Source organism: Grammomys surdaster, unplaced genomic scaffold (genome assembly GCF_004785775.1).
Source record: "Grammomys surdaster isolate TR1022 unplaced genomic scaffold, NIH_TR_1.0 62, whole genome shotgun sequence".
NCBI classification, from domain to species: domain Eukaryota; kingdom Metazoa; phylum Chordata; class Mammalia; order Rodentia; family Muridae; genus Grammomys; species Grammomys surdaster.
The window spans coordinates 6,239,980-6,312,068 of NW_021604564.1; positions in this window are offsets into that span (position 1 = coordinate 6,239,980).

The window sequence follows — 72,089 nt, forward strand, 5'->3', positions numbered from 1 at the left end:
ATAAAATCTTAATTTGGGCATGAAAAATTATATCATTTTATATTAAACAAAAATCTCCATTTTACAGCCTACCTAAGAAATTCTGCAACAAAATGGAATACTATTTTTCTAAAGAAGAACATTTCAGTCAATGCTATGGTCAGAATCTCATTTGTGGTGAGTATAATAATATTTTTATTAGGTTTTAAGGTCTATGGGATATTTTAAGACCACATTAGAGTGCTAAGGATTAGAACTTGGATTATACAGTGCATTTTCATAAAATCTGTTCCTTTTTTTCTTCCAAAATATCACTTTAAAATATAGGCCAAGTTGCACCTGGGATGACTGGGAAGGGCTTCAGCTTCTAGGTTTTACTGTGAGAATCTCACAGTAATCCTTCTTTCTGCTACTGTCCTTCTCTCTGCCACATATCCCCACTACAATTTTCCACAGACCCTTAGAAATATTTGCTTAGGTTTTATGATTCCATAAAATCTTTTTACATTGTATCCAATATGTGTTAAAATAGAAATATTCCTGCAAGGAGTGCAGATGAAGGAAGAAAGTGTGTGGTCACTCCTCATCTTCCTTGAAAAACATCACTCAGACCAAGGGAGAGGCATGGTGACCAAAGATAAATCCTAGAGATGTGGAGATGCCCGGCCTGTCTACGGAGCTAAAAGAAAAACGGACTCAAGTTCTTCTTCCCTAGCATTCTGGAAATATCACAGGATGTGGACATTGACTGTTTTTTTAATTGTGTCTGACCTCCAGTGCCTATGTTCTTCAAATCTGTTCAGTTCCTGGTTTGTCTATTAGGTGATGTTCATACACTACCTGTGAAACTTGTGCATGTCCCCTTTTTCTTACTTTCCATATACAAAAGACATTATTGGCTGGTTTCATAACACAAAGATGTGTGCAGCTCAAAAAATATTAGGCAGCTCAATTTGCACAATCTATCTCTGTTATATGTACCAACATGGAAGTTGGCTTTCATTCAACGCTGTGGCTAACCTCCTCAAGGTCTCCTTTATGCCAGGACCTCATCAATTTGAAGGACAGTTTTACTCAGTCTGCTTCTTCCTGCTTCAATTTTTTTTCCATCCTGTTTTCCATCCATTTTTTTTCCAGCCTTTCCTTTCCTCAAACAGGAAACTAAAAATATTCTTTTCTCAGAACTAAGGTGCCAATTTGTAAAATAGTATCTCTACTTAAAATTTTATTTCTGTCTTTGCATAAGTGAAATACCAGAGAACAATTTTAAGCTGAAGGTAGCAAGGAAACAAAATATTTTCTTAGAACTGGTACATTGCAAGAACTCAGGACAGCAAAATGGCAAACCTCAGCTTTGATTTGTTCCAGGTACATAGACCCTCTCTATTTTCAGTGTCCACTAACTTAGATTCTTAATATATAGCCTTCTGGAAAGCAGACAATAGTGTCATTTCCAGTTTTATTTTGTTACCATCTCCAGATTTCCAAATGCTGCCTTTCAGAATAACTTTGATCACCCATTTCTACAAGTTAATAATATTTCTTTGCACAGGCTCTTGCATGAATGACTAGAGATCATAACCTCTCCCCAATTATGTATTAATAAATCTCTTCTCTAGCCGCTGAGATTAGAATAAGGAGGAATTAATAAGCTGCAGAGAGATACAAAATGAGTCATTAAGATTCGGGACATATTGCAGACACTGTACCCAAAAGTTCTACTCTCGACAGACCTACGTGTCTGCTGTGAATTAATTTAGCAGCCAGCAGAAAAGAAGCTGAGTCATGCTTTACTCTCTGTATGGAGCCTTCTGCTCAGACAGGCTTTGGGGAATGCTTCCTTGTAGTGCTCTCTTACTTTGGTTTATATAATTACCTAAACTATTAGAGGAGGTTTATAAACATTTCTAGAACCTCATTTTTCAAATGAAGATTGAATGTGGATCTCCTTGATGAAAGTTCAAAGGCTTCCATCTCAAAGAACAGAGTAGTGTTGCACTCTGCTGGCTTCAGGCTTCTCAACTTTTCGTTTAGTGTGAACTCATTATGGGGTACTTTTTTATCTCAGATTCTTTGAGGTAAAGAGCCTTCTTTTACAAGAAAATTTAGAAAGAAAAATATTCTCTTTGCAACTTCAATTAGATGATGGATAGAAAAGAATTATAAACACTTTAGAGCATATAGTGTTGTTTCCTGAGAAAGCTAACGCTTACATGGGTGGTGGCAAAGGGGTCTTGTAAGTTAGACAAGCATCTTATTTACTAGGTTAGATCACTAGACAAAATAAGCAATGTGTTTAGTATAACCTGCTCTAAATTATTCATTCTTTACTTGAAATTCAAGTTTAAGCATACAGTTTATATTTCATTTACTAAGCCTGAATATTTACCATTGAAGAAAATGTATTTGGTTGAGAGTTTGTAGTCAACAATGAAGACCAAACACTTGATGTTGTCACAGATAGCTGCCCACATCAACAGCAAAATCCTAATCACCTATGGCAAGATATCTGTGCATTTTTGCCTGAAAGTATCTAAAAGTACCCAAGTACTGGCGATGGCCTCTTGACCAACATAGTCTTCCCTCCCATTTGCCTGCTAACCCAAGGAAACACCAGCTTAGTTGTCTAGGATCAGTGTTCAGAGATGACAGACTAATCTACTTGCCCTCTCTTGATAGATATAATTTAGATTTAAAATTACCATTGAATTAAGTATAACCCATTTTATTCAAATTAGAACTTTGCTGTAAAATGTGATTGATCTTACACAACTACCAAAATGTTTTATGCTGATAGTAAGTTTAATCTTTCACATGACCCTTGCCTTGTTTTGTTTAACCTTCATGGGGTCAGCAGTCCCATGGTTTGTGTACTAGAAACTGATGACATTCATGAAAAGACCTACTCAGACAGAATGAAATCTTTATTTTTAGAGATCTTAAGAAAATATAACAATAGATAAAATAGGATGTTTTGGGGAATTTAAGACTAATTTATTTTTTCTGACTAGATTTCTTCAGGAAGCATGGGAAGATAACCTTTAAACAGACTGACAACCCCAGAAAAATAATGGCCATATTTCTACCCCTTTAACAGAAAATCAGCATTAGAGTCACTGTGACACCGGTTTCAATCTCAGGAAACAAGTAAAGTCATGAATTCTTCAGAAGCTTTGCCAACACAAAACACTACAGGCAAAGTGATATTAGTTGCAGCCTCCTGAACCACAGACTTCAAAGAGAAGACTGTGTTGTGGGGTGAGCCTTTGTGGGAGAGATATTTGCTTTCCTGTATACCTCTGAAAATACAGTTGCACTTAATGAGTGAATTCAGCCAACAGGCAAAAATCCTTCCCTTAACAGCTCTGAGGATGCCTCAGGGCTTCATTCATCTACTCAGCCATCTACCTAGTGAGGATTAGACTTTCAAAATGGAAGATCTTCAATCAAAACAAGCTCCTTAATACTGGATACTCTTGTATGATGATTTGAAACCCATGCCAATAGTGTAATAGATTAAAAAGGAATGTTCTACTATACTGATGGATGGCTGGTTTGCTATTTTCCTTTTTTTCTGTATTCTCCATTTATTATTTAGCATGAAGTGTTTCTAAGTCATTATTTGATGATAGTACAGATTCACAAAATACATCTTAAGAAATGAGAAATAAGAAGTGCTTCAAAAATACTAATTCACAAGAAGTAATAGTTCTAAGAAAATTAACTTTTTTAATTGCATAGATTCTTAAGGTGACTGCTATATATAATTCACAGTCACTCTTCAAGGCTGAGGCAACTAGAGTACTCATAAAGAGCATTTCTTAATATTGCTAATATTTAGTTTTCTAATACAAACAAACAAAACAACAACAACAACAACAACAACAACAAACCTCCAGACTATCAAGTTTTTAAACACTTTAAGTTTTAAGGACACAATAACTGTCCTTAAACAGAAAAGAACTGTCTTTTCTTCATTATTTCTTTCTTCCTTTCTTTTCTTTTATAGTTTAAATAGTACATCTATTAATTCTAATACCAAAGATGTAAAGGAATTCTTCATGTATTTAATAACATTTTATATTTTTTTCTTGCGAGTCAGTCCTCAGCTCAGTTGGTACTGACTTGTGTGTTGTATGAGTTAGGCATTCACAGGGATTTTAATGAACACTCAATTTCCATTGTTTTGTTTTCCAATGCCCCTCACATATTAGATACAGGGTTGGCAGAGACTTGAGTCTGCATGTACAAGGCTCTGGATTTAATCCTCAGCACTAAAAGAAAATCGAATGAGTATTTAATTGGGATTGTAATGGATATACCCATAAATTCCTGTGGAATTTATGTACTTATTCAAACCTTACCATCCATGAAATGGGACACATTCCACTATTTTATCTGCATCTTAAAACATCGTATAAAATGAGATTTAGAATTCTCTTTACATTGTCCTTGAACTTCTTGGATTAAGTGTTTTTCAAAGGCATATCACTTAAGAAAGAATATTCCATCACTTTTCTGTTTGAGTTCTCATTTTCTGAGACTTGTACTGTAGATAGAACAATTTATTTTTACATAGTATTCATATATGCATGAACTTTGTTTCCTGCTGATCCTATCTACCCACTCACTCACCTGCCTAACCTGTGTTTACGAATGATTATCTGCAAGCCAGTATACAGAAACCAGAATGCAGAATGTTTATGTGTTCATGGCAGAATCAGTCTACGAGGCTTAGATTGAAATGCAAATAGATTGGGGGCAGAAGGAGCCCTAGAAGGCTGAGTGACACCTGTCAAGAAATGCCTTGGTCAGGCTGAGTAGTGTAGACTGCATCCACAATAGGCAGTCAAATAAAATTCTTCCCAGGAGACGCGGGAAACAGCCTAATACATGGACAAGAATTGTACAGTTCTGAGTCTGGGAATAGCCTGGGTTATTGTTGGGGACTGCTGAAAACAGGGTGTGCTAATTCCCTAGTATTTACTGACTCATGCATACAGGAAAAAGCTCCTAGAAGAATTCTCAGCAGAACTATCATCTCAGCCACATTGGTAGTGAGTTCCTTACCCAGGTAGGGTTTGGAGTCCAGGAGAAGCCTGGCTGCTAGTGCTGAGGGCATTCTATTCTCTAAACCCAGAATTCTTAAACTCAGAATGATTACTTCCATATTCTTGGCTAAAATTTTCCAAAACATCACCAGGACCAGAATTTCCTTTGTGAATACTTTTGTGATTATAACATTACAAATGATTTTTCCCTTAAACTATTGACTACATTATATTTTCCATTTTGTGTAAGTTTTGGATATTGATTTACTATTAGTGTGCTTTTATTTTTAGCATGTATAAAAACAACATTGATATTGTTTATTTTTCTGGTACTCATTACTTGGGACTTACTTTTATGGGTTGAGCCATTCTAGGTAGCCTTTTAATGCACAGTAAATGGCTGTTCTTCAAGGAGCTGGCATTTAGTCTTCCTGAGTCTCTGGTTTGTGTTCCTTTTCTGTCACGAATGTCCCTTTTTATTATTCCTATCCTTTACCTTCTGCATTTATCTAAGCATTCTAGCCTTTGTAGATACATGGTAACAACTTTAGCCTTTATTCTTTTTAATATGTATAATCACTACTGCAGATTTTCTATTAAATATGACTTCATTTGCAGTCCATAGTTTGATGTATCTTTCTGTCATTCAGTTTAAAATATAGTTTAATGTGTATTTTCATTTCTTAAATATCAAGTATTATATATGGAATTCTTGATCTCCAACTGTAGCAATTTTCTCAGAAATATTTCAGTTACTCAATTGAGACTTTCTTGAGTCACAGAAAATATTTGTACTTGCATATGATCGGTGTGCCAATTAGAATTAATTTTCTTTGCTTTTGAATGCCTTTTTGAGGCAGGCTCTCCTTATATGTTACACTGAGCATTTGTGTCTGTGCTAATATGTGTACTCCTGTATATGGAAGTCAGTTTTGTGCATCCACCATGTGGGTCTAGGTACTAAAGTACCTAGATCCATCAACAAGGATCTTTATCAACTGGACCACCTTATCATCTCCCTGCTTGTGTAATTGCTTGGAGCTTAGGTTGACTTTGAGCTCAGGCATATCCTACTTGTGACTGACCACTGAGGGCTAGGACTCAGGGTTGCACTACCCAGGATCTTATTCTACATTATGATGTCACATTTTTTCCTTTGCTTTTGTTTTTATTCATTGTGAAGTTTCAGTCTGTGAACTATGGGGGCAAAGAATTCAGTGACTGGAGGTGATGACAGCAGACTTACTCACAGTTTGCTTCCTATTCCTTTCATGGTCCCTTAGCTCCCACCATTCACTTGACTAGGAGTAGTTGGTTCTAATCCCTTGTGGCTTTCTGACAGCCAGGATTATGAGACCAAAACAGGAACAATACACCTTGCAAATTAAGCTTTCTCTTTGCAGTTAAGACAGTTAAGAATAAGTTTCTGTTTGTCTTGTGCAGGTAAAGGTATGTGTAGGTAGTTAAAGAATAAGTTCCCTTCTGTCCTGTCCTGGTTAAGTTTTTGTTTGCAGTTAAAGAATAACATGCTGTTTGTTTTGTGTTATGTCCTTACAAGTTAATATTTGTATTTGTAATTAAGTTCCTGTTTCTTAGATCTGATGTAAACTGCAACACATGTTTTTCAATCTACACTAAACTTTCGAGTCCATTCACATGATGTGAGTCCTTACCTGTGTTTCTTTCTTTGTACTATTTAAGACATAGAACAGCCAGCTTTCTCACTCCTATGAACAGTTTATTTTTGTGTAAAAGAGTCTTTAAGAGGCCAGCAGGGATTGATCTCTCAAATCCCAGTTTAGGATGAGACAGCCTGCTGACCAGTCCCAAGTTCATCCCCAAATTTATCTTGCTCTAACTGGAAAATCATGTTTTTTTCTTTTCTCTGTAAAATTCTCAGATTTAACAGGACCTGTCTGCTCACTGTCTTATGAGAGGCACCAGATAGGCAGCACTTCCAGGTGAGGGACCTAACCCTGAATTTAGTTTTCCTGTATTTTGCAGCCTTCAAGAATAGCTGCTTCCTACAGTTGTTATTTGGAGACCTTTCATGCCCTTCTTTTTTTTCTTACTTTTTTTTCCCTACATATATGACCCTGCTTAGTCAGAAATTCTTTTGGCATTTTCTATGATTTTCTTTCAGGATTCCCTCTTGGTTGCTAGACTGTGCTCTGTAAATTCTTTGAAGTTCATCAATAAAAGCTTTGTGGCTCATATGCAAGTTGATATATATATTCATACTGAGTTCTTGAATTTCATCTGCTAAGCTTAGTTAATTATATTGTTAATATCTTTTCTGCCATTACTAACATTTGGTTCTTGGTTCTACCAATTACAGACAAGCTTCTTAGCTATTTTCTCTATGTTCATCTATGGGCTGTTTAACTAAGGCCTTGTTATTAGGCACAATTTATGGACATCCCCCAATAAGCTGTGAGATCTAAAGGCTTCCTTCCTAAATCTAACTGGCCTCAATTACTAGGCTAGTTGCAGTGGCTCTATGGAGAAAGGAATAACAAATAACATGTTCTACTTTTCAGAGGTGAGGGCTCCCTGCTCCTGGGAGATTTGAGGAGTGAACATACCTTTGACAGTAACTGTCAAATCTTTCACATCATGTCCTTCAGGACCACAGACATATTGTTCACCTTCATCTGAACTCAGTGTAGGTATCTGATCTTTAACCATGAGTTGTCATGTGTCTTCCTTGTTTCTCCTAACCAGACTGTATGCCCTTGCTTTCCCTTTCCCGACAGAATGCCAAAGAGCTTTCTGTTCTTAATTTCCTTTCTTTTTGCTGCACCAAACCCAATCCCAGCCAGAGGCACCCTCACCATTTTCTTTCCTGTATTCACTTTTTACCTTCTAGGACTGTCATAAAATTTTAAACACACTCTCATGATTGTTAGCAAATATTGTACTTTTGCATACTTCTCAGCTCCTCTAACACTGTTGCTCTGACATCCTGATATTTTGTTGTTTCTGCCATCCTCCACTACTACCCAATGAGAGAGCACCTCTCATGTCAATATCCATACCACCATAATTTATCTCTGTGGTTTTGCCGTTTGGTCATAGGCTACTTGTGGCCTCACTCTTTGACTTTAACATCTTGTTTTGGTGCTCTGCATTTCATAACATGGTATCTGTCCAGAAATTAAGTTTTGGTTTTGCAACAAAAGTTCAGCCCTCAAATCCTGGCAGCTTCTTCACTTCAGTAATGAGAATGGCTGACAAGGAATTTAATGACACATGGGACCGGCATGGTGCAAACTCTTACACACTAATTCAGCTTCAGTTTTCTGGATGTTATAAGCCCTATATATCCAGGTTAATGTAAATACAGGTTACTTACTCTTACTTTCAGTTCTCACCCTAACTACCCCCAGGGGGTAATAGTCTTTACAATATAATTGAACTTCACTAAAAGACTATAGAAGCTCATATACTACATGCTTATAACAAATGGTTTGCCAGATTTAATTTCCTTTACTTTGTTAGGAAAACACATTAAGAAATATACCAGATGATATATCACCTTCTAGAAACTCTGATGGAGACGATTGATTGTATACAGGAAAGAAGAGAAAACTCCTGTAAGGAAAGCCTCTATTTAAATCAAGAAATGAATATAACTGAAACTAAAAAATAATTGTGAGTCAAATAAGTTATTTCTTATTCTTCAGCATTTATAGACACATAGTTCTCATTGAACTCACACAAGTGTCCTTGTGAGTAGTGCCATCATTGACAGAGCATTAAATAAGAGCACTGTGTTTTCTATGGTGAACGCTGTAGTCAATAATGAAGAGTATACGAAAGCACAGTTTTGAAGTTAGAAGATCTGAGTTCAATTTACAGTTCCATTTTTTAGGAGCTTTGTGAAGTTTGACTTTTATTTGTTTGTTTGTTTTTTTAGCTCTCATACTCCTAATGTTTCCCTCTGTGTTAAAGGAAATGACAAGAACAGGAGGACAGTGTTGCTGTATATTATGGTGTATATTATGATATACTCCATATGTTTAATGTTTCATACATATCACTAAGGATGAGTGTAAAAAATACAAAATTACACATTATCATAGTAAGACTGAAGAGATGGTAGTCAGAAGTCTCTAGTATATCAGTTATGAAAGAGGAGAGCTGTCTTTTTCTACCTGGATCACTGCTGCAATCTTTTCTGATTTCTCATCATGCATTCTTTAATGGAACTTGACTAAATATAAAGTCTGTGGATACAAATTGAGATGCATTTGTTACCCATTAGAGACCAGTTGTCCTGTTCTAGAAACCAATATACCTCTGTTAAAAACATTCCAGTCAAGGTTCGTTTGAAAGAGGGCGTGGCAGACAATGGGGCCAAAATTCATGTAAGATTCACATGTAGAGGGAGAGAGGGTCAGGGAGAAGGTGAATACATCAGCTAAATTTTGGAAGCATGGTCGAGCCCACCTCGTGTAAGAGGGACCTCAGAGACAATGTCAGAAGGAAGATGAACACTTTACCTGACAGTTGCATAGTATTCTCCCAGGGAAGAGCAAGATGCTTCATGTACACTTGTTCTACTCTCAGTGATTAGAGAAAGAGTATATCTGAGGGTGTAGGAGGCAGCCAATTCAAGGGAAAGGAACTAAGGTAGAACAGGAACAAGGAAGAAGACGCTGCTGATTCTGAGACAGCACTCTCACAAGTCACACAAGACACAGAGATGGTGCAATCTCATGTTTTTGCCATGTTCCTAACAGTTTTTTTTTTCATTTTAATTAGCTCCATAACACTAGGAAATGTTTAATCTCTGTAAACCTTTGCTTTTCTACTTTATAGAATTGAACTAAAATACCTACTCCAACAGGGCAACTGTGACAATTAATTAGATACTATATGTAAAGGACTTAGCAAAGGTAAATAATTTCAGATATGGCACTATAGGAGGAATAACAGCTTGTGACTCAAATGACTAGAGGCAAGAAGGCAGGAGAGGTTCAGGAATATCAGGAACAGGAAAGGTCTTAGGCTCAGAGAGAAGAGCCATAGAGGAGGGAGACTGTGCAGGATGAAGTCCTCATTGTTAAAGGAGACTGGCTGCTTCATTTGGCAGGTTCAGTGAAAAATAAAAATGTGAGTCCCTTGTTCAAGAAGTAAGAAAAAATGCTCCTTAAAGATGCTGAGATACAAAGCTTTATTTTTAGAAGTGTTTTCTGCTTATGTAATAGCACAGCGTCACAACACCATAAATGTACAAATATAAAATAATACTTTGGTTTCATAGCTATATATAATGTTAATATTGAATTTTAAAATATAGTACCTCCATTTATTATCAAATGTTCGCCTTGCTTCCATGAAAACTTTTTTGGTATGGAAACAAATAAATACTTTTAAATTTTATTTTTCAAAGGAAATACTCATATAGCTTTTGAGTATTATTACCAAATGCAAGATTATAAATAATTTTTGATGGTTTTTACTTTCTAAAAATTCTTTTCTGTTGCTACAACCACTGCTTAAGATCTGTTTAAAGTATTCTGTGGGTTCCGATAACTCTGGGTTACAAGCAGTTCAAGTGTTTTAAAATATTAATGTTAGTAATTATAAATTTTCAGTTTTGAAAGGGTGGCTGATTTTTTCATATTAATAAGTAACTCTTGATAAAAATCACTTTCATGTAAATTGGAATTTTGTTTTTTGACAAATTTTTTATTGATTCTTTATGAATTTCACATCATGCACCTAATTCCGTTCACTTCCCTGACCTTCCATATCTGCCCTCCACCCTTGTAACCTGCCAACATTAAAGAAAATTAAAAAAAAATAAATACAAATTAAAAATTAAGGCAGAATAAAACATATTGCCAGGGAAGAAGTGGTGTGTTGCAATGTGTCCTTCAGTATACTATTTTGCCCAAACAGCTTTATTTGTAAATCTTCATTGCAATCAATCGTTAATCTGGTTTGACAACCCTGGCTTGCTGTTGCTCTGAATGAAGGTGATCCTCAAGCTTTGGTTCTGCAGGTCCTGACTCTCCATATACTCTGGCAGCTCATATATCGGTTAAATGTTGGGGTCGGTGAACTCAAAGCCTGGGATCTGGGCCTGGATGGTAGCTGATTTTGTATGCACACCAGCTTTCCCGCACCCACATGACCAAGGCCAGCTCTCTTTCACCCACACCACCAGGGTCAGATCTCCAGCTCTTCTGACTGTGTGACAGAGACAAAGGGGTGGGGCCAATTCTCCCATGCCCATGTCATTTCTCAAGACACTGTGCAATAGCAAGGAAGAGCTGGGGCCAGCTCAGCTCAGCCCAGCCCTCAAACATCAATATGTCTTCAGGTGGCAGACCAGATCACTGACTTCTGATTGGGCATTGTTGGTAACATGGGCCACAAACATCAACAGAGCTCCCTACTGTAGTTGAGTCCTAGACCCAGACATGACTCGAGGTAGCAGCACTGGCTGGTCATCACCATGGCCTTAGCTGGCAGTGCAGACCTCTCATATCAGGCCTTTCCTCACCTCCATTGTGTCTCCAGTTCTACCTCTCTTCATACCACACAAACCACTTTGCTCTTCTTTCTTTCCTATCTATCTACCACATACTTGCTTTGTATAGGGTCCCAGCCACCCTGTGCCTTGAGGCAACAGGCAGGCTGGAATTTCATTTTGAATGTAAATTTACACAATGGCATTGTGATATTTCCTTTGATGCTTTATTTTTTCTCATTTATTTTACACCCCCACCTCTCCTGCAGGTCTCATCCTTAAAAGTTCCTCCTTCCCTCCTCCTTAGAGAAGGGCAGCCATTCCCATGACCCTCATTGGTGCTACCCTGCCCTGGACATCCAGTCCCAACAGGATTGAGTACATACTCTCCCACTAAGGCCCAACCAGGCAGTCGTGTTAGAAGGGGATCCAATGGTAGGCAACAGAGTAAGAGACAGACCATACTCCAATTGTTAGGGGACCCATGTGAGGACGTCTGCTCCAAATATGTAGGGTTCCTAGATCAAACGACTGCATGTTCTTTGATTGGTGGTTCGGTCTCTGTGAACACCTATGGGCCCAGGTTAGTTGACTCAGTAAGTCATCTTCTGCTGCTCTTGACCCCTCTGGCTTGTTCAGTTCTATCCTATACTCTTCCACAAGATTTCCCAAGCTTCACCTGATGTTTGGCTATGGGTCTCTACATCTGTTTCCATCAGCTGATAGATGAAGCTTCTCAGATGACAGTTAGGTTCCTGTCTGCAAGCACAACAATATCACTCATAGTGTCAGGGTTGGCTGTCTCACATGGGGTAGGTCTCAAGTTGGGGCAGTCATTGTTTGGATGTTCTCTAGGTTTTTGCTACATCTTTATCCCTGTACATCTTGTAAGCAAGATAAAGTTTGGGTTGAAGGTTTTGCAGGTAGGTTGATGTCCCACTTCCTCCACCAGAAGTCGGTCCTGGCTACAGGAGGTGGCCACATTAGCTTTGATATCCCCCACTGTTAAGAATCTCAGCTAGGGTTACCCCCATAGACTCCCTAGAGCATCACCCATTCCAGGTATCCTGCTAGTTCCAGAGATGCCCTCCCCCATCGATTTCCATTCTCAATCTCTGCCCTGCCCTGCCCCCTCACCTCTGCATACTCTATCCCCTACAATGTTCCTTTTCTTACCCCTTTCCCACCAATTTCCTTCTCTTCCTACACCCCTAATGACTATTTTGTTTGCCCTTCTGGGTAAGATTCATGCATTCTCCTTTGGGCCCTCCTTATTACTTAGTTTCTTTTTGGTCTTGGATTATCATATGATTATCCTGTACTTTATGGCTAATATCTACTTATAAATGAGTATGTATGCACCATGCATGTTCTTTTGGGTCTGAGTGACCTCATTCAGCATGATATTATTTTTTTATTAGTTATTTTATTTATTTACATTTCAAATGTTATCCCCCTTCCCAGTTTCACCTCTGCAAACCTTCTATCACATTCCTCTGCTCCCCCCCTGCTTCTATGAGAGTGCTTACCCACCCACTCAACCACTCCTGCCTCACTGACCTAGTATTCCCTTATGCTGGGGCACCAAGCCTTCACAGGACTAAGGACCTCTCATTAATGCCTGATAAGACTATCCTCTGCTACACATACAGCTGGAGCCATGGGTTCCTTCAGGTGTATTCTTTGGTTGATGGTTTAGTCCCTCGGAGCTCTGGAGGGTCTGGTTGATTGAAATGGTTTTTCTTCCTTTGGGGTTGAAAACCCCTTCAGCTCCTTCAGTCCTTCCCCTAACTCCTCCATTGGGCTCCCCATGCTCAGTCTGATTGTTGGCTGCAAGCATCTGCATCTATATCAGTAAGACCCTGGCAGAGCCTCTCAGGAGGCAGCTATATTAGACTCCTGTCAGCAAGCACTTCTTGGCATCAGCAATAGTGACTGGGTTTGGTGGCTGCATATGAGATGAATCCCCAGGTATGGGGCAGTCTCTGTATGGCCTTTCCTTTAGTCTCTGTTCCACTCTTTGTTCATGTATTTTCTTTAGACAGCAGCAATTCTAGGTTAAAATATTTCAGAATGGTGGGTGGCCCCATCCCTCATCCATCCATGGGTAGGATGGTATTTTTAAGTTCCATTTACTTGCCTGCAAATTTCATGATGTCTTTGTTTTTAATAGTTGAATAATACTCCATTGTATATATGAACCACATTTTCTTTATCAGTTCTTCAGTTGAGGGACATCTAGATTGTTTCTTAAAGCTGCTATGAACATAGTTGAGCAAGTGTCCCTGTGGTGCAGGAGAGAACATCTTCGCATGTATGCTCAGGAGTGGTATAGCTGGCTCTTGAAGTAGAACTATTCCCTGTTTTCTGAGAAGCTGTTAAACTGATTGCCAAAGTGGTTGTATAAGTAAGTTTGTACACCCACCAGCAATGGAGGAGTGTTCCCCATTCTCCACATCCTCACCAGCATGTACTGTTACTTAAGTTTTTGATCTTAGCCATTCGGAACTGTGTAAGATGGGATCTGAGTCATTTTGATTTTCATTTCTCTGATGACTAAAAACGTTGAACATTCTTTAAGTGCTTCTGGGCCATTAGAGATTTCTCTTTAGCTCTGTACCCCAATTTTCAACTGGGTTACTTGGTTTGTGGATGTCTAATTTCTTTATATGTTTTGCATATTAGTCCTTTGTTAGATGAAGGGTTGGTGAAGATAGTTCATCATTCTGTCATATTGACAATATCCTTAGCCTCACAAAAACTTTCCAGTTTCATGATGTCTCATTTTTAATTGTTGATTTTAGTGCCTGAATTATTGGTGTTCTGTTGAAGAATTTGTCTCCTGTGTGCAAGGTAGTTCCCAGATACCTTCTAGTAGAAGACTATTAGACTTAGTGTGTCTTGTTTTATGCTGAGGTCTTTGATCCGATTTGACTTGAAGTTTATGGGGGTCATAGATATTGGCCTATTTGCATTCTTCTATATGCAGACATCTAGTTAGACAAGCACCATTTCTTGAAGATACTTTCTTTTTAGGCCAAATGTTAAGAGAAATCAAGATGCTTAAAGGAAGGTAGAATATACCCAAAGTAAGATTCTTAAGGAAGACCTGATCAGTGATTTTCTAGTTCAAATTATTTCTGTCTCTTACTTTGTATCTTTAAGGTTCATTGAAGATCAAGATCTACATCTAACAAAATGAATTTTTAGCAACTCAAAAGCTACTGTGCCTACACCAAAAAAGATTATTATTTTCTTTGAAAATATACTTAGAAAAGTTTGGAAATAGACCTTTGTAAGAAAGAAATATTTTCTTAGCATTGTTCTCAGAGAATTATATAGTTTCATGAATTTCCTTGGTTCCTTTCTCCCTTTACAGAACTCAAACTTGTTAATATTTATTCAATCATATTTTAAAATCTTTAAGATTTTAAGTAGGTTCCCTAATGTATTACATATATATATATGTAAATTACATACAATGGTGATCCTAGCTTATTTCCCAAAAGCATACAAAACACAATTACTTTTATTTAGGTTACTAAGTAAAATCATTTCACAGAAGTGGGAAAAAATTTAATATCCACTTAAATTATTAACAGTTTTACCAAGTCAGCAAATTTTTATGAAAATACTTAACTCCAAAATGCCCTCACCTTTATTAAACTCAAACTTTAATTTAAGATGGCAATTTCTGATAGGTTGTAAAAAACCATAGTTCAAAGGGAACTATGCAGTAATTTCACTACTGTTTATGTAAATGATCCATGAATGTTTACTCAGAAAAAAAATGTTCCCTTTGAAATGTCACTACAAAAAGAACCATTGTAATGCTATCATTGGCATTTAAAATATGCCACTCTCCAAAATATCTCATCAGAAAAAAGTTCTGAGTCAGGCTTTCCAAGAACACTGAAGCACTGAATCACTCCATAGTCAAACTTCTCTTTGAATCTAATAAAAAAAAAAAAGAGATTTGCACTATGGTGTCAGTTATTGAGGTGCTAACAGCAATTCCTACTGACTAGAAGATAGAAAGAAGACAATGAAAAAAGTATGTGATTTTTACACATTCATTTGCTTGCTCTTCTTTACTGAAAGAGCCTCAATTTTACTGTAATATACCAGAACCAAAAAACATCTTTACTGCACTCTAGTTTCAGATGGGGGTGAGACATTGATGAGGATGGAGATGAGGATTAGGTATTGATGGTGAAATTCTTGGAAAATATGGGCTCTTTTCTTTAAATTGAGGTTCTCAGAAAAAGATCCACATTTATGTTAAGGATTCTAAAAGGCTGGTTTAACTGTTAAAAAACTCTACGATTGTGGAGAGTTGGAATGTTGCAACGTAAACAAATTTTCATAAGCTATCCTCTGCCCCCTTAACAGCCATTTATTGACTATTTCTGTTTTTCACTACGGATAGATTAAAGATTTTACAAGATATTAGCTTAGCAGATCTCTAGCTGCTCTCAACCCAAGAGGTAATGATATCATCAGATGCCTACAATCCACTGCAGTTTTATTGGATTTGCCCTAACCAGTCTATCAAATGTTCTTACCAATATATCTGAAAAGTGCCTACATTTTATTTCTTTCTTCTGTTGTATAGTGATGAATTTCAAGTAACCACCTTCACACTGAATTAAGAACAACTTGAAATCACAGTTCTGGTCCATATTCACTTAAGATTGATTGAGAAAAGTTTACTCTATGAAAAATAAAACAATCCATAAATGCCTAGAAATATTTTTTCAATTCAAGATTTACCAAGCTGTAAATTTTTATATTTATTCTAATAAATTTAAAATTCAAAAATTCTAAATGAATCTGACTAGTCTACTTACTATGATACATTTGAGAACATTAAATAATATAAAGTTGGATTTTATCCTTAAAACAAGCTAGATTGTACAGCAGGTGTATAATTAGTGCTTCTATTAAGAATGGCCTCATGTTCCATACTTAAGTAAGCAAAACTGCTTGTGATCAGCATTAACATGTTGGTCACATGAAGATATTTACTAATACATCTATTTAAAGAAAAGTTTTCTTAAATGAGGTATGTGTGTGTGTGTGTGTGTGTGTGTGTATGGTGTGTATGTTTGTGTGTGTGTGTAGGTGTGGGTGTGGGTATGTTTGTGTATGTGTGTAAGTATAATAGCATATTGAACTCCTTCAAAGTAAACTTGTCTGTTATCATAATGATCCTGACTTCTTATTGAAAACTTAACCCCAGAAGTAACACAAATGCTCACTGTAGCCTTCTGTCTATGATCACTGTTTATTGTCTCCCCAAAGGTTGGCTTCACATTCATGATTCTCTTGCTTCAGCCTTCTCATTGGTGGGGTAGGAGTAGATAGACCACACTTTGCCATGTTTGCTTATAGCATTGTTGCTTGGCTTTTGTGCTGTTTCCTGTCTGGGAAATTATGGTTAGTATTATTATGAATATCTGTGAATATGTGATTTGCATAAAAAGGTAAACATTTCCTGAAAGTGTAGACAACAGAAATGAAATTACAAGTGATGAGTTAACACAGCTACAGTCATCTTTAGGAAACCAGCTAGTTTTCCAAAATAGTCTAGCCATTTTACATCTTCATTACAATAAGTGAGAAAACCAACATCTATCTTAACACTTTGTTATTGAAAAAAATTTTGTTGTTTAGACCCATACCACAGATAAGCACCAATCCCTAACACTACTAATGATACTCTGTTATGCTTGTAGACAAGGGCATGTTGTACTCTAAGACCTTCATGCAGCAGCTGACTCAGACAGAAACAGACACCAACAGCCAAACAGGGGATGGAGCTTGGAAACTCTTATGGAAGAATAGGAGGAAGGATTGCAGCCAGGGGAGAGACAGGAACTACCGAGGAGGATAAAAAAAAAAATTTAGCTAACCTGGTCCCTTGAAACTCTCAGAGTCTGAATCACCAACCAAAGAACATACATGGACTGGACCTTGGCCTCCCCACTCATGTGTAGCAGATGTGCAGATTGACAATCATGTGAGTCCTGAACAACAGAAGCACCCGCCTATCCCAAAAGCTGTTTTCTATACCTGGGATGTATTGTACTAGCTGGGCTGCCTTGTCTGGCCTCAGTAGGAAAGGAAGCACCTAGCCTCACAGAAATCTGAAGAGTCTGGGTTGGAGGGATACCCAGAAGGGCCCCCACCCACTCAGAGGAGAAGGTGGAGGGGAATGAGGGAAGAATTCTAAGAGCAGGTGATCGGGAGGGCTGCACTAAGCAAGATGTAAAGTAAGTAAAAACAAATTAAATTAAAAATTATTCTTGGTATTGTTATTTTAGGTTATAAATGCTTTTGCTTTTCCCCTTTCTGTTTTCTTACTGTAAAATAAGAATTCATTAGGCCAGGATTTCATTGACTCTGCCATTTTCCTGGAGTTTCATGGCAGTGCGTTTTTCACAGTCTGAAGGACAGTTTGTATATCTTTATTTATGACTGAATGTTCAAGATTTCTATCCATTTTTCAAGCTATATGGACTTCTAGTAGCTTCTAGCTACCTTTTTAACAGGTGTCTCTGGCTACCCTTTGCAAATATGACTTCTCATTGCCTGATCTTCTCTGTTTATTTTACACAGGATTCTTCAAAACATAAGAAGTTTTTAAAATTAATTATTTTATTTATTTACATTTCAAATGTTGTCCCCCTTTCCAATTTCCCCACCACGAGGCCCCCACCCCATATGCCCTCCCCTTTGCCTCTAAGAAGGTACTCCCCCAGGCACCCATCCATTCTCACTTCACCCCTCTAGCATTCCCCTTCTCTGAGCAATCAAGCCTCCACAGGAACAAACACATCTCCTCCCACTGAGGCCAGACAAGGCAGTCCTCTGCAACATATGTAGCAGGGGCCACAGACCAACCCACGTATGCTCTTTGGTTGGTGCCTTAGTCTCTGGGTGCTCTGAGGGGTCTGCTAAGTTGATACTCTTAGTCTTCCTATGGGATTGCAATTCCCTTCAGTTCCTTCAGTCCTTCCCCTAACTCTTCCATAGGGTTCCCCACACTCAGACTAATGGTTGGCTGTAAGTATCTGCATCTGTCTCAGTCAGATGTTGGCAGAGCCTCTCAGAGGACAGTCATGCTAGGCGCTTGTCTGCATGTACATCTTGACATCAGCAATAGTATCTGGAGTTTGGTGTCTACATATGGGATGGATCCCAAGTTGGGGAGGTCTCAATATGGCCTTACCTTCAGTCCCTGGTCCACTTTTGTCCCTTCATTTTCTTTAGACAGGAAAAATTCTGGGTCAAATATTTTGGTCCCAGAATGGGTGGGTGATCCCGTCCCTCAACTGGGGGCCATATCTATCTACTGGGGGTGAGATCTTCAGGTTCCATCTCCCCACATTTGGGCATTTTAACTAAGATCATCCCCATTGAGTCCTGGGAGCCTCTCACATCCCTAGTGCATGGGACATTCTAGAGGTTCCTCTTATCCCCCAAGGAACACTGCTGCATACTTCTATTCACTCTCCTGGGCCTCTGAGTTTCTCTTCTGTAACCCCCTTCATATCTATTCCTGTCCCCCTTTTTCCCCTCCCTGTCTTTCACCCAGGTCCCTCCCTCTGTCTGCCTCCTGTGATTATTTTATTCCCACTTCTAAGGGGGATCAAGGCATCCTCATGTTGCTCTTCATTCTAGTTAAGTTTCATATGGTCTGTGAGTTGTATCATGGGTATTCTGAGCCTTTTGACCAATATCCATTTATCAGTGTATCATGGTATTATGCATACCATGTATGTCCTTTTGGGTCTGGGTTACCTCACTCCAGATAATATTTTCTAGTTTCACCCAGTTGCATGCAAAATTCATGATGTCCTTGTTTTTAATAGCTGAGTAGTATTTCATTGTGTAAATTAACCATATTTTCTTTAACTATTCTTTTTAATTTTGATTTTCTGCCTTTAAAAAACTGTTTTGTGGTACCATGATCTACTTCTCCCAGGATCTTTTGATATGATAGTCTTCATTCTTCTATAGTATTGTCATGATTCTAGACTAACAAATGCAAATTTTATTTCACACTTCATAGTTTAGATTGACAATACTATGATAATCAATTTTTGATTCACTGTGAGTTATAAATAAGATTGTAAAATATCACTGTTTTACATTCCACAAATATTCTGTGTTATATACAGGCATCACATATTTTAGACAAAGTTAAATAAGAATATGTACACACACAACTCATATGTATATATACACATATACTTGTATGTATATGTACAAATGTATCACATATATTAGATATAGTATAGGTATAATCTATTGCACTTATTAGTAACATGAGCCACATTTAGTCAGCCACAGACTGCAAAGATGATAATGGTCTCACACATCTGTGAGCAATCTAGAAATTCCTATTTCTTAATGACACTATAACACTGTAGCTCATGAACACAAGTATTCTCACTTGTTTGGGGTGATGCTGCACTAACAATATAAAGTGTAACATGTATAATGTCATACAATACATAACAGTACATAACTACTGATAAATGATTATCAGTAGTTTATATATTATAGTTTTCTATTATTTTAGAGTATAACCTTCTATATTTATGAAGATAAGATTTAATTGAAAAACTGTTATATTGACAGCAGCTTCTAATATTTCATTCTTTTCATTGCTCCATTGATCAGAAGAGCCCCATCAACTAATTTAAGTTGTGTAACTACACTATATGATGTTTGCACATGGATAAAGTTCCTTGTATGACACATTTGTCAGAGCATAGCTCTTGCAGTAAGTAAAATATGACCATATAGCTATAATTTTTATATGTGTTGTACTATGCATATACTGTGCTAATTATCATTAATGTGCTTAGCAAAAATGTAAACAATTTCATCAGTAGTGATGGAATGGTTGTATATTTTTAAATTTTTCTAATTCTATTAGCAACTTATAATAACTTCCATTATTTCTATATCCTTGAGATCTCTTGGGGGATAATTCTTTTCCATACCAACATTGGTAGTTTTGTGCTTTCAGTTGAGTGATTTTTTCCCCCTTTGGGTTTATGGAGAGATACAGTGTCTTAAAATTAAGCCTCTACTTATCCTAAACAATTGGACAGCCCTTCTAACTCCTGAAATTAATTTATTAACTTTCATTTATTTTGAGAATTTTTCTTTCACTTTATTTTTGTTCTAGAGTGTGGATTGTTTTCTCTCAGTTTTTATTTCAATTATTATTGACTCATTATTTTAAACTATGTTGTTAACTGCACATAGAGTAATTATTTTGATTTCATGCTCAGGGGCATTCTAAAGGTGTGTGTCCTCAACATCTCTAGAAATAACTTTTTAAAGGTACAAGTTGTTGTTGTTGTTTTTTGTTTTTTGTTTTTGTTTTTTTTTTGGTGAGTTCTGGCTAGTTATGTCCTTTTCCATTATTTTTTAACCTTCTAAATTCTTGTATTTAATTTTATTTTGTTTGGGCAAAATTCAAGATTAGAGAAATCTATTCTGACGGTATAATTGAAATAATTAAATTATATTTAGGTATCTATAGTTGTATGATATCTTACTCTTCTAATTACAAAGAAATTTGGAGTTGACAGGGTAATAATTATTTTTAAGTGGATGTAGAAAACACTTCTCAATGTTGGAGACATAGTGGGATAAACTTCATGTTGTACAGTCAAGAATCTCTTAGCACAGATGAATTGAGTATGCCTGGCATTGTGATAAAGATTGCTCCCTTATTCAGACTTAGTTGAAAATTTGCCTCCACCAATTCCTAGTCATTTAACATTTGGAAGTTAAACTTCTTGTCTTCTGGTCTTCAATTTTCTCATACATTAAGTGAAGAAAATCAGTGCTAGCTAAGACACAAGAATGACTTGAGAATTAGGCATACTTTATGGAAAGCAACAAACACAGATTCTCCCATGCATCAGAGGTTAAAAGCAGCAGTGTTTAGAATTGCATGTAAGCTAGTTACATGGTCAACCTGACAGTTTGATGAACTTGTCAAGGTTGAGTGCTTCATTATTTTAGAGAAGAAATATTGGCCTAGAATCATTGTCGAATGAAGGTTAGCTCCTGTAGTTATGATTACTATATAATGCTGTGAAAGTGGTGTCCTTCATAGATGGGGGATGGGCTGGAGGAAAGACCCAGTGGTTAAGCGCCTGCCTGTCCTGCTCCTGCAGAGGAACTCACAAGTTTAGTTCACAGTCCTCACATCAAGCAGCTCACAACTACCTGTAATTCCAGTTCCAAGGGACTCACACACAAGCACATTTCACACAATTAAACATGAAAGTAAATAAATTAAAAAACAGAGAGGAGAAGCTAATCAGCTCATATGGTCTCTCTGGAATTGTAGCATTGCTTAGCACCGTGTCTAACATTCACTTTATTTTCCTTATGTCCCTTTTATAGATCCAGATATCCAAGAAATTCTCTCACTATTTACTATGATATGAGATGAATAAATTAATCTCTCTATAAATTAAATTTGATTTTGCTCATCATTAAAAGTCACAAATTCTGGGATGAACAGATGACTCAATAGGCAAAACTGCCTATTGCCAATCCCCATGACCAGAGTTCAACCTCCAGAAACGATATAGCAACAAACAAACAAACAAACAAACAAACAAACAAAAAGAGCCAATATGCAGGAGCTGTCTTTTGTCTTCCATACACATGCTGTTGTAAGTGTTCCTCACACCAGTGAATAAATACGTATAATAAGAAAAAATTAAAGGTCATACACACTTAACTTCTTTGTATAAAAACTTCATGGTTATGTAAAAGAAAATCTTAAATGCTAACAATGGATTCACAGGTGAGTTCTGTCCTGAATTCTTTTTGGACATTTTAGATTTACTGAAACACAGTTCATATCCAGCATGATAAGGACATTCCTACTTTGAGAACTCATCAAATAATTCTTGTAACTATTGTAGAGTTCTTTTCATTTGATAAGCTGTTTTATTTTTCTTCAATAATGTGCAGCAAATAATGTTATATCCTAGAGTACACCAATGTTTTGAAATTCTGATGCTACTTTCTACTTCAGAGTGGGAGCAGTAAGATAGGCTCTTAGAACTGCTTCTAACATTTTATGACTTGTTTCGAATTCTTCATTTCACTCTCAGAGAAAAATTGGAATATACGAAATGAACCTCTGTAAAACATTTCCCTCTACTCAATGATGCTAATAGTATCATGTACAAGAAATGAACTTTGACAAGATGTTTGCATTGATTATCCTAGGAGTATAAACTGTAGTGAAAGTAAGAGAAGGGAGAAAAGGCAGATTGCCTGATAATTCCACTGTATGTAGAACAAGGCTAACAGAAAAATCCACCAGTGTTAAGCATAGTTAATATATTTTTACTTGTTTCTATGCTGGTCAGCAAACAATTGGCTATGGTAAAGCTGTTCTGAATATTTGTGTATATCTGGTAGTTCTAGTTTAATTTTCTAAGTTTTGAGAATTTATACTTGGATACTATATTCACAATGTTTCCATACCTCTGTCTCCCTACTCCAAGTTCTCCCATGTTCTCTCCCACTTTTCAAGTATATCTAGATAGATAGATAGATATAGACGACATCGATATTGACATAGATAGCTTGACAGAGATAGAGGTAGAGATAGATAGATATCTTGATGAGTTATCTATAAGTGTAGATTTTCTGAAACTTACTTGAATAAGGGTTCTTAAATGTTTCAACATTCCTTCTAGCCCACCTACCAGAGGAAGAGGAACAGAAAGGTTAATAGGAAACAGGGATATGGACTGGTTTAGAAGAAGTTCTTTGGAGTGATTCCAATCTTTGTTGTCAAGATATCAGTAGTGCAGTCCAAATCACCAAACATGAATCCATAGCATTGGCTTGATCCAGAAGACACTGCTAGGTCCTGCTGAATAGGCCAAGTTTGCAGAAGAAACAAGAAGCAACTGGAATACCATAAGAAGTTCTTTGGAGCATTTTTTTTTCCTACAAAGTCACAAAAAGCAAAGATCAGTGAAGTCCAGCAAAGTGTTACAAGGTATACTGATGCAAGAGCATTGAACATCATCAGTGAAGATCAACAAAGCAGTATAGGATGAACCAATGCAAGAACATTGTCATAGAAGAACAGCAAAGTGTTGCAAGGCAAGCCAATGCAATAGTGTCCTCTCACTGTCTAGGAGATTATATTTATATTCTTTCTGTTTAAAAATTGTCTTTTCCTCTATCATTAACAATGTACCCACAGTAGAAATAATTATAAGAACCATAACAATAGAATTTTATATCACATTTTAAATAAATGGCTTATATACAATATTATCAAATGAAACAACGTTAAATTTCTATCAATAAACCTTAGTCCACTTTATTTTGTTTCCTCCCTGATCATAACCAATAACAACCTACCATTCTAGACAATATTATCAAATAAAACAACATTAAATTTCTATCAATAAACCTTAATCCACTTAATTTTGTTTCCTCCCTGATCATAACCAATAACAACCATTATACATCAAGTGAACAAAACCATTCTAGATGATAACAACCATTATACATCAAGTGAACAAAACCATTCACCCCAATTTAAGGAACTCAGATGAGACTTATAATTGCTTCCTGCTGAAAAAAAGCTAGCTGTGGCATTTGTTGTTCAACCTTGTGTTGTCTATGTATTTGTTACCCAATCTCTTTGTTCTCTATCCAATCTTAAGTGTTATTCAGTCTCTATGTTGTTTGTCCATTCTTATGTGTTGCCCAGTCTCTATTGTTTGTTCAGTCTATATGTTGTCCAGTCTTTGTGCAATTGATCAGTTCGGCTAGCCCTTTTGAAGTTGATTTACATGCTTATTTTGGAGAAGTGTGTAACTGAGATAGTCTCTGAGAGTGAACCACCTGGGCTATTTGCTTTGACACTCATGTCTCACTCATGTCTCAGCTGAAAAGAGGTTTTCCCTGGTCAGAACTAATCTTCATAAATCTTGTTTGTGTGCATATATATAATTCTTTGTAGGTACATAAGCATAACCATGTCCTAGTTTTAAAACTATTGTATGTTTTCACTCTAATGTCAACACATACTTGTAGAAAATTGATTGGCCCCGTTCCTCATTTATTTATTTTTTCAATACCCCAGTGTCTCTTAGCTATGGTTGTTCATTTTTCAACAACATTAAGAAAATTCAGAGATAACAAAACATTATTTCATCTGTTCCTGGGAGTTTTCATACTTCCTTTTTTAAAATATAAAAATACTTATTCTGTGAGATTATGTGATATACTAGTAAGATGTTTTATATTGTAATATGCAAAGAATTGCTCTCTGTAATTAGATACACAATCACAAGCATTATTAATTTTAATTTGAGCAAGTATTCCCATAATTGTCATTATTTCCGATAAGTGTGCAATTACACAGTCAGCAGTGCCAACTGAAACCCTGAGTACGTATCAATAGTATTGTGTACATACTTTTGTTTCCCAAAATTTGTAAAATAAAAAAAAAATCCATCTGTCAGATGTTATTACTTTGGGTACTCCTAGGGTTAGTACCAACAGATAAACAGAGTCGGATTGTATAGAGAACATGTAGGACATTTTAAAAATCATGGTAGAAATGTTTTTTCTTTAAACCTTTTCTATTAATGTGATGTTTCTCCTCAAAATGTGTGGCTTTTAACATATTTCACATTATTAATCGGTTACCTTGTTATCCCATTCTAAATGGCCAAGCCTAAACACATGAGCAACACTAAATTGACTCACTATATATTTAGTGTTGCTTATATATATAAACATATATATATAAACATATATATATATAAACATATATATATAAACATATATATAAACATATATATAAACATATATATATATGTTTAGGGCTGGCCGTATACAATGGGATAGTCATCAAGAGCTCATTCCTGGAGAAACTTCTTCTGTCAGCAGTCATTGATCTTCACCTAGTAGTAGGGCCTTGTAAAATTTCCCCCATTGGCGATGGTACATCAACTGGTGTTGTTATTGTGAAGGGCTTTTTTAAATGACCATAATTGTTGAAAGTTGAAGATAGAAGCTTTCCTATCATGTGTAGAAGATACTTTTTAAAAGCATAATTTTATCTCTTTCACGCTTATGTAGTAACTGGAATAAAAATACAATATAATATAATGTACTATCTATATAATACTATACTATAATATAATACTATCTCACAGCAACTCAACTTTAGATTCTAAAACCTATATAAACATAAAGAGATTTTGAGAGTTTTAATCAAAACAAGAATTGCAGATTATATTCACAAGAGAGAGCTTATCAAATGTTTACTCAGAATACAATATATGTGTTATTTGAGACTAATAAAGAGATGACTCAATCACTTAAAAGTGGATATTTGTTCTTGCAAAGAACCTGAAATTTGTTCCTAGTACCTACTTTGAGGGAACACACAACTGCCTCTATATCCAGTTCTATGAGAACCCTTGTGCTCTTCTGGCCTCCACAGGCACCTTTTCTCACACACAGGCACACACACACACACACATACACACAAACACACACAAATAAAATAAATAATAAATAATGAAGATAAAGGCCAACTAAGATTCTTGCTGTTTTTAGAATGTAGTATTAGAAATCAGGAAAATACCATGTTTGTAGTTTAATATACTTTTTAAGAAAAGTAAAATACAAACAAACAAAAAACACTCTATAATCTTTAAGGCTCTATTCTGAACTATTTATAATCTAAAATTATATGCAGTGATCAAGTGATTTCTGTCAAAATAGTAACTATTTTAAAATAGAAACTTAGTCTTCATAGGGAGAGCAGGTCCTACTTGCTTGGCTCAGGTTCATGAAAACTACAGGATTAATAATGTCTTCAATGAATTTAAAATTGAAGATTTAATTCTATAATGTTAGACTAGAAGAGATTTCCAAATGTTTCATGGCTGATTAAGATATTCTAGGACTTTCTGGTTTCTCAATTGTCCCAGTTCTCAGTTATAATCTGAAAATTTATTTTCTGTGATCTAAGTAATAATGTGTGTGTGTGTATATACTATGCCATATTATAACTTATGCATACTAAGAACCACCTTTTTTATTATCCATTGGTAATCCAATAATAACTGTTAACAAGTTAGATGTCCTTTAATTTAGTTGCAGTTGGATTGTGCATCACATTGCATTACTGAATATGCATAGAATAACTGTCTACAAGTGAATACTTATGACAGGTTTATAACACTTTAACATAATAACTGAGACATAGATGGTTGAAAAACATTACCCCAGTTATTGTAGACATGTAATTGAACATGCAATTTGAAAGATTTGACCATGTTTCAAAATAATTTGTAAGAGCATCTTTTGTTATTTATTTTTGTGGCAAAGTTGAAACAAGTATTTTCATGTGCTTTTAAGATATTTAAGTCTATGAATGTATTTTAAAGCTATCGGGAATCTTGCAACTTAGTCTTCTTCACATATAATGGAACAAGTGCTTGAATGAGTCATGTCAAGTGATCTTTGAGATTAACATAGACAAAATGTCACACTCTCATGCATGTAGCTATGAATGGCATATCTACTTGGCCATCTGTAAACTTAACAGACAAACTGTTCCAGTGTTGCTCCAGAGTTGAAAGTGACTCAGCAGCTATATTTTCTGGTGCCTAATACCAAATCCAATTCAAGGGAAACCTGCACCATTTGATTCTCGGAGCAAGTAGAACACTATGCTAAACACATTATATTCTTCATGACCACTATTACACAAACTATATATAAGACTGAGTAAATGCAAACAACATTTACTCTGAAAAATGAGCTTTAGGGATGTTCTCATTATATTTGTACTTTAGCTCAGTAGTTAAATAACACATAGAATCACTGCAGCCAATGTTTCTGCCAGTGCAAAATAGGAGCTGAAGATTAAACATTCTATAAATACATAGCATGTTTAATCAAATTTCTACTTATGTATCACTATCTGTTTTAATGGTAAATATTATATGACTCCCTCCACAGTCAACATTATATTTCATTAGGATAGTTTTCACGTTTTATGTTTTTTGCCAAATTGAAACCTTAATTTTTGTAGGATTTCTGGAATGATTCTTTCCACTTCTAAAATATGTCTTTACTCATTTTAATAGACCATTATCTATCAAAAATTAAAAGTATAATAAAGAGAATTTTCATGAATTGTCCCCACCGTGAAGCCATTCTTTTCTTATGGCTGTTTTGCATCAGTTGGTATGTAAGTTACAGTTAATGAATCAACTTTGGCAAATGATTACAAATTAAAATTCCTACTTACATTTAGAATCTTGCTTTTTTATTTGAAGAACTTTGGGTTTTGTTCATCTGCAGTCTATCTTACCTGTCTCTTTCAATGATACACAGAATAGTTTTATCCACCTAGAAATCACCTGTGCTTTCACCCACATTGAATTTCTCCCTATTCCACTCACCCCTCTCTGGACTCTAGAGATTACTGATGTCTTTATTGGCTCTCTAGTTTTCTGTTTTGCAAAATGACATTGTGATGGTTAATCTTAACTGTCAACTTCATTGAGGTAGTTTAGAATCATTGTAATTCTCAGTATGTCCAAGTAAATGTTTCTCAGAAAGTGTTAGCTGAGGAGGAAGTTTTTCTGAATATGGGAAGAACAATTCAGTGATCTGGAGCCTGAACTGCTTAAGAAGAAGAAAGTTAGCTTTGCACCAGCATTCATTTGTCTATACTTTTGACTGTGGATGCAGTATAACCAGTTGCCTCACATTCCTGCTCCGATGCCTTCACCATGATGGAGTCTACTTTTAAACTGTGAACAGAAGTAAACCCTTCCTCCCTTAGGCATATGTTCAATTTGTCATCACAGCAGTGACAAAAGTAGCTTCTACAGCTATGTATTTTTTGTAATACAAATAAGGTAGTTTCATTTGACTTCTTTCAGCTAACTGTGATTCAAATGTCTAAGTTTTTTTGAAACTTTATGGCTTATAATGTTTATTGTCCTTTATAAGATGTACCACATTTCCTGATGGAGTCATTCAACAATGGTTATTTTAACTGTAACCTTTTGAAATCATGGATACTATACTATAAACATTAGTAGGCAAGTTAGAAGTTATTTGTAGTTTTTCATCTTTCTTGAATAGTTACCAAATACAATATTTCTAAAATGATAAATCTTTATTTTTCTCTTTAAAAAAAATGAGATTGTCTTTCAATGTAGTTTGCCATTTTGCATTCTTCCCAACAATAAATGAAATTAAATGAACTTGCACAAGTTGATCATTTAACATGGTCAGAAATGGGGACTTATAATTTTGGCAGGTGGAAAGTGAACATTGGAGTTTCACTCTTACAATTTGTCAATTCTCAATGACAATGTGAGGTGGAGCATCATTTGATATACAAGCAGCTGCATACCACTTAGAAGAGATGTTTATTCAGATACAAGGCTCCTTTTATCCCTTGTACATTTTCTTTCTGTTGAGCATCAAAATATTTTTCCCAACTTCTAGGTACAGACCTTCATAAGACATATATTCTAAAAACATTGTTCTTAATCTGTAGCTTAGATTTTCAGACATAATAGTGTTTTTCAGAGAAATTTTGTTTTTAAGAACTCCAGATTATTATAAATTTTCTCAAGTATCATATCTTTGTTTAGTCATTTAGTAACTCTTCAGTGAATTCCATAATTTATCATTACTCTTCTGCTACTGTCCAGAAGGCTATCATTACTCTTCTGCTTCTGTCCAGAAGGCATCAAGGTTTTTATTTTACATTTATGTTCAAGATACATTTATTTTCTATGAGAAGTAGGATCTATGAGTAGATTTTTTCTAACATACAAATGTTCAGTTGATCTTGCACTTTTTAATATTAAAATCAACATTTCTTCACTAAGTTGTTTTGTTTATCTACCCATGATCACTAATTTGCTGGTGCTATTTTTGAGTTATATATTGTTAATTTATTTGACTATTATTTTATTGGCATCATACTTTATGACTATAACATGACTATACACAGATATTTCTAATTTGCTATTCATAGCATATGTTATATATCAGATATTTTGTAATTTGTTTATGTAATACTTGAATAGCTTTATCATGATTTTGACTGACATTATTTTGAGTCTATGGTTGAAGTTCAGAAAATGTTTTATTATAATGGTAAAACTTTGAAGGAACCTTACTTCTCCCCAGAGCCCTGGGTAGAGAACAACATTGTGAGGGACTATGGAATATTGCTAAAAAACACTGATAGTAGGGAGAGTGAAACTATTTGCACGCATTGCACTTAACATTTACTTTTCCTTTTTTAAAAAGGCAAAAATATATTAGAAGATGTGCTGATTATGCTCCTTATTTAATTGAGTCACTGCTCAATTAAATATGTACTGGTGTACAAGCTCCCTTGAGCAGAAGATTTTGAATCAAACAACTGGCTCTGTCAGTCTTTCTCTAACTCTCCAGAGATGCTCTAGAAACGACTATAAATACAACAACTGCTGCACCTACAACTCTATTTCAGCAGGCAAGTCCTCTTTATGACTTTTTATACAACTTATGTTGGACTTTCTACTTCAAATCATGTGTCTCACTGAATGCTAGATCACCCTGTAACAGGAGAGCAGCACTTCCCCTGTTAACAAAACACCTGTGATTGATGTAACACTTTTTTTCCATTTTGTTGGGGGTATTTTTGTTATTGTTGTTGTTCTGTTTTGTTTGTTTGTTTTGTTTTGGGTTTATTTTTTGACTGTAGGATATAAGTAGGCACACACCTTTCCAATACCCCTGTATGAACAGGCTATTCAGCTTATTGTTCAAAACACCTTCTGGTTCTGTCCCACAGTGCTGTAATAGTTACTAAATAGAATGCTTCTCTTGAGTAGTGTTTTCTTCTTCTATTTTTAGCATTAATAAAGTGGGTATGGATGGCTTCACAAAGAGAGGAAGGCAGAAGTGGCTCAGAGTGGTGACAGTGGTGACAGAGGAAATGACAGCAGACATGGCAGTCATTAGACAGTGGCAGTAACAATGATAGCGAAGCTGCAGGGTTCCAGAAAGCAGGGAAGAAGCAATAGGGAACTGAGATATGTGTGAAATGAAGGGCAGAGGAAAAAAGAAGAAGACAGAGACTCGAAACTGAAGAAAGACAAAAAGTAAAAATTAATTAATAACCCATGAAAAGTCAGAGGCAAAACCAAACCAAACCAAACTAAACTAATCTGCGAACCAACTTACTGCAAGAGTTACAGGGTTTTGTCAAGCTTTAAGGTCCAACTATAGGTTTTAGACACCTATCCCAGAGCTACAGATATTAAAAGTTGTTGTAGGGTGAAGAGACCAAAAGGTCTACTCACAAGCATGGCTCCCGGCTACTTTCCATCACTGTTGGTGAGAACTGGAAAATTACTATCGCTACTGTGGTTATAAAAAATAAAGGTCTATCTCCACCAACCTGAATATTAGAGCAGAGCAATGCATTCATTCCCTTTAAAACTGAGCTGTAAGCCACTCAGACTGAGTTTGAAGTTGTAAGCTTCTGGGTCTGTCATTCAAATTTTGGGCTACATACATGCAAGAGAAAGGACTACAAATACCACACACTCTTGTTACCTATTATAATTTCTCTCAAGATAAAGCAGATAACTGGTAACAACATATTGTTTTTCACTATGCCTCAGTGTAGGAATTTTGCTGTTTAACCTATCAATGCTTGCTGAGATTCTTTGATCTGTATATTGAGATATGACATTAATTTTGGAAGATTTTGGACACTATTCAAATATTTTCCCTCTTCCTCTTGACCTTTTACACCCAGTGTTCCTGTTTTGCTCACCTCATAGCTTTTTATAACTGTCCTCAGATCTCAGCTATTCTCTTATTTTCTCCACTTTTTCTTTTCGTGAGGTTGAATTTCAGATGTTTTGGTGACATACCTTCAAACTCAATGCTTCTTTCCTTACCTACATTTAGACAGCTGAGGAACACATCGTTTGATAGTCTTCATTTTATTTATAGCATTCTTTTGAAATTCTTATATCTTCCATCTCTGCCTACATGACCCAACTACCACCACATGGCATTTGCTTTTCTATGAGTATTTTCTATTTTATAAATAGCTTTTTAAAGTCTGCTTATTATTGCTCTGTCATGCCAGACTATGTTATTTCTTCCCTTTTGTATTGAATTTCAATATACAGAAAAACTGAACATGGTCCATTTGGAGCAGGAATGAGAGTGACTAAGGAACTGTGTTGGGTATGCTACTGTTGGTGTGTGTTTATAATACATTGTAGCTGTAGGTGCTAGAGACTTAGTTCTTCTAGTATACACTTGGTTGTTTTTTCCCTTTTGCGGTTTTTGGTTCCCCAAAGTCCTCCTTTTTAAGTTTTTTTTTTTTTATGCCTTGCAGTTGTCTCCATTGTGACATGCTACTATTAGACCAATGTCCTATTAATGTGCCCTTAAGATGTTGTAGGGAAAAAGCATTAAAATTTATATAATGAAATTTTCCAAAGTCATGAATCTCTGAGTTTTAAACTTAAACTTTTTTTTTTTTTTTTTTTAGGTTTTACTTTTCTTTGTGTGAGATAGAAAATCTCTTAAAGGCCATAGTTAACTAAATGCCCTTTCTCCAGGACAGATAAGGCTCTTAAAATATCTGTTGCAGAGTTATTTTTATTACAGAAGAACTCAAAAGGCATATTTCAAATTGTTGAGTTTCGTTTCCCCACCCCCATCAAAAAAAAAAAACCAACCATAAGAGGTCATTTAAAAAATTTAAAAAGACATCTTATTTTTATCTATGTGTATTTGTATGTATATACGTTTTTGTATGTTTTTTGGGTATGAATATGGGTATGTGGACTTGAGTGCAGGTGGTTTTGTCAGGAAGAAAGAATTGGCTCCCTGAAGATCATCTTACAGATGGTTGTGAGCAGCCCTGCATAGGTGGTGGCAACTGAATCTGACTAAGTCCTCTGCAAGAGTAGCAAGCACTCTTGATTACTGATCCATCTTTCCACCCTACAAAAGAGGACTTAACCTTTGATATTATGTTTTACTGATTCACTTTAACTCAATTTAATTTTATTTTGATATGTCATCATCATGTATACATGTATATTAAAGATACATGGCTTAATTTCCAAGTTTGAGGTTTTAACTGTCAATTCCTTCCAGACAAGTATCATCAGATATAGATAGCATTCTGGTCAACACTTTGAGTTTATTATTAAATGTGTGAAAGGGAGGTGTCAATCCACAGGGACCAATAGGACATTGTTATTAAAAGGTATTAGAAAGGAGCAATTATATAATTTCATTTGGGTAAGTTTAGAAATGGATAAAGAAAAAGTAGAGTTTTTTCCCTAGATGAGGTATTATGAGATAGCAAGCAAATTTAAAATTGTTTAATGTAATTAACTTCATCTGTAGACAGGTCAAACAGGGAAAGCTTACAGCCTTATAGGTAACAGGTAACAGATTATTGTTGTTGTTCTATAGATTGTATGCCTGTTGATACTGTTTTCTTTTTTGTATATTTGGGTATTCGTTTATTTATTTATTTACTTATTTATTCACTTTACATCCCAATCACATCCTCCTGTCCCTGACCTCATACAGCCCCTCCTCCCATCCTCTAACTTCTTCTCCTCTGAAAAGAAGGAACCCCTCTCCAACCCCAGGTATCACCCTACCCTGGCACATTAAGTCACTGCAGGAGTAGGAGCATCCTCTCACACTGAGGCCAAATAAAAAAAATCCAGTTAGGGGAATGAAATCCACAGGCAGGCAAGAGATTCAGGGACAGCCGCTATCCATTTCACTTGTTGGGGGACCCACATGAAAACCAAGCTGCATATCTTCTACATATGTGCAGATGGATCTAGGTCCAGTCCATTATTCCCTTTGGTTAGTGGTTTAGTCTCTGAGAGCCCCCAAGGGTCCAGGTAATTGACTATGATGGTTATCATGTGGATTTTCTATCCCCTCCAGATCCCTCAGTCTTTCTCCCAACTCTTCCACAAGACTTCCCAAAGTCTACCCAATGTTTCAATGTTTGGCTCTGGGTTTCTTTATCTGTTTCAGTCATCTGCATGGTGGAGCCTTTCAGAGGACAGTTATGCTAGTCTCATGTCTGCAAACATAAAAGAGTATCATTAAGAGGGTAAGGGATTGATGTTTGCCCATGGGATGAGTCTCAAGGTGGGTGATGTTGTTTTCCTTTCTTTTGAAACAAAATAATAAAGTAGGTTAACTTTGACTGGCTGCTATGTTCTCAGAATGACCTTGTCTAATGCTGTTCTGTGAAGCTGTTTATGCACAGCCAAAGGGTAATAGATAATGCTTAGCTGAAAGGATTGGCCAGTTAGCAGTGTCAAGAACAGGATCTCTCTTTCCCTTTCTTCATTGCTAATTTCCAATTTTGTTTAACTGAAGTTCAGTAACAAGCTCTGTGATCTCAGCCCTGCATAGTTGTGAGTATTACTTTATAGTACAGCATATGCTCTATTTTTGTTAAGACTTCATTTATGCCTGAATAGAATTGTTATTGGATACTTGTTTAGCTGCAGTCATCAGTATTTAAATGAGTCTGCTAATATTTCTGTTTATTCTGCATCTTTTAAATCAGGTTTTTGTGTTTATTCAGATACTTACAGAAGATAGTGAATGAAAATTTCCCAATATGTGAAAATGTGTATCTCTCTTCTTGTACTATTCACTACTATCATATAATACAAAAAAGAATTGTGCACAATTGTATTGGGCTTATCTTATTGTTATTATGAGCAATACATCTTCATTTCTATTAGGGCTTTTGTTCCAAATGTATGTAGCTGATATTAATATAGAAAGATCATAAACTTTTTGGTTAGCTACTTGCAAAAAATATTTTCTTCTCAATATATATTATTTGACTTTTGTGTTTTGTTTGCTTCTTTTATGCTTGTTGCTGTTGTTTTGCTTTGTGTTGTATTTCAACCTCTATGTGGTCATTTCAAATATTTCATTATGAAAGCGCATACTAAAACTTTGTTTATATCTTCTTGACAGTAGTTGCTCCTTAGTTCAAATTTTATTCCATCATCCCATTATTGACTAACATGCTCATTATACTTTTGAGTGTTCTCTATTGTTTTCCACTTTTTTGTTTTGTTTTGTTTTGTTTTTCAAGACAGGGTTTCTCTGTGTAGCCCTGGCTGTCCTGGAACTCACTCTGTGGATCAGGCTAGCCTCAAACTCAAAAATCCACCTTGTTTTCCACTTTTTAAATGTCTTCTTTGCTTAGTTCTCTCTTGTCAGGGTATATACTGATTCGTAAATAATATAAGAGGTTGAGAAAAATCAAGTATACACCTCACATCTTTTGAGTTACTATTTTGTCTAGTTTATATTAAATTTGTTTTCAAATCAATTGCATTTTCTTATTATTTTCAAATGTCTATGTCTTAGTAACTCTTCATTTGCTTTGAAGAGACACCATGACCAAAGCAACTTTCATTTAAAAAACCAGCATTTAACTTTGGAATTACTTACAACTCAGAGAATTAGTTCATTATCATTGTGGTAGGGAACATGGTGACAGGCAGGCAGGCAGGCAGACATGGTCCAGGAGAAGTAACTGAGAGCTACATCCTACTCTACAAGCAGATAGAAAAAGAACACTGGGACTGACATGGATTTCTGAAACGTTAAAATCCACTCTTGGTGACTCACTTCCTCCAATAAGGCCATATCTTTTCAATTTTCCCAACAGTCCATCAACTGGGAACCAGGCATTCAAATATACGAGTCTATGGGAACACCACAATCCATTCCTTGGCTCCCATGGCAGGGTCATTTTATTTATTTATTTGGTATTTTCTTTATTTACATCTCAAATGTTATCCCCTTTCCTGGTTCCCCCTACAGATACACCCTATCTCATCCTCCTTTCCCTACTTCTATGAGGTTGTTTCCCCACTCACCCACCCACCTACCCACACACCCACTTTTACCTCCCTGCTCTTGAATTCCCCTACACTGGATCATTCAGCCTTCACAGGACCAAAGGCCTCTCCTCCCTTTGATGCCCAACAAAGCTATCCTCTGCTACATATACAACTAGAGCCATGAGTCCCTCCATGTGTACTCCTTGGTTGGTGGTTTAGTCCCTGGGAGCTCTGGGGGTCTGGTTAATTGATATTATTATTCTTCCTATGGGACTGAAAACCCCTTCAGCTCCTTCAGTCCTTTCTCTAACTCCTCCATTGGGAACCCCACTGGGGTCCCATGCTCACTCCAGTTGTTGACTGTGAGCATTCGCCTCTGTATTTGTCAGGCTCTGGCAGAACCTCTCAGGAGGCAGCTATATCAGGTTCCTGTCAGCATGGAGGGGGGCATTTCATAATGCAAAATTGCATTCAGTCCAATTTCAAAAGTTCACGTACTCAATCTTGGTCTCAACACTGTTTTAAAATCCAAAGTTTAATGTCTCTTCTGAGACTCTTAACACTAACCTCTTTAAAACAATAGCAAAAAGCAGATCATTTACTTCTAACAAACAATGACACAGATTATACATTACCATTTCCAAAAAGAAGAAAAGAAGTATAATGAAGAAATGTTTGACCAAAGCAAGATGGAAAACAAGAGTTTTACAAATTCTTTATTTTCAAGATTGATGTCAAAGTTCTCTTCAGATCTACAACTCCTTTCATCTTTGATGAACTGGAAAATACTTTTATCTCTTGAGCTGTTAGCCCTGGCAGATATTTTATGACTATGGCATCTCCAACATGTTAAGGTCTCCAACAAAATTCAGGTTTCACTTTCTCAGCTACATGCAATGGCCTTTCCAACTCTTCATGTAGGGACTACCTTGACAAATGCCTGGCCTCATTGACTTTACTTAACTGAAGAGAAAGATTTCAAAGTCACTTTTCTTCTTGATACTAAAGCTATAACCAGGTGGCTGAAGCTGCCAAAGTTTTCTGCTTGTTAGTGCTAGAATGTGGGCTTGTACTAGCCTTATATTTGTATAATTTCTCTGTTATTGATGGTTTAGCTTGCCATATAGGCACTCCTTTAATTTCTTTTCACATGTTGGAGAATTAGCTGAGTAAAATCTTGCCCTAAAATCACACTCACCTTCCACTTTATAGCATCAGGCTTTTCTTTAAACTTTTTATATCCTTGAACAACAGGGCTTGGCTCCATCACTTAGTCCTTGGTGAATGTTTCTTCATAAGTTTTGTATTTCTCTTTGCTCTAACTGCTCCTTTTCATAGGTGATCTGCATAATAGGGATCACTAATGAACACATGGCAAGTTAATATTATGCTGTCTTGAAATTTCTTCTGCAAATGCCATTAAACCACAACTTTTTAATGTAGCCTCAGACAGATTTTTAGGGCAAGAGCAAGAAGTAGCCATATCCTTTGCTAAAATATCACAAGAACATTCTCTGTGTCAGTTGCTAATGTTCTTCCCCTCTGAAACTTCTTGATCTGGAGTACCATAGCTCATATCACAGTCATCAACACTGTGCATATTTCTTTAGTATGGCCCTTTAAGCAACACTTAAAGTGTTCAACTGCTTTTCTAGTCCAAAGTCCCAAAGCTTCCCATATTCATCCAACAAGCATCATGGCAAGGCCTATTATAGCATTACACCACTCCCTGGTAGCAACTTCTATCTTAGTCAATGTTCTATTACTGTGAAGAGGCACTATGACTAAGATAGCTCTTACAACAGGAAATACTTCATTGGAGGCTTGATTGCAGAAGTAAATTATTACTCAAATGGTAGGGAGAATGATGGCTGGCAGGCAAGCATGATTCTGGAGAAGTAGCTGAAAGCTACATACTGCGTTATAGACATATAACTTTAATACTTGCCAACTGTTGTGTTAGAATCACTGCTTGCATCCAGACAGACTACACAAGGCCAGTAGAGTTCCATGTGAGAGAGGTTTATCATGGGGGAAAAGGTCAAAAGGTGGCAATGAAGATGCGGGGAGAAAAAGAAAGTGGTGAAGGTCAGGAAGGATCTGCCTTTTATTTAGACAGTGATGTAATTGCTTGTTGGTAAGGGTGAGGGTGGGAGGTGAGCCAGGTAGATGCTGCAACAGATGCATGGGTCCATGTTGCCTATGGGTGACATCTCCATCATCACTGGAGTAGGAGACAACCTGCAACTATAAAGCTGGTTCCTAATGCCAACATTTCTCTCTCTTTCTTGTCATAAAGAGAGGAAAAAAGGGAGGAGAGGAAAGCCGATGGTAAAAGAGAAATAGGGGTGTAATATCTCTTAAACTTCTTCCTGTTGTCAATTTCAGGGTGTATCAGACTTTCACCATTGGGGTCCACTTGGTAAATGTTCAGATCAGGCTCCTCTGTGGACAGTGGCTGGTAATCCTTTAACAGGAATTGTTTAATAGTTTGGTTACATTGTTTGTTTGTTTGTTTGTTTGTATTTGTCATTGGAGGAATGTAGAAACAAGATTAATGAGGCAGGGAACAGATAACAACTCCAGGAAGATGACTAGGAAAGGTGTTAGAAAATGGAGTATCCACTTCCATACAGGGTTTTCAAAAAATTTAAGAATTGGAGGCCTCACTTTCCTTGAAATTCTATATGTATGATTGTAACTCCTGGATTTTGTTTCTCACTATCCTGGATTTGGTTGATGTAGAAACAGTATTTTTCTTGGAGGAACAGGCAAAGTCCATTTTCTTTATCTGTCAGGACATCTAGCCCCTGTCAGTTCTGAAGCACCACATCTGCCAAAGAATCAATCTCTTTTTGGATTCTAAGCATGGTTTCAGATGTTTTTTGAAAACTGGGTCAATCTCAGAAGTGAACTTTTATTGGGTCATGGAAGTTCTTATCCCTACAATTCCAGTATCAGCACCTATGGTTCTTCCCTTAGCTGTAGGAGTTTACCCAGTCAAGGTGAAGTTTCTGTGACAGCTTAGCAAAAGTTGTTTATAAAGAGTGGTTGATTCTTTCTATCTTACCTGAAGATTGAGGGTGGTAAGGAATATGAAAATGCCAGGGAATATATAGGGCCTTATATAGAATCTGAGAAACTTGGGAAGAAAATTCAGGACCATTGTCTGATTGGAGAGAGGCTGAGATATCAAACTGGGGGATGATCTCTCAGAGGAGGATATCAGAGACTGTCTAAGCCCTTTTGTTAGTTGTGGAAAATGCCTCCACCCACCCTAAAAACATTGTCTACCAAGACCAGGGGGTACGTGGCATGTTTGACAGTGGGCAGGTGGATAAAGTCAAGTTGCCAGTCAGTTCCAGGGAGGAGCCTCTAGATTGATGGGTAGGAAAATGAGTGCTATGATACCTTGAGTTGGGATCTGACATCTGACAGGTCTTGCAAGAGGCAATGGTAGATTTTAAGAAACATAAGTCCTCAGGAATAGGCTGTATGTAGGTCTTAACAAAATAGGATAATGCATGGCTATTAGGACAAGAGAGCTGGTGAACAGAAAACAAAGTTGGATTAGCGTCAGGGGGTGAAAATGGGGATATGGGTTGCACTGTAGGAATGTCCGGGGAGAGTGAGATAAGTCTACGCTCCTAAGGGCCACAGCTCTAGCTGCTTTATTGGCTTGGTTGTTTCCCTTGGAGATAATACAGTGAGTCATTTGTCTGGTTGGATCTTCAGTGGACAATCCCAATAGCTGTGGGGAGAAGGGAGGCCTTTAGCATGGCAATAATCTGGATTGCATTAGTTCCTGATCCTTCTTTCATTGTAAGTAAACTGCACTCCATCCAGATAGTGGCATGGGACAGGAAGATAAGGAAAGTGTATTTGAAATCTGTGTAGATGTTGAGGGATTGTCCCTGTGCCAGTTGAAAGGTGCTGCACAGGTAAGGGCTATTAGTTCTGCCTATTGATTGTTGGTATGAACAGCAAGTGTCTGTGTCTCAACCACTTCTGTGTCTGACACTATGGCATAGCCAGCTCTTCTGGTCCCTTCATGTAAAAAGGAGCTGCCAACTGTATACCAGGTATAGATGGACTGAGGCAATGTGCCCTCTGGTATGTGTAAAGGATGAGGTAATAGTCTTTTAAAGTTTTAGTGCACAGGTTATATAGGGAGTGGCGAGTATTTGGCCAAGAAAGAAGATTGGAAATATTAAGAGGCAGGCATGATTGTAAGGTAAGTGTGGAGTCTTCTATTAGTGCTATCTGAAGACAAGAAATCTGGAGGGAGGTAGAGTGTATAAGTCTTGGTAAGTTAGGACCTGTAACAGGTTATGAGAAGAAAAGATAGTTCCAGGCAACATAAAAGTTAGGTTTTTTTTCTTTTTGACTCTTAGATAAGAGTTCAGCAGCTGCTAAGGTATGAATACAAGGTGCCCATCCCTGGATGGTTAAATCTAGGTTTTTTTGACAAATATGCTACAGGTGCAGAAGACTAGTCCTAGTGGCCTAGGACTCCAAGAGCAAATCCCTCTTTTTAAGTTACATAAATGGAAAAGGAATGAGTCAGGTAAGAGATATGTAAGGCTGGGGTCTTAAGGAGAGCCTGTTGTAGCCTTTGAAAGGGCTTGGTAACAGGTTTGAGAATAGGTTCATGAGTAAGGCCTAACACTGCTTCATATAAGGGGCAAGAAAGGATGGAAAAGAAAGAAACCCGGGAACATTAAAAACTAGCTATTCCTAGGAATGATAAAATCTCTTCCTTTGTAGAATTAACAGTTAGAGACTTAATAAAGTTCTTTCTATCTAAGGTAATAGCATTTGGGAAATTATTAGTCCCAGATAGGTGACCTGAGGAGTGGACAGTTGGAGTTTAGAAGATGAGAGGCACTCTGTAGCCTCTACTGGAAAGGAAATTTAGAATAGTGTGTGAAGTTGGCTCATTTTTAGAGTACTACAAAGAAGGATATCATCCATGTAATGAACAATCCTAGATTTAGGGAGAGACAGAGAAAGTAAGTCAGAACCCAGGGCCCTGACAAATAGGTGTGGATTGTCCTGGAAACCCTGAGGTAGAACAGTCCAGGTAAGTTGGGTAGAGAAGTTGGTGTCCAGCTAAAGGAAAATATGTTCTATGACTGGGTATCTAGAGGGATAGAGAAAAACATATTTTTGAGATCAAGGACTGAGATACCGGATATTCCTGAGGGAATAGTGGAAAGGAGTGTGCTGTGTAGCCACAACAGGATGTAAGAGAACCACTGCAGAATTAATGTGCCTGAAGTATTGAAACAGGTGATAGGTTCCATTAGGTTTCTTAACTGCTACTATAGAAGTGTTAAAGGTTGAAGCGGTAGGGAGAAGGAGTTTTTTTTTCCTTAGGAGGTCAGATATTATAGGTTTAAGTCCCACGAGGCTCTGGAGAGAGAGGAGGTACTGAACCTGAGTTATGTTCCTGGTAGAGTCCAATAATTGGATGACAATAGGAGAATGATGTTTAGCAGGAGATGGGTTCTGGATGTCCCCGACTCAGGTGTCTACCTGAGAAGCTGGTAAAGGAAATGACATATTAGGGTCAAGGGGTTGACTGGCTAGAAGAAGGAGTAGAAGAAGTAGTAGCTTGCTGCTAGCAAGCTTGGGTTTAGACAAATGAGGGAGCAAAGGAAATAGGGGCTCCCAACGTAGCTAGAAGATTCTTTTCCAATAAGGGGACAGGACATGTAGGCACTATCAAAAAGAAATGGGTGAAAGGTACACCAATAAAAATGCAACTAAGTAGTGGAATCTGGTGAGGAAGGTAAGGTTGTCCCCCTACCCAGGCCATAGGAAAACAAGAAGGGGAAGTGGGTCCCCAAAACTCTGTCAGGACCAAGTAAGTGGCCCCAGAGTCCAAAAGGAAGGATATGGGCTGCCCACATACCATGATGGTTACCTGGGGCTCCTGGCTAGTGATAGCCATGGTTGGGTCAAGAGAGCTATGCCTCCTCCAGCTGGAGGGTTACCTGAGAATGGAATCCCTCTTCTGAATGATGTGTTGGCAATCAACAGCCCAATGCCCCTCATGGTGGCACCTAGGACATGGCCACTTTGGCTTGTGGCAAGCCCTTGTACAATTACCTTATTGACCACATCTGTAGCAGGAACCTGGTGGTCTCTGAGTTATAGAAGACCAGGAGTCCATGGCAGTGCTGGGGCTGGTCTCACTGTCTTTGCCAGCATATGGTATTTTTGTCTGCAAGTCTTCTAATCTTTCTCATGGTATCCTTTGATAGGCTGTCGCTGTCCACTCTGACCCACGGAAAGAAACAGCAACACACGGAGCTCTTCTCGAAGCCGTTTATTCAGGAACCCTTCTGTTAAGCAAAAGCCCTTGTGCCTCTCCTCCACCACCATTAAATCTTTGTGCTTGCACCACTCTGAGCCTGCCATGTAGGCACTCTCAATTAGATTTTGACATTACTCGTCAGATGGCCTGATAGTGCATGGCAGCGAGTCTGCACAGTATCTACTGTGGACATGGCTCTCTGGGGGTGTTCAAGGAAGTCAAGTGCTAGTAATAAAACTTGGCAGCCTTCCCAGGCGCCATTTGAACTAGCCACCACACTCGCTTCCCACAATTCCTCCTTCTTTATAAAATTTTGGCAGAGAGAATGCCTATCTTAGGTTGCCCCTTACAACAATGTTCCTTACCCATCATCGGGAGTCAAACAGCTCTGGTTTGGTCTCTGTCTTAGGTTGGTAACACGTCCAAGGAGTCTTACCTGTCTCTGACTACTTCTCTAGCATGCCAAGCCACACTTCAGGAGATTGACCCATCTCCACCGCTGCAAATGCTTGCACCATCAAGGCCTGATTCTTAGCCTGTGGAGCTCTCATGTTACACATGCACCAGAAGGCGAGGCCACTGATAAGGAGCAGGCACAAAGCAATTCCCCCCTATACCAGCCCATTCTTTGATGTGAGACATTGCTTGAAGTATCCAACTGGTCAATCTAGAAGCCAGGGAGGCGTCTACACGGGTTGAATTGATATGGATGATAGAATGTCGTAGGTCTCTCAACAGCTTGTCCAAATCCCCGGACCAATTCCCTACAAGATACTGAGAAAGTTCTTTGGAAAGATTACTGGCACAGCTTGCACTCTGAAATGGTATGGAGGTAACACATAACCCAGTATATTTCCACTGACAACCCACCTGAGCTAATTCCATAAGCACATCTACTTATTCCTGAACTAAATCAACTCTTTGGTCTAAATAAAGTCATGGTGGAGGGGGCTTCCACAGGCCATGGGACATATCTAGGCATGTGGGCAACCATTGTAAAATGATGAGCAGAAACATTCCAACACATATATAAAAACAACTATTATTACTGCATTTTAAAAGGCTACTATTATAATTACTATTAAACACTATAAAAACAAAAGGAGGCCACACACAAACTGGCGTAGGCCCAAAGGAAACATTATGCCTTGGACATATTAGTCACTAATTAAAAAATTAATACCCCACCGCAATTCATTGCTTCTTATCATTGGTATCTTCCACATCAACAAGAGCATGTTTAGGACCATCATCCTCACAATTCTCTGGTTGCACAGCTCTGGTAAGCCGCTCAGGGACCCAAATCGGCTGTCATTGATCCTGAGGAAACACACAAACAGAACCTCTCGCCCAAACCAACACCGGATCAGGTCCATTCCAACGACCTGTCAAGATATCCTTCCACATTACCATGCCTTTATTTGAAGAATCAAAATCACTATGGCGATCAGCAGCAGAGCACCCCTGCTTATCTTCAGTTAAAAAATTTAAGGTAAAAAGAGCTATGGCTAATCTCTCTCTGGGCAGTTGGCCAGAGGCAATTCCCCCTTTTTGTTTAAGAAGACATTCTTTCAGAGTGCGATGAGCATGCTCAATAATACCCTGTCCTTGAAGATTATAGGGTAGCCCATGACCAAGGCAGACACCCATCATTTTGCAAAAACTTACAAAGGAAGCAGAGGTATATGCTGGCCCATTATCAGTTTTCAATTCTTTTGGCATATCCCAGGCTCCCCAAGCCTCAAAACAATGTGCAATGACATGGTGGGCTTTCTCGCCTGAATGTAAGGATGCAAATATCACCCCTGAAGCAGTATCTATGGAAACATGAATATATTTTAACTTCCCAAACTCAAAAAAAAAAAAAATGTGTAACATCCATCTGCCACAAATGTAAAGGACACAAACCATGGGGATTAAGCCCCACTCTGGCCTGTGGTATCAAAGGGGCACAAGATTGACAGGATTTCACAATATTTCTAGCATCTGCACAAGAAATACCAAAACGAGAAGACAAAGCCTTAGAATTTGCATGAAACAGTTTATGAAAACTTTGAGCCAAATCAATGGGAGAGGAAACCAGAAAAACTAGACAAGCTTTAGAGGCTTTGTCCACCACATCATTTCCCTGAGCCAATGGCCCTGGTAATCCAGTATGGGCATGAATATGCTGAACAAAAAAGGGAAATTCTCTATTCCAAATAAGTACTTGTAATTCAACCAATAACTCTCCAATGGTGGATTTAAGACTAATTTTTCCAACTATCTCCAAATGTTTTAAAATATTGACCACATATTGACTGTCTGATATTAAATTAAAAGAACACTTAAACTGATCAAAAACTTAATCACAATTTGTAATTCAATAACTTGTGGAGAAGCTGGAGGAAATTGTATAGTCACTGGCTGAGAGCCAGCAACTATATAAGCCCCACATCCAGTCTTGGAGCCAACAGTAAAAATGGTAGGACACTCCATGAGTGGACTTGTACGAGTGACACGAGGAAAAACTACAGGGTGGGCACTAATCAATTGCAAAATGGGATCTTTTGGAAAATGATTATCCATGGAACCATTAAAGGTGCATCTTAGAATAGCCCAATCATCTACCATGGCTGTTAATACTTCAATCTGAGCAGAGGTATATGGCACAATCAGACTTGCTGGCGGAATGCCAAAATGTTGAACACATTGTTGTATTCCCAGCATAGCTAATTGAGCTACGGAGGTTGGGAAATACATCAGTGTTTTGGCCGGGGAAATCTTAGGATGTACCCAAAGTAAAGGGGCTACTTGCCATAATACTCCTGTAGGCTGACACTCAGTAGGCAAGATGCATAGTAGGATGGCTTGAGCTTCATCTCTACATTTCAGGGCCACACTCTGTATACTTTCTTCCACCAATTGTAATGCCCTTTTTGCCTCATCAGTAAGTTTTCTTGGGGAATTCAGATCTGGATTGCCAGGCAAAATATCATACAAGGGTTGTAACTGTTTATTGGATAGAGAAAGATAAGAGCTAATCCATTGGATATCCCCTAACAATTTCTGAAAATCATTCAAGGTATGTAAGTTATCCATACAAATCTGAACCTTTTGAGGTGTCACTTGTTCTGATGAGATCCTTGTTCCTAAATAATTTACCACTAAATCCTTTTGTACCTTTTTGGGAGCCACAATCAAATGCTTTCTTTTTAATGCTAAAATAACAGAACCGTAAGCCTCATCAAGTAACTGTTCTGTAGGGGCTGCAATAAGAATATCATCCATATAGTGATAACATTTTATCTTTGGAAATCTTTCTCTAATTTCTTGCAATGCAGCATCAACATACAGCTGGCATATAGTGGGACTATTTGCCATCCCCTGAGGCAATACAACCCACTCAAATCTTTTATCTGGTTCTGTATGATTTAAGGAGAGAACCGTAAAGGCAAATCTAGCTGTATCTTTATAATATTATGGTATTGAAAAGAAACAATCTTTAATATCTAAGACTATTATAGGCCACCTTTTAGGTAATGCCGAAGGTAAGGGTAATCCTCTTTGTACCGGTCCCATGACAATCATCTGTTTATTAATCTCTCTTAAATCATGCAAGAGTCTCCATTTTCCTTACTTTTTCTTAATTACAAAGATTGGAGCATTCCAGGGGGATGTGAATGATTGTAAATGTCCCAACAATAGCTGTTCTTGCACCAGAGTATGGACAACTTGTAACTTTTCTGAGGGAAGTGGCCACTGAGGAACCCACACTGGCTCCTCAGATTTTTATGATGTGGGAAAACTCTCCTCAGTGGCCCCTAAGAAAAACCCATTCCCGCTCTACCTTGTTTCTGCTGAACAGAAATAGGAGTTGTTCATCCCTGTTGCTGTCTTCCCAGCCCTTTTCCTGGAATATAGCCCGTACCAGACATGATACTTTGTGATTTCAGGCTATATTTACCCTCATTAGTTAGCATAAACCTCATTTCTTGCATAAGATCTCTTCCCCACAAGGAATCGGGAACTTCCAGAACACAGGGCTGGAAACTCCCAGAATGCCCTTCTGCATCCTTCCAGTGCAAGAATCGAGAACTCTTTTCCGGCTCTTGGGCATATCCCAATCCTCTCAGTAATTGTGTAGATGTCTGTTTGGGCCATCCGGAGGACCAGTCCTTGGTACTGATTATGCTACGATCAACACCAGTGTCTAGAAGGCCAGCAATGGATTTACCTTCAATAATTAAATTTAACAATGGTCGTGAATCAAGATTCAAAGAACAGAAAATGGTGGAGGTTCCTGTAGAACCAAAGCCTTTGGCCACCCCACCCCCCAAATCAAAATCGGTAGCAGGAAACTGATCATGGCAGCTGGACAAAAGCAACAGCTGAGCTAGCCTATCTCCTGGAGAGATGGCTGATATCCCTCTAGGGGAGGACACCATTACTTTCACCACTCCACTATAATCCAGATCAATCACTCCAGGGTGGATCATCAAACCTTGCATAGTAACCAAACTTCTCCCCAACACCAGTCCCACTGTCTTAGATGGCAATGGCCCATGAAAGTCTGTTTCCACCAATTGAGGACCCATTTGAGGTGTTAATATGAGTCTGGTGGTGGAACAGAGGTCAAGTCCTGCACTCCCTCTTGTCTTCCTTCAGGGCAACTCCATTGCATTGGAGGCCTCAGGCTTGGCCAATTCTCGATTACTGCCCCATATATTTGAGGGCCCTGAGGTCGGGGACACCACATCACATTTTTTGGCCTGGCTCTCCCATATCCTGCATCTAAAGGCTGTCCACTTATATCTTTCACTGATCTACACTCATTTGCCCAATGGTTTCCTTTTCTACATTTAGGGCAAAGCCCAGGTGCTCTCACTCTTGGGCCTCCAGAGGTTTGTAATTGGGGACACTGCCGCTTCAAATGCCCAAGCTGACCACACTTAAAACAGTTTCCATTCCTTAAACTACTTCTGTCTCTAGTCATTTGCATAAATGCAGCAACCAAACCAGCATTAGAGAGAGGCCTCCCTAACTCCCTACAGATTTTCAACCATACCTCCAGCCCCTTGTTCTTATATGGGTTGATGGCCTACCTACGCTCCTTGGTACATTTCTCAAAAATCAGTTGTTTCAGTAAAGGCATGGCTGTATCAGGGTCCCCAAAATTCTTCCCCCAGCTTCTACCATTCTAGCACAAAGTCAGCAAATGGTTCCGCTGACTCTTGAATAATCTTAGTGAGGTTTCCCTGCACTTCTCCTATATTTGGTAGAGATTTCAAAGCTCTAATTCCCATCATGTTAATTTGCTCATAATCTTGCAGAGGATAACCATTCTGTTGATTGGCAAACCTGCCTTGCCCCAGTAACATATCCTGACTCCATGCTGGCTGGCCATTAGCAGCATTTATGGCTGTCTGCTCTGCTGAAAATTCAATAAAATAGGCCTTTCAATCTAAATACTGTCTGGGAGATAGGCATGCTCTAGTTAAATTCTGCCAATCACTGTGGGTCATGCAATACCTATAGAGAGACTCCAGCTGAGCCACCACAAAGGCAGCACTAGTACCACAGGCATGAACCCCATCAGCAAGCCTCTGTATGACTTTAAAGTCTAGGGGCTCATGATAACGTCCCCCTTGAGCATCCTGGAAGACTGGATAGCAGCATTGTGCTCTTAGCTCCTTCCATACTTCTGGGCACAAGTTACAGCCAAGTGCATAAGGCGGTGGCCGAGGGGGTCCTGGAGCTGAAGGCTCCACTTTCAAGGTGGTAGATTCCAACTCATCGGCCAACTCCTCCAATTCCTCCTCAGAAACTTCCTCCTCTGAACTTTCCCCTTTCTCTGAGTTTAACAAGCGTGAATCCTTTCCAAGCTTATCCCAGCTAGCCAAAGTTAACAGGCTCTTAAGCACAGCAATCACTGAGCTTAATGATGATGAATTCCCCATTGTCCTTCCTCAGGAAACTTATAGTCTCTTAATCGAGAACTTCTACCTTTTGTCCCACTTACCTGGGAACTTACCAGCTAACTGCCCTGACTGCAACGAGTTCTGAGCTTCCCCAGGCCACCACTTGTTGCTGTCCACTCTGACCTGCGGAAAGAAAGGGCGACACATGGAGCTCTTCTCGAAGCCATTTATTCAGGAACCCTTCCGTTCAGCAAAAGCCCTCAAGCCTCTCCTCCTCCGTTAAATCTTTGTGCTTGCACCACTCAGAGCCGGCCACGTAGGCACTCTCAATTGGATTTTGACATTACTCGTCAGATGGCCTGATAGTGCACGGCAGCGAGTCTTCGAAGTAACTATTCCGACTTGGCTCTCTGGGGGTGTTCAAGGAAGTCAAGTGCTAGTGATAAAACTTGGCAGCCTTCCCAGGAGCCATTTGAACTAGCCGCCACACTCGCTTTCCACAATAGGCCAGCCCCAAAACTTCTGGCTGTAGAGTTAGGGGTCCCTCCTCCAGGTTTCTACATTTGACTTTTATGTCGGGGTACCTCTGGGAGTAGAATAGGTCATCAGAAATTGCCTACCTTCAGGGTTTTGAGAGTCCAGATTACTGTCTTGCAATAAAACCTTTGTGAGGCATTCTAAAAACTGAGATGGGTTTTCCTGTTTGTCGTGGATGACCTCTTGGAGTTTTTCAAAATTTACTGGTTTTAAGGCTGTCCTATGGAAACAGCCAAGAGGCAGGTTATGAATCTATTTCTGGCTAAAATACCACCTGTGGAATTATGATTTCTTCAAGTATCTTGATCAGATACTTCCTTAGATCTGATTGGATATGTTCTATCTGTTTGATGAATCTCATCTCCATGTATTCTCTCCTGCTCCCAAACTTGCCTACATTCCTTGGGAAGTAAATTGTTAGTAAGGATCATATGCACATCATAGAAAGTAAAACCATAAGATTTAATAATGTACTGAAACTCTTTAATAAAGGTGGAAGAGTTAGAGGTATAGGAACCAAGTTTGTTTCTATTTGAGAAAGTTTCCTCAATGAGAAAGGAACATGTATGCTGACAAGGCCATCTACCCCAGCAACTTCTTTTAAAGGAAGGATTGATGCTAGGTCAGGTGTTCCTGAAGGAAAGGGATTGGGAGTTTGGCTTAGATCAGGTGGTGGGAGGGCTGAAGTTTGGTGCCAATGCAGGACGACTGGAGCGACCTGCAACTGACATAGGAGAAGGGGAGGGATCTGTAGAGGTTGAGCAAGGAGAAGCATGATGAGAAGGAGAAACTGAGACAGCAGTTTAGGTTTTCAGAAGCATGGAAACAGGTCTGTGGTGGAAATAAGACAGTTCATCGGCTAGATTGAGGGTTGTAGCATCATCTGGTGGAGGTTTCCTGGCTAAGAGAAGTTGGGTTGGGGAACAAGAACGCAGGGAAGGGTTGGAGTGAAGATAGGTAAATGATTAGGCTTAGGGAACCTCTTTCCATTTAGCAGAATGGTGACAATATGTATGAAGATCCCATAAAATAATTGGATCTAGTGTGCCATTAAGTGGTCATTTGGAGCCATTGTCTAGTGGATAGTGAATCCAGACCTTATTTCAGAGGTGTACTAGCTTTGACGTCCTCAAGTCAGGTGTTGACTTCAGAGATTTGAGATTTCCCAGGAGACATCCCAGTTGGGAGCCTGGAGGCAGGCTTGAAGGCAATGAGCCACCTATTGGGGAGTTATTGGATTATTCATACTGGTGTTCTGAGAATAATTCAATAACAAAATTTCAGACAGGCTAAATGTCCAAGTCATCACTTGGACCCACTAGAGGCTAAGGTGAATCCCGGAATCACTAGAAAGTGTTTCTATCTAGGAATTCTGAATGGCTGCAAGAGCTTTAGGGGTTAGGAACTTCTTTCAAGAAAGGAAGTCACCCAAGAGTTGAAGTCCTATCTTGTATTTTGGCTAGGAGGCTGGTCATAAGTACCATTGCCATGAAATGCTAACCCCTTGGCTCATAAAGGCTGGCCAGACCTTTTTGGGAACTCGGAGCCCTCCCTGCCAACTGGAGGAAAATCTTTACCAATATGCTGATGTTTGTGTGAGAATTTTAGCAGTCTAGTAGCAGGAAACGTGAAACTGTATGGTTGGTGTGGGCCTCTCTGAATGAGTAACCCACGTGGCAGAAGCTAACCCATGTGCTGGACCATGGTAGCAGCAGCTCATGTGGTAGAAGTCTATGAGTCCCACAGCAGCGTGTGGCACAAATTCACGTGACGGTTGTAGTGGCCAGTGGTAGTGATGGTGGTGGTGGACAGCAGGGTAGCAATTCCTGGGTTTTGGCACCAATGTTGTGTTAAAATCAGAATCGTGGCTTGCATCCAGAGCACAGCAGGCCAATATAGTTCCACGTGAGAGAGGTTTATTGTGGAGCAAAAGGGTAAAAGGTGGCGATGAAGTTGTAGGGGGAGAAAGGGATGAAGGTCAGGAAGTGACTGCCTTTTATTTGGGCAGTGACATAACTGCTCGCAGGTAAGGGAGGCAGGCTTGAAGACAATGAGGTGAGCCAGGTGGATGCTGGGAATGTGGGAATGTATGGTAATTGCCATGGCAATAGATGCACGGGTCTCTGTTGCCTATGGGTGATGTCACAGTCAGCTCTGGATTCAGAGGCAACCTGCAGCCATAAAGCTGGTTTGTAACACCAACACCAACAACTGGAAACTATGTATTGCAATGTATGAGTCTATGAGAGCCTATCTTACACAAACCATCACAGTTTGTAAATGCAGAATCAACACACTTTCTCTATTTTACCATTTCTTCTTGCAGTTTCATGATTCATCTGAAATAATTGTTTTCCCCTTAATTTTTAACATGCTTTGAGCATGTTAAATAACATGTTGAACATGTTGTTGAATAACAAGGGTGACAGGTATTTTTGGCTTTTGTATTTGTTTGTTTGTTTTGTGTTTAAAAGCTGTTTCTATACTCTGTTTTGGCTATTATATTCTTTATTGAAAAGTTAGCTCTCAGTATTGCTATTGTTAATTATTACCATTCTAAAGCAATAGTAATAATATTTTGGGTTTTGTTGTTTGTTTGGTTGTTTTTTTTTGCAGTTTGTCTATGATATCTTTTTGTTAGCATTTACATTTATTTGTTGCATAGGGATGATTGATTTTATAGTTTAATTCTGTTGTTTAATTAGAAACACTGAGTACTCTTGGCAAGTATTTCTTCAAATACTGCTTATTTTGCCTTATTCCTTCCTTTGTGAGTTTAAAAACAACAACAACAACAACAACAAAAATCTTCCTGAGTATGGATTACTGCTCTGTGCCAGGGTCTTAACCTTAAATGTCACTTTCCAAAATAGAATATGTCAAGAATACGTAAAAGATTATTGACACCATGGTGCTATGACTAGACAGCCAGTTCTTAATATCCTGAGGCCTATGTTTCTAGCAGTAATCCAGGCCTACCCTTCAAATTCCCTCTCCTTTGGGGATGTAGATTGGACTGATCCCAGTTTACTGATAATATTTGCAAATACTGCAATATGAAGGATTTTTAAGTCAGCAGTATTTATATGACTCAACTTTGTCAAATTGTAGAGAAAAGTGATAGATATTTAGAGTTGTCTTGGAAGGAAGACTCTGGAAAATGCTCATAAGACTTAAGTAGACAAGTATAACCGGAGATTATTAGCAAAAAAAGGCAAGTGATATCCTAGAAGTCCAGCATATTTACTATGGAACTGTTTCTGATGCCACAAGCCACAAAGACAAAAAGCTGTGCTTCTTGTGTCATAGGAGTTATAGTGATAGGTAAGCTGTTAGTAGAGGGCAGAAGGGGAGTTTGTGACCCAGAGATGGCTTTTGAACTGTGTGGAGACTGTGCATACAGAAGGTAATTCTTTTAATATTCATGATAAAGCCCAGGGCCTCATGTATGATATTTAAATGATGAAGTACTAACTAAGCTATAGCCTTCTTCTTTTTCATTTTGAAATGTTGGTACTTTTTAGCACAGTCATTCTGTACATTTCCAAGCATCTATACAGAAGCTATCCCTCCATATCCTGACTACTGAATAAAGTTAGAAACAAATTTAGATTATAAGGATGGTTGAAGTTTATCTAATTGGCCTCTTCACAAGGTTTTTAGGGTGTCATACTGACAAAATCTTTGGAAAACTGACTTTTTATAGCTTCATATAATATAAATATTAACTCTCTCCCTCCCTCCTCCCCGTGTGTGAGGGGACATGTGTAACACATTGTACTTCAGGAGGACAAAGGGTAGCATGCAGAAGTCAGTTGTTTTCATTCCACAATACAGATAAAAGTAACAGAACTTAGATCATTGGGCTTGATGACAAGCTATCTTCCCTCCTGTGCAATCTCAGTGGCCCCGAAGTCTTTCATTGTATGAGATTTGAGTTCTACACTATAGTATTCCTTAAGAAAAAAATTCATTTTAATTTTTATTTATATGTATCTATATATGTATGTCTGTCTGTTAGTGTACACTATGTGAGTAGAGTGCCTCTAAAGTTCAAAAGAAGGTGATGGATCCTCTGGAAGCCATCATATCAGTCACCATTGAGAGAAACAATCTGGAATGTAAACCAGGTAGTAAAAATTATGACCTGACATTCTCTCCTTGCCAACAAAGTATTATTCCTAAACTGACAGGGAAAGAATTTTATGTGATCTAGAAGTGCTAAGAAAAATTATAGTATGGGGAATATATAGATTGGTTCCCAAAAGAGATCTTTGATGATCAGGCTATTTAGACATGCATTGGTCACTGTTACCATCTCCTGCAATAACCTTACTTTGTACATTCATTGGTTTTGGAGTATGCATGTCATTACAATAAATGACAATGTAAGTTTTCCTGATTTACAGTCACTAATAGTATCTAATAAGGCACTTAATGAACATTATTAATGAAAAATAACGTTTATTGAGTACCTATGTATTTGTAGTGCTATTGCTCAATGTGACATCACTAGGCCAAGAATAATTAATCTTATCCTCTTAGGATATTACATTCTTTTCCTTTTTATCTAAAGAATCAGTATTTCCTCTCTTTTAAAATCTATGTTTCTTTTCTGAAGTTTATCAATGATGAAGTGATTTCCAGTTTGAATGAACACTAGAGAAAAAATATGTACATGTATATATTAAGTTCTTATTTATCTTTAGTTATCTAATAATTTCAGATAGAAGCTTTTGTTATCCCCTTTAGTCGCTAGAATAGGAATCTGTCCTTTAATAACCTCTTCATAGCCTTATTGGTTGTTATTAAGGAATATATAATGAGTGGTTAAGATGGTGACTCTGTAGTTAAATGCTCACTGTGGAAGCTAGAAGACCTGAGTTCAATGCCAGATCCTACATAAGAAAGTTGGATGTGATGGTTAATGCTTATGACTTTAGTCCTGGGAGGCAGAGACGGGCAGATCCCTGGGGCTCATTAGCTGACCAGCCAGCCTCAACTACTTGTCAAGTTCCAGGCCAATGGAAGCCTATCTCAGTAAACAAAGGAGAACCACGCTTGAGCCACAACTGCAGAACTTATTCTCTGGTTCCTCCACATACATGGACCTGCCATATACACACATGCATTTGTGCACACACATATCTCTCTCTCTCTCTCTCTCTCTCTCTCTCTCTCTCTCTCTCTCTCACACACACACACACACACACACAGAGAGAGAGAGAGAGAGAGAGAGAGAGAGAGAGAGAGAGAGAGAGAACAATGATTAAGTATAATTGTTCAAACATAATCAGTTGAAGCAATCAAAAAAGGGATTTAAATTGTTTTACATCATTATGATTTAAGATTTTATATTATTTTAAGGTCAATCTTAAATATTAAATTATTCCTTTACAGTAACATTCCTACAAATCTCTGCAGGCTCATGAAGAGAATGTGGTCAAGGCAAAGTTATCTATCTTTCTTTCAGAGTCTTCCTGGCTTCATGTGGGAAGAGAATGCTTAACTAACTGGAGGTATGATTAGAGTTTGACATTCACTTGTGAATGCCTTCCTATTAGACACAATTATGATCATAAGCATGGTAGTGTCTTAATATCACACTGCATATGAGAGTTTTCTTGCTGAAAGGGGCATTAAAATCTCATCTTATTTGATGTTTGCTTTGAAAATGAGAACAATGCTATCCAGTAAGTTTCCTGATTCATCCATGGCAGCAGACAGATAAAACTTTTCTATGGTAGCTTACATGTTGTTTCTTATTTTTATTTTTCCCTCTACAAACAAAAGTCATTGTTGTCCTTGTAAATACAATCTGTAGGAGACCTGGGAAGTGACTATTTGTCAGATATGCCTGTCACAGCATCTGTAACTGCTACTACTACTGACAGCAGTCACCTGTGTACATTCAGTGGAGAATCACTTCTGCCGATTTAAAAAGAATTCTGTGGGAGTTTTGACTCCTAGAATATCTAACTTTCTTTCTCTTCTAGAAATGACTTCTTTTCTGTCTCTGGCATTTTTGTGATCCCAAGGCAGCTGGTCTCATCTAAAAACAACAATGAAATCCATGTGACTGGAAGATGGGGAAATGAAATGCTAGTCTATGTTTGAGAGAGCTGTAAATTGCCATGGCGTTTAAAAAGCTTGCAAAAGCTAAAATAATGTGTTTCAGTGAAGGAAATGATGGGGTGGGGCAGGGTTTTCTATCAAAAGATGTTGCTGTGCATGTTTTGACGGAACTACTACTAAACTTAAAGGGTTGCTCTAGAAGAAAGATGAAATTCTGACATTTTTAGATGAGCTGAAAATATTTCTCTAATCCTCTTGTTATAATACAACCAACCAGTGTTGAAGAATAGAAATAATCAATGCACACATTCAAAATTTAGTCTCACACATTTAGAAAAAGATTCTACTGCATTTCTATGGCAACTGCCTGGCAGGTTCTGAGAAACAAGTAGGGAGTAAGAAATATTATCATGTTTTAGTAAAGAGAATGTTTCAGCAAAAACAGCTTACCATGACAGGGGAGGAGAAAGCAGACTGAAGAAAAACATTTTGGGTAATCAAAATATCTGAACGAATACCAAGGTCCTTGTTCTTGTAAAATAGACCACTTTCATTTTTCCTTCTGCTTTGTTCTTTTGGTGTTTGATATTTCTCTGGTTCATTGAAGAATATCTAAAGTTGGTCTGTAAATTAAGAGCTATTCTCACAGTTCTGTTTATGATATTCTTCCCCTGCTGCTTTGTACTTCCCCAGTTTTCTGATTCTGTATCCATCAGATTCAGCCTTTCAGTCACTCTGAAAAATACTCAACAAATAGATCTGAGTTTCCAGCATTTGTAAAGAAATATTTCAGACACTAGCAACTGCCATGATTTAAGATCTACAGATTCCTTTTGCTGTGGATTAAACATTCTATTTTAAAGAAACATTCTTTATAAATAGTAGAATAATTTTCTACAGTAGCAAGGATTACGAAAAACAAAGTTGGTTGATCTCACACAGGCAAAGGGGGAACATTTTAGCACATATCTCTTTTTCTCTTTCTTTTTCTTTTTGCTCTTTATGTTTTTACTAATGATCTGATATTTCAACTGACAAAAAAAAAAAAATACCCAGTGAAAGACCACAAGCTAATCCCTGGAGAAAGATGTTCATCCAAGGCTTCAAGGTGGGAGACCACATGAAGAACCTGAGGCACAGGAAGAATGTGGAGGTCACATCAGGCACAACTGTAGAGAGTGGATAAACAATGAGCAAGAAAAAGAAGCAGGAATTAAATCTTTCAGGTCTTTGTAGACCATAGAGTAGTGTTTGCCTTTTATTACTTAAACTGCTATGAAGCTTTTGAAAGAAACTAACACCCATACCACCCTCAAAATGAATTGAAAATGTGTTATCAGGACAAAGGTGTAATCACAATGCCTTTAGGATACTGTCTGCCAGGCAATAGCATGACTACAGAAATATTGTAGTGTAGAAAACTGGAGAGACTTGTATTATAGTTTGGAATTAAACCACAGGAGTTGCTGGTTGATGAAGTGGTGAAGAGTGGGTAAAGCTAATTGCTTGTTGAGATAAAAAAACAGGGTGAAACAGACTGGTTTAGATTATCCTCATCTATATGAAAGTCCATAACCAATGTTTGTTGGTGGTTTGCTATCATGTTTATACTGTCTACACACATACTTGCTTAAAAGCTCAATGAGACTTAATGAGTACCTCACTCCTTTGATGCCCATTAAGATGCTAAATAGGAAGAATTTTGGGGTGTATTGATTATGTCATACATACTTTTTAAATGTTAAAAATAGGTCTTCCCATGTTCAGATTATCTTATACATTCTTCAAGCTTCTCTTAGATTTGGCCTGTGAATCCAATGACAAGGTAATTGCTTGGCCGATTAATTCAATTTATGTTTAATGGCTTGTGGTAACTTTTACGGAAACTTCTGCTTTAGGAAGAATGGTCACAAACAGTACTCTCCTCTGTGCTACCATAGAAGTGAAGAGTCAATAAGCTTCACAGCATTAATGGCTTGCACCAATGTCAGGGACAGGTCAATGAAGCTGGGAAAGAAACCAGAAACAGAGTCTATGCATGTAGACAGAGGTCCATTTGACTGCTGATGCTGTCAATAAATTTCTGTCAGCTCTTAAATAAAATAAAATTTCCTCCAGTAGAAATATGTTTAATGTTGCAGCCTACCTTAATTTTCTGGTTGGTGTCATAAAGTACCATGACCTCCCTAAAACAAAACAAAACAAAACCAAGCAACTACCACCACCATCACAACAAAATCCTTGGAAGGAAGGGTTTATTTAGCTTACAAGTCCATCTACACTTGCACATTCCTAGAATGGTGTAGGGAACACTGTTGCCCACAGCAGGTTGACATTTCCATATAAATTAACATAGTCACAAAACCCCTCATATATATCTTCAGAAGCCCTTCTTCGAGGTGATTCTAGAGTGTGTCAAGTAGACAAATAAAACTAACCACTCCAAATCCCACACATGTCCTGTGTACATGTACAAGTACATGTCCTGTGTAGTTGCTTTTTATTTCTGGACAGAAACTAAGCACAGAATCTCTTTGATTTTAAGGCACGAGTCTTTGTATGGCACAGTGAATGCACCTGTGTGTGAAGCTAAATGTTTTATGCACCCCAATTGTCCTCAGTAAAACTGCAATTTGATCAAGAGTGTCAGAGAAATGATTCAGTTAGTTTTATATTGTCTCCATAAAAAAATTACAAGATTATTGCTCTATAAGGATCCAATCACAGATCTGCAGCCAGAAATGCAAAGAGCTGATAAACGTCCACAAGACATAAAAATACATTGATGAGAATAAAGGGATGTTTTTAAGATTTCAAAGTTTTAACTATCACAGATTATTTTCAATTTCTAAACAGATATTTTGAATGGAATTTGCTTTACAACTGAACATATGTACCAGAAGTGCAGCTCAGTCTGCATGTAGGTCCCCCCCAAACAATGAGAGCAGAGGCTCTCCCTAAAGTTTGACTATGTTATCTGTCCCCCCACAGAGCTGCCTTGTCTGGCCTCAATGAGTGAGGATCCACGTATCCTGTATGTCCTAGCTGTCATAACTTGCTCTATCGGCCAGACTGGCCTCAAATTCAGAGATTTATATGCCTTTGACTCCTGAGTACTGGGATTAAAGTCATGAGTTTCCAACACCAGGCTATTGTGATCTAAAAACTGTTGAGTTTACCATCTGGTAATTTACCTTCAGAGAATATCATCCCAATATGAGGCCACATGGCCTTTTCATACTTTAATTCAAGGTTTTATGTGTCTTTCTAGGAAGAACTTTTCAACATTCTGCTATAATCATGATTATATCTTAATTAGGATTTCCATTGGTGAGAAGAGACACCATGAACCAGATCTCTTTTAAAGGACATTTAATTGGGACTGTCTTACAGGTTCTGAGGATCAGTCCATTATCACCAAGGCAAGAAGCACGGCAGCATACAGGCAGGAATGGTACTGGAGAAGCTAAGGGTTCTACACTTTCATCAAAAGGAAGCCAGGAGCAGACTGTTTTTAGACAGCTAGGAGGAGTTTCTCAAAGTCCACCTCCACAGTGACACATATCCTCCCACTTGGCCTTATCTCATAGCAGTACCCCTCCCTATGAGCCAAGAATACTCAAACCACCACAAGAACCAAACCAGAATTGGAGTTGTCAATTCCCTTGGTATGAATGCAATTTCCCAATGACCTTAATGCTATCCATTAGTTGATGCAGCGTAGAGAGAACTGCATAGGTACATGGTATTTGATAGACTTGGCACAATGCAGCATGGGAAGGATGTGCACAGTTATATATGATTGGACAGAGATTCCACAATGTAGCATGGGTGGGAAACATACAATAGCATGATTAATAAGAATTGCCAGCACTTAAAAAAAATCACATACACCACATTAACAGTGAGGTAAATATTTCAAAAAATAGGACATGGTGAACATGGTTTTCTTTCTCTCTCCCTCCCTCCCTCCCTTCCTCTCTCTCTCTCTTTCGTTCTTTCTTTCTTCCCTTCTTTCTTTCTCTCTCTCTTTCTTTCTTTCTTTCTTTCTTTCTTTCTTTCTTTCTTTCTTTCTTTCTAAACTTTGTCTATGATTCTTTATTCACTGATATCCAGAAAGTTCCCAATTGCAGCACCAACGATTAAGGAAAGAGTATAATCATGGATCTGTCAGGCATGACTTATTCCACAAATTCTTTTTTTTATTGGATATTTTTTTTACACTTCAGATGCCATCCCATTTCCCCATTTCCTCTCCCTGGAAACCCCCTATCCCAATCTCCCTCCTCCTTTTTGCTTTTATACCATTTTAATTAAATATTAAGGTCAGTTCTAGGTTGAGGAACTAGCAATAGAATAGATGCAAATAGTCAAGGAATAAACAAGACAAAAAAATACAAATAGTCAAAGAACAAGTAAGGCAATAATCAAAATACTGGGAACACTCCCACGATCACTGTTTCTAAGGGCTTATGAGGATGACCAAACTATCTGAGCCAACTTCCCCATCCTATCCCAAAGTCATTTTCATGTCTGAAGCCTACTTCTGAGTTCTAGCCTAACATTTAGTGTCGTGCCTGCAATTACTTCTTTATTCTAGCCTAACTTCATATTCCTGCCTGAAGTCCACTTCCTTGTCCTTGGTCAATGTCAGATTCTTTCCAAGTAGCCCCAAAAGCTCTCTGACTCTCCCCCTATTTTTATTTCATAAACAAGTCTGAGCCTGTCTTAGGTTGTTCTGCCAAGAATATTTTTCTTACCAGTCATGGAATATGCATTATCAAATGTAATGTATTTTTGTCTTGGGTTGCTAAGGCTCTGTGGAGGATCTTACCTGCCCTTGGCTTACCAGCCTGTTAATTTAATCACTCTGTCTGGTGGTCCATATTCAGGTTCAAGCCATGTACTTTGGCAGCCAACATGTGATGCTATTAAAGACAAGCTTTAACAAGGTGGACAGGAATAACAGTATTCCCAGCACAAAAAGGGCTTGCATGATCAAGCTATATATGCCATTCTTGAAGTGTGACCAAAATAGAAATACTGATCTCAGGCCATGGGTAATTTTGTCAGCAGTATCTGCTGCATCAACACTCAGCAGAGCAAGATTTTTAAAATTCATAAGCTCTCTATGCATTAAAACATCAAAAGAGTTATTATAATTATGCCAAATATACTGGAAGTGTCTTTAAACTTTCTCCTAATTATAATGACTACCTCTGTAAATTTTAGAACTAACATGAATCCAATGGTATTTGGCATGACACTTGATATGACTCCTTACTCTTAAACTCTGAACTCATTCTGATAATTTGAATAGGATAAGGAGCATCAATCTGTTGTTCCAAAAGCCTAAATCTTCTTGTATGCTGAACACATTAGTATCATTATTTGCTAAATGATCAACAAAAGTAGCTGTCTTGACTTCTTGTGTCAAAGCAATTTCAGAAGCAGTGGTGCTAGCAATTAATGTAATTAAAGCTGTTATGCCAGCAATAATCAAACCCACTACCCTTTTACTTCTGCTTAAAGCCTGGCTCACTTTTTTCAGTACTTCCAAGCTTTTTTTTTTTTTCCAGAAGACCAAGGTTCTGTGATATTCAGGGCAATAAAACAAAAAGCTGGTTGATAGACCTCCATAACTGATATGCCAGATTTCAGCACACTAACACAATTAGAAAGTGCACAATTAATGCAACTTACATTAAATACTGTAGAAGAAACAAAAGTAATTTTAACTTGACAATTAAAAGAGCCTTAACACACATACTAACACTAGTTTGAAATCCAGATCCTGCCCCAACTTTATCTCTTGCTAACATAACATCATAGAGAACTGCAGCTAACTTCCAAATATGTTTTTGAAAATGTCGAGAACCAGACTTCCAAATGGAAACTGTTATTTCCAATATTGGATTGATTTGTAGACCAGTCCATGATTGAGTCTGAATAACTGGTCACATTTAAGAGAAATACAAGAGTCTTAACTTCTCTTTTTGATTCTCTGTTCCACAAGGTCTAAAGACTTGAGGCAAGGCAGCTTGTCCTATCAGTGGTATAGGTAAGCTAAGGTGGGTCAGCATTCTTTGTCTGGAATCAGCATGTCTCACCCATCGCTCTAACAGCCACCATCCTCCTTCAGCATCCTGTAGAAAAAACACAAACATGTGCTCTTCCCCATATTAAATGCCTGCTCGGGCTCATGCCATATGCCAGTAAGTGGATTCTTCCCTTTCACCTATGCATAAGTATACCTAGTTGTAGAGTGCCATAGACACTCAGCAGAAAGTTCGTTGGCATCCAGATTTTTTAAAAACATAACTTTCTTTCTTCTGTGCGGTTTCATATTATAATTTTTGGCTATGTGATTTAATAGCAATCGTAACTGTGTCTAACAATCAGCTCATCTAATTTACCATTTGGCTTCCACAGGCTGCTGAGAGCCACTTCCCCACAAAATTGCTTCAGAGCATATACCAAATCAAGCTTTATCATAAACACAGTGTGGAATGCCATTGGGAGGTTGACAAAAGGGAGCAGCTGTGTTCTGTTTTCATTTTTCCAAAACTGACTAGGTGTGTGAAACTGCATGGAGATCGAGCAGTACATGGCTGAGAAAAGAAATATGGACCATATTAGATATGGATCTGCTTTCTGAGGGCACTCTGATCTCATGTAATAGGCCTCAAAGGACAGAGAAGCAATTGCCATTCACTTCAGTGGAAGCACAGTAAGATATTAATAGGAACACCTTAAGAAAAAACACTAAACATGGAAGGAATTGCAAAATGACATGGGAATTAGCTGAGCCTTTGGAGCACAGCTCTGCGTTCAACCTAAGCAGGATCACTGGCTACAAACTAACTCTGTCAGATTCATATCCAGAAAAATATTGGCCTAATCCCCTTTAAATTTTTAAATTCCTCCTCATTTAGTTCACCTAGTGTGTACATACTTCCTGCTTGTGATATCATTCCCTTAAAGAAATACTTTTTTCCAATGGATATGTGCAATGCTAAGTAGTCTCACACACAGACAAGCCATTTCTGTGGCTTTTCTTTGCTAAGCCCAAGTCTTCCCTGTCATGGCCCTTTGCTCTTGTACAATATTTTTTTTAACATAAAGGAGCTAATATTTTCATCCATGAGGTTGGATGCCTAATATTCATTGGGCATTTCAAAGTTTAGAATCCCCTAAAGTATAATACTTGAACTAAAAAGTTCCCTGTAATATTCTTCCCTTTAAAGGATTCTTTAATAATACATGTTACTATTAGTATGTAACTTATACTGCAGTCCTTCAGGCTGAAATTCATGAGAATTTCCAAAAAGAATAAGTGCGTAATAGTTTTTGAAGAGACACCTAGACTCTAAACTTACACATAAAATGTTCCCTAAAGTTAATTTATCTGACAATTGATTTCTCAAACAGATCTTCCAATTTTCTTTTTCATTTCATTAAAGATTATTACTTTCCCATTTTATAAAACAAATGCATACATTTCACTTACTGACAACAGGGCATGTGAACCTAGAGTTGAAACCTTTTTCAGTGTCTAAAAGTATGGCCTTTGAAAGACTGTCATGAGAATGTACACATGTGTTTGCAGTAGCAACCACCTCTGTGTGCTTGCAGAAACTTGAGAAAACAGTTGAATGTTTTCTTCCATCCTTCCTGTCCATATTCCTTTGAGGCAGGTTCTCTCTCTGAACTTGGACACACATATTTCATATATTTTCTTCTGTTTTGTTTTGTTTGTCTAAATCAAAAGCACAGAAGAATGAGTAATCCTTTAATCCACATGCTGAGGTTATACTCACATGCAAGACCATATCCATGTTGTTACATAGGTACTGGTAGTTGAATTCAGGTGCTTACATTAAGGAAAATAACCTTAACTAATAAGCCAGCTCTCAATCTTACAAATCCTGTATTTGAAGAGAGTCAAAGGACATCCTAATTAAATTGTTGGCTCATATATTATTAAATAAAGTTTTATGTGATAAAACATTTTTGTACAGGGTGATAAATATGGACGTATTTGCATTCTACATGCAGACATTCTCTTAGACCAGCACCATTTGCTGAAGATGCATTTTTTTCAATGTGTTTTTTTTTCTTTTTGGTTTTGTTTGTTCGTTTTTTTTTTAAACAAATATCAAGTGTCTTTATGTGTTTAGATTTAGATCTGGATCTTTGAGTCAATCCTCAAAGTGTCTGTTTCTATGTCAATAATATGCAGTATTTATTAATATTGTTCTGTAATACTGCTTGAAATCAAGGATGATGATATCTCTGGATCTTCTCATGTTCAGGATTATTTTAGCTATCCTGCATTATTTTTTTCCATATGAAGTTGAGCATTGTCCTTTAAAGGTCTATGAAGAATTGTGTTAGAATTTTTAGGGGAATCATGTTGAATCTTTAGATTGCTTTTGGTAAGATAGCATTTTTTTACTACGTTGACCATACTGAGCATGGAAGATCTATGTATCTTCTGATTTTTTTTCACTTTCTTTCATCAAAGACTTGATGTTTTTGTCATACAAATGGTTCCCTTGCTTGGTTAGAGATACTTCAATTTATTTTATAGTATTTGAAGCAATTATGAACAGAGTTGTTTCCTGATTTCTTTCTTGGCCTATTTTTATTTGTATATAGAAGGGCTACCGGCTTTGTTGTTGTTGTTGTTGTTGTTTTAGATAATTTTGTATCTAGTCACTTTACTGAACGTATTTATCAGCTATAGGCATTTCCAATGCCTATACTAAAATCTTTACAGTCATTTATGTATATAATCACATCATCCGTGGATAGCTATACTTTGACTTCTTTCTTTCCAAATTTATCACTTTGATCTCTTTATTGTCTTATTCCTTTAGCTAGAACTACAAGTCCTATGTTGAATAGATAGTAAGAGAGTAGACAGCCTTGTCTTATTCTTGATTTTAGACGTAGAATTCCTTAGAGTTTCTATTTAATTCAATATTGGTTAAAAGCTTGCTGTAAATTGTCTTTATTATGTGATTTTTAACCCTGTTCACTCCAAGACTTTTATCACAAAGGGGTGCTAGATTTTGTCAAAGGCTTTTCTACATGGAATGAGAATGATCACCTGTTATTTTTCTTTCAGTTCATTTATATTGCATACTACATTGAAAGATTTTTCAATGTTGACTCCTCTCTGCATCTCTAGGATGAAACCAACTATGTCATGGCAGATGATCTTTTTGAGGTGTTCTTTGATTCAGTTTTGGTTGGAAATCTATTTTATTGGATAAGAGAATGGCTACTCTTGCTTGTTTCTTTGGTCCATTTGCTTGGAAAACATTATTTCCACCTGTTTATACTAAGATAGTAACTTTCTTTGTTGCTGGAATGTGTTTCTTCTATACAGCAGAATGATGGATTCTATTTATGTCTCCATTCTCTTAGTCTGTGTCTTTTCACTGAGGAGTTGAGTCTATTGACGTTGAGAGATATTAATGACCAATGATTATTATTTCCTGTTATTTTTATGTTGTTGTTGGTTGAGTGTGTGCATGTTTCTCTTCTATTGGTTTTAATGATGTGAAATTATTTATTCCTTGGATTTTCTTGAATATAGTTAACTTGACTGGTTTGGAATTTTCCTTCTAGTATCCTCTGTAGGGCTGTACTAGTGGAAATTTGTTTTTTGTCATGGAATATCTTGGTTTCTCTATCTTGGGTGATTTAAAATTTTGCTGCATATAGTCTGAGTTGACATCTGTGGTCTCTTAGGGTCTGTCAGACCTCTGCCCAGTCCCTTCTAGCTTTTACAGTCTTGTTGATTTTGTTATAATGCTGTCATTTACGCATCTGGTTTTCTTGTTGTTGGCTATGTGATCCTGATGGCAGCGGGACTACTCTGGAAGGTGGGTGGAGCTGTGGACCTGACAATGGAGGTTAGAGTACCAGACTCTGCTGGCTATGCCTCAGGCTCTGTAGAGGACAGACTCTATTTTGCAGGGTGTGTCCCGCAGTCAGACTTAACTGAGATGGCAGGTAGAACAAATGGTTGGGCAAGGTTGCAAGCTAGTTAATTTTGAGGCCCCCAAATGTTTCATGGAGAGGCAGGACATTCTTGTGATCTCAGAAAGCACCTCTGGACAAAGAGTAGGCCCAGAGCAAACAATAGGATTCAGGCGATGGCATGTGCCACGCACCTCTGCAAGGTGTCTCAGACAGACCCACTGAGATAGTTGGCGGATTGGACTAGGATAGATGATCAAGCACTGTTACAAGCTGGTCAGTTCTGAGGCCCAGAAGGTTTCCACGAGAAGGCAGGATGCTCTTGGAGTCTGTCATGTTTTCTCCAGACCAAAGAGCAAGCCCAGAGCCAGACAACCTATTTCGGTGTCTGTTTGTTTGTTTTATGTAGGCATTTGGTGCTATGAACTTGCTCCTTAGAATAGCCTCTTTTATGTCCCATAAGTTTGGCTATGTGTGTAGACATTTTCATTACATTCTAGAAATTCCTTAAATTATTTCTTTATGTCTACCTTAACCCGGTTTTCATTCAGTATAGAATTGTTCAGTTTTCATAAGTTTGCATGCTTTCTGTTGTTTCTGTTTTAAAATCTACCACAATATAACAGGATGTAGGGTGTTATTTTAGATTTCTTGTAGTTTTTGAGGCTTGCTTTGTGACTATTTCAGTAATGTTGGAGAAATTTCTGTGAGACATATATATTCTCTTGAATTTGGGTGAAATTCTCTGTTGATATCTGTTAGCTCCATTTAGTTTACCTCATTTGTTAGCTCCAGTGTTTTCTGTTTAGTTTTTGTCTGAATCTCCTGTCTGTTGGTGAAAGTCAAGTATTGAAGTGTCCCACTATTAATATGTAAGGGTTAGTGTGTGTTTTAACTTGTAGTAATGATGTTTGTATGTTTGTTTGACTGTTCTTTCACTTGTTTGTTTTTACAAACATGGCTGCCCTTGTGTTTGAGGCATAGAATTATGTTAAGAATTAAAAATTATCTTGGTGCATTTTTCCTTTGATGAGTATAAAGTGTCCTTCCCTGTCTCTTTTGCTTACTTTTAGTTTGAAGTCTATTTTGGTAGATATTAGAATTGTTATATCAGCTTGTTTCATAGATATACTTGCTTTGAAAATCTTTTTCTAAGACTTTACAATGACATAATGACTGTCTTTGATGCTGAGGTATGTTTCTTGAATACAGCTGAAGAACAGATCCTGTTTTTACATCCATTATAAGAGCCTATGTCTTTTATTGGGAAATTTAGTCCATCAGTGACCACTGATCCAATGATCCCAATTCCTGTTTTGTTGTTGTTTTGTTTATTTGGTTAATTTTGTTTGTATTTTGGTGGTGGTTCTCTCTCTCTCTCTCTCTCTCTCTCTCTCTCTCTCTCTCTCTCTCTCTCTGTGTGTGTGTGTGTGTGTGTGTGTGTGTGTGTGTTATCTTTTGGGTTTGGTGATGTAAAATTATTTATTTCATATGTTTTCATAGGATAATTTAACCTCTGTAGGTTACAGCTCTCCTTCTAGCACCTTCAGTATGTCTTGATTTGTGGATAGATATTGTTTAAATTTGACTTTATTATGGGTTATTTTTTCCATCTGTGTTGATTGAAAGTTTTTCTGAGCATAGGTAATCTATGTTTCCATCTGTGATCTTTTAGAGTTTGCAGCATATCTGTCCAGTCACTTTTAGAATCCCCATTGAGAATTCAGGTATAATTCTAGTAAGTCTGCCTTTATTTGCTCTTTTATCCTTGAAGATTTTAACATTGTTTTTGGTTCTATATGTTTAATGTTTTGATTATTATATTCAAGCAGACTTTCTTTTCTGTTTGAATCCATTTGATGTCAACTTTTGCTGACCTAGGCAGCTCTATTTCTTCTGAGGACCTAAAGAAATGGGCAGACTACAGTCTAATACTGTGAACAATTTTACTTCAGTTTCTATGTACATTTACACACAAATATAAAAAGAAAGCACTGGTGCAAGTAAGTTTGAGTTTAAAAAAAGATGATCAGAAATACATGTAAATAAATGTCAGTAAGCACACACTAAATGTTATTAATAAAGTAGTCTTTTCCCAGAACTTTCTCAAAAGAGACCAATTTAACCACAATTGCTTGGAACATACTATATATTATATAGGGGAAAACATGATAGCAAAGCAGAAGGCGATATCCAGATTTAAGGTACACAGAAGACAGCACTCAACATATCCTTTTACTAGATTGGGTTCTATAAGCTATGTTTTGACATCCAACGAGAATAAACATGTTTTATAAATTGGATGTGAATGTTTGTCACAAGAAGCATAAAATCATGTCTGAGAACAATTCAGGGAACAAGGTACACATGAGATAAAATGTTGTTTTTCATTTTTTTCTTGGAGCCTTTCTCACCATTCACCAAGGCATTTTTCACCATGTCTCATTCTTTGACAACATTTCAACATTTCGTATACATTTTGTACCTTTATCTCCTTCATTAGATTAGGACATTTTTCTTATATAATTTTTGTTGAAAACATTTTCTTGTACTTGCGTCTGGGATTCTTCTCAATCTTCTATTGCAATTATTCTTAGGCTTAGGCTTAGTCTGTGCATAGTGCCTCAAATTTCCTTGATTTTTTCCATGTCTGGAATTTCTTTTTCTTTTTTTGATTTAACTTTTTCTTTGAGGATGTATTAGTCATATCTTCCACGACTCAGATTCTGTCTTCCATATCTTGTATTCTGTTGGTGAAACCTGCCTATGTAGCTCCTGAGTAAATTTCTATTTTTTTATTTCCAAAATTGTCTCAGTTTATGTTTTAATTATTGTTTTTTGTTCATTTACAGACCTTGAACAGTTTAATTCAATTCCTGAAACTGTCTTTGGTTTTTTTTCTTAGATCTATTGAAGGAATTTATTCATTTCTTTCTATTATTTATTTCTGTTTTCCTGAATTTCTTTAATGGATTCATTTATTTCCTTCTATAAATTTTATAAAGTTGATTTAAATATCTTTCTTTTGTGTTTTTGCTATGTTGGAATATTCATGCTCTGCTGGAGACATAAAGCTTTAGCTCTTTTTGATTGTTTTCTTATGCTGGCATCTACAATTCTAAGTTTGGGGTGATTATAAATCTAGGTGCCAATTTCTGAATTTGTCCCTTTGGATGGGTACATTTTTCCTTAATTTCTATTTCTTCTTTGGTCTTCTGGCCAGTATGGCCTGTGGTCAAGACTCCTAAGTCACTTATGTCAGAATCAATCACTTGTTAATTTCTCATTTATACTTACAATGAGTTTGTTCTGGTTTCTTATTTTATCCTATTGCACTGGCTGTAAAATATTATGTAGAAGTTTTCCCCCTCCCAGCATGGAAAGGGGATGTCCTTGAAGTGAGATTAGTGCATTCAAACTTATTAATCTTATTGGAAGATCCTCTATTTATAGGATTACTATTCTAGCACTCTCTGTTACTTTTTCTTAAACATACACACTTTAATTAATTTCCCATTGATATCACAAAATACTTGAGGCTGAGGATCCTATGTAAATAGAAGTTTTTTTTTAAGCTAACATTTCAGGAGTTTGATATGTTTGTAAGTTTATAAGTGCATGTCTGTTCGCCATCTTACAAAGGACTTCTTAGTAGAAAAGAACTGTGCACAAGGATGGTATACTTTTGTAGCAAAGCCACTTCTATCAGTTATCCATTAATGAAGATTTTCTTCAAAGTCTCCCTTCTCTAGACTGTTAGGCTGGCTGCATGTCTAACACATGGACTTTTTATAGGTATATTAAAACAAGAATAATGTCAATGATTTTTCATTCTGAATTCCTTTTATTAGAGTGTTTCTCTCTACCAGAATCTCTTTCACAGTGTGTTCAACCCTATGAAAACTGCAACAGTGTCCAAAGCAAATGAGTCTTGAGTACTGTAGTGTCTCTCTTATATCCATAAGAAATGTATTGCAGCTTGAGCAAGCTGTTTATAGACTGATGCTTAATAACTCATGTCATGATTTCTTGAGGAAGGAAACTCAGTACAGCCTACTTTTAGGTCAATGTTTTACGAAGAATTAAAATGATAGTGTTATTTCATCCGTGTTATTAAGTAAACATTTACATAATATTGCTCTATCTCTCTTCTCTCTGTTTTCATTTCATTAGCCAATGAATAGTAAAATTCTTAGCTAATACCTTTCTTTTTGAGTATTCGGATTAAATATTTGGCATACAGCACAGTTTTTTGTGATCTCACTATATTCACAACTCAGATATTGACTCAATTCAGTTTTATAGAAGTCATGTTATGTTAAAACGTTTGTCACTGTAGAATTTCTTCCGGTAAAGCCTTAAAACTTTAGCTTCTCTGTTTCTGGACAGGTCTCTCTCCATCATGAATTACAAAGGACTTGGCCTCAAAACTTTAGGTCTTGAACATAAATAACTTCAAATCAACTGTGTCCAAATATTTTGGTTGTAGTAAGACATAAACTATAAGATTTTTTTTTAAGAAGGCAGCATTTCTTCATAGCATTGTCCATTGTATCAGGATTCATCCTTTCTAAGAATTTAACATTCAACAAAGGATAGTGTCATTTAGATTGAGATTATTTCCCCAATTGGATAAGACATATTAACAGGCAGGATTTTTCTGGAGTGAGATGAAAAAAACATTAGTATTCAGGAAAGACAATTACCCATAGTGCTTGCTGTTTCACAAGAATCTGCCTCAGTAACTGACAGTTCCACCTGTGACCTTTTCAGAAACACCTATTCAAGATATTTGCAGCTCAGGCATGCAGTTTGGTTCTGGCATTATTTGCTATCTACAGTCTTTCAAATATTTTTTTGCTCCCATATAAAAGTGTAAATAGATTTTTATTGCTGTTTCAGGGAATCTTTGATTCCAGAGTTGCTCAAGAAGAGCCTTTTAGTTTTTTTTTAAAAAAATTGTAAATATCCTCAGATTGTCACAGCCAGGAGATTGAGCTTTTATGCTATTTAAAAATTTTATGTGATCACAAGTCCATCTCATAGTGGAGTTATGGTTTTATAATACATTGTAACCTTTACCTTTCTTATTTCTAGTCCTCCAAGGGGTTATATGTATATGTGTAGCCTTTACTTTGCTTAGAACAATTTTGATATTGTTAATTTTGTAAAATCTTGATGCTCTTTTCATTCATTAGTCACATATATGTGAGTTAAAATAATGGTAATTCATTATAGTCACAATAACTCAAACTGGATTTCAAGATCACAATTAATGATTCCATAAAACAATTAATACTAGTAGAGTTCCATCTGCTGAGGAGCTACAACTCATGGGTTAACTTACCATGAATACATGAGGCTAATGGCAAATTTGTACCCATTTCTTGAGGGTTATCATTAATAGACATTAATCATTAATTATTAATCACCTTTTTGTTTACTTATTTATTGTGACTATGTGTATATATACAATTTGTGTGACTGCAGGTGGAGATGTATGTATGGAAGCCAGGTGACAAAGTCTTTTTGAGACAGGGTCTCTCACAGGCCTAGAAATTCTAAGGAAATTAGGCTGTTTTGACAGCGAGTCCAGAATGGAGGGCCGTTCACAAATGCACACCACTACTACCAGTTTTCTTTATATGGGTGCTTGGGATCAGCTTCTTGTCCTCATGCTTGTGCTGTCTTCCCAGCACCTATCTCAGTATAATGTTTCTTATACATTTTCAGGTATAAGTTTGCAATGTTCCCTTTTACTCTAAGAAGTAATTTTAATTTGTTGATGGGAAGACATTTTATGTTAAGAACACTGAAGCAATTGTAAGATGGCATTTCTGTTTCTTTCCATTTTGTTCCATGGAAAAGTGTAAAAATAGATTTGTATTGAGGTTTCAGGGCATCTTGGTGCCACCGTTGCTCAAAAGTGTCCTTTGTTATGCCATGTTTGCCTTAGGATGCAATTTTTTCTAAGAATTCTTGCTTGCCTGAAGTCACTATTGCTGTAGATTCATTTAGACTCACTGGTAGAAGTAACCATCTATAAAGAACCTACTTTCTGACTGAGGATACACACACATGAAAGGGGTCATTTGCTCAAGGCCCCGTGATTTATCTTAAAAGCACATGTGGGTCTGTGTTGGGAAATGGAGCATGTTATGTCTCTTGAATGTGAAGTTCCAGTCATTTGCTACAAAGAAGATTTAATCTTAAGTATAAATTTACTAATTGGTCCATTCTGCATATCTGTCTTTTGAAAGCAAATTGGATTCTAAAGATCAGCTTTATGATTCTACTTGTAACCCCACTAGAGAGGTGAATTTGAGTAGAATTGTTTGTTTGTTTGTTTGTCTCTATAAATTTGGATGATAGAAAATAATGAAGGACAGTTACACCAAGAGATCTGGTCAGTTGATACTCAACCTTCAAGAAGAGCTTTACCAATTCACAAGGATTCGGAGTTTGCCCTTAGTTGTGGGAGAAGGTAATGACATGGTGAGACAGGATTGCCTTGCTTTCAGATAGGCCTGCATTTTAAGCTCAAGACTTCTAAGCATAAACATTCCACGAAAATGGAGCAGAATAAAATAGAAAAGCTACATTGATTTGAGTAATGATATAAAAGTAGCAGTATACACTTTGCCTATTTACATTTAAATTATTATAAATCATTCAGTATGTGTGGGTCCCATTCATCATTTGTTAGCTATGTCACACAGGTAAGTTTATGCACATCTTTTAATTCAGATTTGTCATATGTAAAATGGGATTCTGTAGGAAGCCAGGGCTTGTGCTGGCAGCATCCGCCATTGCAAGATGGCGCTGGCATCCGGTGCTCCTGCAAGTAAACAAGTAAACTGCGCATGTGCTATGGCAAAAGCGCACCAAAGTCAAAGCCCATCCCAGGGCATTTTGGCGGGCAACGAGTAAGCAGCCAATCAGAGGTGAACACACCACTCTAAGGGTATATAAGCAGTGCCTTTTCCGGGCCTGGGGTCTTCTTCCTCCATTTTCATTTTGGAATAAACTTTTGCTGCGGAAGGATCCTGGTGTGGTGCCCGTGTGCATTCTTGCTGGCGAGACAATTGCACGCGGGCCACAGCTGGTGCCGAAACCCGGGAAAAAATTCACCATCGCCGGTGCTGTTTGAGAAGACCCTCCGCTCATGGAGTAGATCCAGAACCGCAGGACAAGGTAAAGCTCTGAGAGACATGTTTGGCCTTGATCTATTTTGTCTCCCTCCCCAGGCGGCATTCATTCTCTTCCTTCTGGTTTTGCAGGATGAGAAATGCCACTCGACTGTAGCGGCAGGCCAGGGAGTGCTAGACGGATTACAGGCCAGCAAGTCAGAAACAGAGCAGCATAAGTGCTTAAGAGCTCAGAAAGAAAAAAGAAAAAAAGGCATGTCTAAGAAAAAAAAAACCCTTCCAAAGACACACAGTCCGAGGAAGCGAAAGATGAGGGAAAGGACGCCCTGGGAGAGGAACGTAGGAAAGGAGAAAAGGCCCCAGAAAAGAAACCTCTTTATCTGGTGACTAAATATAGGACTCTGTCTGGACCTCAAGAAAGTTACTATAATACTCATATTAGACTGAGTAGTGTATTCATACTAAAGCTAAATCATGACAAGCTGAATGTACTTACTTGGGCCCTACATAGAGGGTGTATGTATAATTAAATTATGTGGGCTTTCATTTGTAAGAATCTGATGCCTAAACTGAGTTTAATGTGGACACAAAATAT